At 32.3% G+C, this 72,089-nt stretch overlaps 3 protein-coding genes and 1 pseudogene across 7 annotated transcripts in view; 2 read left to right on the plus strand and 2 right to left on the minus strand.

Annotated features, from left to right (window-relative positions):
• Positions 1–30,371: 30,371 nt before the first annotated feature.
• LOC18100451 (dolichyl-diphosphooligosaccharide--protein glycosyltransferase subunit STT3A-like) lies at positions 30,372–38,279 on the minus strand (annotated as a pseudogene).
• A 62-nt stretch (positions 38,280–38,341) lies between these two features.
• LOC112327869 (SNW/SKI-interacting protein) lies at positions 38,342–40,765 on the plus strand. Of its 2 annotated transcripts, none has more exons than XM_024602833.2 (2): positions 38,342–38,501; positions 38,676–40,765. In XM_024602833.2, exon 2 carries the CDS (start codon positions 38,721–38,723, stop codon positions 40,548–40,550), a length of 1,830 nt encoding a protein of 609 aa, XP_024458601.1. In that variant the 5' UTR covers positions 38,342–38,501; positions 38,676–38,720; the 3' UTR covers positions 40,551–40,765. The 2 variants fall into 2 exon arrangements, with proteins under 2 accessions (XP_024458601.1, XP_024458600.1); XM_024602832.2 differs by having other exon boundaries at positions 38,344–38,509.
• A 12,704-nt stretch (positions 40,766–53,469) lies between these two features.
• Positions 53,470–57,061, minus strand: LOC18100454 (protein phosphatase 1 regulatory inhibitor subunit PPP1R7 homolog). Its single transcript, XM_006381695.3, has 7 exons — positions 56,658–57,061; positions 56,233–56,463; positions 55,881–56,027; positions 55,571–55,713; positions 55,373–55,487; positions 53,840–53,974; positions 53,470–53,718 (listed from the first exon to the last, which is right to left on the minus strand). Exons 1-6 carry the CDS (start codon positions 56,952–56,954, stop codon positions 53,894–53,896), a joined length of 1,014 nt encoding a protein of 337 aa, XP_006381757.1. The 5' UTR covers positions 56,955–57,061; the 3' UTR covers positions 53,470–53,718; positions 53,840–53,893.
• Positions 57,062–69,466: 12,405 nt separating this feature from the next.
• The window catches only part of LOC18100455 (cell division cycle protein 27 homolog B), an 8,263-nt gene continuing 5,640 nt past the window's right edge, over positions 69,467–72,089 (plus strand). The window contains exons 1-6 of one of the 4 annotated variants that reach the window (XM_006381696.3): positions 69,467–69,677; positions 70,369–70,441; positions 70,587–70,696; positions 70,944–70,990; positions 71,655–71,752; positions 71,900–72,089. The exon at positions 71,900–72,089 is cut by the window's right edge and continues 124 nt beyond it. In XM_006381696.3, coding sequence (XP_006381758.3) covers positions 69,573–69,677; positions 70,369–70,441; positions 70,587–70,696; positions 70,944–70,990; positions 71,655–71,752; positions 71,900–72,089 — 623 coding nt within the window. In that variant the 5' untranslated portion in view covers positions 69,467–69,572. Of the gene's footprint in view, positions 69,678–70,368; positions 70,442–70,586; positions 70,697–70,943; positions 70,991–71,420; positions 71,510–71,654; positions 71,753–71,899 lie in introns of those variants that run through there. The other 3 variants (XM_024602669.2, XM_024602666.2, XM_024602667.2) reach the window with 3 other exon arrangements.

Below are 72,089 nucleotides of genomic sequence, written 5' to 3' on the forward strand. Positions count from 1 at the left end.
TAGAGTAGTGTTTCAAGTGTGGTGATAATTTTATGCCTCAACATCAGTCCACTATTAAAGAATTGCATATGATTAAGTTAATGAGGATGAAGGTTAAGAGTTTTTAGATGCTGAAATAGAAAATAGTAATGAAATTATAACAAAGAATAATAAGATTGAGGAATTTGGTCTGTTATTAAATACATTGGCTGATAGTTATACCCATAACACTATCAAGATTATGGGAAGTTGTCAGGGAAATGAGTTGATTATCTTAATTGATAGTGGAAGCATTTATAGTTTTATCAATGAGCAAGTTATTAAAGAGATAAAAGCTTTCACTATTAAGACTTTTATGTTAGTAGTGATTATAGCAAATGGTAGCATGACACAATCGAAAGAAGGTCAAATTTGGATTTTAGCATAAAATTTTCTATTGTCTAGTTTTACGCTATCGAACATAACTTTCAACTCAATCGTTGGATCATGATAAAATTTTCGTAGGAGTTTTTAGACATAGTTTTTTATGTCGGGGTAAGATTTCAGATCAATTGGATTTCAGGAAGGCCTTGCAATATAGGTAAGAATAAATTGTATGAATTTTGTTATTTACTTTCTTTTAATTTGTGGACATCGTATTTGACAATGATCTTTTTCCTACAAGGATATGACAACTTTGTTTTGGAAATTTCCTAGTTCTACAAGGATCTTTAATAGACTACAACATAATTTTCAAGTGTGATAAAGATTTATTAATGTTTCAAAATCCTTTTCTTACAAGGATACCTTAGTCATCCTAGCTACACGAGGAAAGAAGGGTTGGTGGTATATCATGAAAGATTGGTTAAAGGAAGGTTAAAGGAAGGCAACAAGGGTTTCCATGTTTTGAGATGATTCTTTAAAGCTACAATTAATTATCCTAGACAAATAAGGAAACTAAAGGGGAGACAACTTCAATAATCAATTTTCTAGCTTATTTTGGATATCTAAAGGTGAAAACAAAGATCCTAGAGTTTCTAGGATGAAAATTTTGTTCATGAAATTATTTATAGTAGAAAATTTATCTACCTTAGGATAATTTGTTTAATTAGGTGCAACAAATTTAGTTTACGTGTCAGATTTATTATTTTTATTATTTTCTTTATATTTGGGCTTAATTAACATGCTTTGGGTTTATTGTAAGCGGGTGAACATTATACTAGAAGTTTTGGGTCCATTAGGGATATTAGTTGAACTAATATATAAGGTTTTATAAGCTAAAATCTTCAGCAACCATAGATTTATGAAATAAACTTATGTTTTTTTTGATGCAATCTGTTTTCTTTGCTGGTACACATAACAAATTTGACTTATTAAAATTAACTGACTTCATAACGTCGTTATTTTACTTATCGTTCATGAATTGGTATACGTTAGGTGGATGTCTTATTCCAATAGTGTTGGTGACTTGAGACATGTTTTTATTGTGTCACACTCCTATCATACCTAATTCAACTTTTTGGAATTTTTTGTTAATCTTGTTGTGGGTTGCATGACCATGTTATCACGAGGTTCGCATCATAGCATCATACTATATGATTCTCATACACCTGGTTTTAAATGGTTCATACAAAACTATGAATTTATAACAGACCTGAGAATTTTAAAACTATGCAAATATGATATTATGCTGGGAGTAGATTGGTTAAGAGTTTATTCTCCAATCCTATTTTACTTTATAAAAATGAAAATATCCTTTAAGAACGAAGGGAAAATGATAGGATTAAAAAGAATTGTAGATGAAGCTGTTTTTAGATCATGATAGCAAGAAAGGTTAAAAAAAGTTTAAAGAAAGCAGTAATGGGGTTTTGTTAAACAATTTTTCTTAATAAAAGTCATAGAAGAGCCAAAGAATTTCAAAGTCAGTGTTGAGACTTAAAAGCTACTGGAAGATTATGTAACTATGTTTGAGGTGCTTAAAGGTCTTCCACTAGCTAAGAAGTTTGATCACATGATTCCTTTTAAACTAAAAGTGCAGCCAATCCGTTGCGGATCTTACAAAAGTTTTTTTGTTTATAAAGGAAAAATTAAGAGGCTTGTAAAAGAGATGTTGCAAAGTGGAGTAATTTAACAAAGTGTAAGTACTTTTGCTTCACCTGTATTGTTGGTAAAGAAAAATGATAATACATAGTGCTTTTGTGTGGATTATAGGCATATGAATGAAGTGACAATAAAGAATAAGTTCTCGATTTCATTGATTAATGATTTGTTGAATGAGCTACAAGGCTCTAAGTTGTTTTCCAAGCTGGACTTAAGGTCTGGTTATCATCAAGTTTGTATAAATGAAGAGGATATGGAAAAAAAATGTATTTTAAACTCACTAAAAAAATTATGAATTCAAGGTAATGACATTTGGAATCATAAATGTACCTGTAACTTTTTAGGCATTAATGAATGATATTTTAGAAACTTTCTTGAGAAAGTTTGTTAGTGTTATGTAATGATATCTTGATTTACAACTCTTCTTCAGAATCACATGTGAATTATTTAAAACATGTTTTAGAAACTCTCAATACTAACTAATTATATACAAAAAGATCCAAGTGCACATTTGATGAGCAACAAGTGGAGTGCTTAGGAAGGAGTGGTAACTGACCCTAAGAAGATTGAGGCAATGAAGAATTGGCCAGTTTCTAAATCCTTCAAGGAACTTAGGGTATTTCTGGGTTTAGCTAGCAATTGTAAAAAGTTTATTAGAAAATTTGGTGTTATTAGTAGAATATTGATAAATTTGTTGAAAAAAAATAACTTTAGGTGGCATGATGGAGCACATGAAGCTTTTGATCTTCTAAAGAAGGCCTTATATAAGGCTCCAGTTCTGGCCTTACCTAATTTTAATAAGACATTTGTATTAGAGATAGATGCATGTGCTCAGGATTAGAGGCAATGCTAAAAAAGACCCCTTGATTTTCAAGAAGGAAGGCCCCTTGCATTTCTCAAGAAGGCTTTGGGAATAAGACACTTGGGACTGTCTATTTACGAGGAGTATCTAATAATTATGATGGAAATGGAAAAGTAAAGGTAATATTTAGAGAAAGAACAATTGTAATTCAAGCTAATCATGAGAGTCTTAAGTACTTATTGGATCAAAAGATTCATATAACAATTCAGAAAAAAAAAAGGCTGACTAAGTTGTTGGGACTAAATTACCATATTATATATAGGAGAGGAAAAGAAACAATTTGTAATTCAAACTAATCATGAGAGTCTTAAGTACTTATTGGATCAAAAGATTCGTATAACAATTCAGAAAAAAAAAGGTTGACTAAGTTGTTAGGACTGAATTACCATATTATATATAGGAGAGGAAAAGAAAACATGGTTGCAGATGCTCTCTCTAGAAGAAATAATTATATAGATGACAAGCAGGGAACTGAAAGCAAAAAAGTTGGCATCTTAAATGTAGTAACTAGAGTGGTGTCAGCTTGGTATAAGAAGATATATGATTCTTACAAAAATGATATCATATTACATGAGATTATGGCTAACAAGATGATTGATGCTAATAAGTATCCATTTTATACTCATGTAAAGGGAATTATGAAGTATAAAGAAAGAATTGTAGTTGGAGACAAAGGAGCATTGAGTGAGTACTTAGTCAAGTTTGCACATAACTCTTTCATTGAAGGCCATGTTAGAATCCATAATTCTTACAAGAGGCTCAAGGCTCACTTATATTGGCCATCAATGAAGAAATTGGTGAAGAAGTTAGTTTAGTAATATGACATTTGTAAACAAGCTAAAAGAGAGATGATGGCTTACCTAAGACTGTTACAACAATTGCCAACTCCAAAAGGCACTTGAAAGGACAGTACTATAGACTTCGTGAAACGTTTACCAAGGTTAGAAGGGAAATATACTATTATGGTAATTGTAGACAAGTCTATATGGTATTAGGCATTTTATAGCATTGGCTCATTCTTTTCTAGCTCAAGATGTCGCTCAAATCTTTCTGAACCACTTTTACAAGTTCTATGAGTTTCCTGCTACCATAATTATTGTTAGAGACAAGGTCTTTACAAGTATTTTCCTTAGGGAACTGTTCAAGAAGCTTGGTGTTAGGTTGTTTATGAGTACATCTAACCATCCAAAGACTGATGGAAAATTAGAAAGGGTAAATCAGCGTCTAGAAACAAATATGTGATGCATGACCATGCATAAACCAAAGAGATGGTGCTTGTGGTTGTCTCTAGCATAATGGTGGTACAATAAAAGCTTCCCTTTAGATGTTAGAATGACTCTTTTTCAATCTCTACATGGTTATGAACCATCAACTAGAGAAATGATCCATATTGATGCCACTCAAGTTGCTTTTGTATAAGAGTTGGTATAGAGGAGAGTTCACATAGATCTAGTGTTGAGAGTCAGTTGAAAGGTGTAAGGAACAAGATAAGACAATTGATATATAAGAAAAGATTTGAATAAGAATTTGCAATAGAAGATTGAGTATTTCTAAAGTTATAACAAGATAAACATGGCAATGTGTGTTTCAGGAAGAACTTCAAGTTGAATCTTAGATATTATGGTCTATAACAAGTCATTAAAATGATTGGGGTTGTGACTTACAAGCTAGAATTACTAGAAAAGAGTTTAGAACACCTTGTCTTTCATGTTTCAATGTTAAAAAATAAGGTTAGAGAGGCGGTTGTTGTTTCATCTATATTACCAGTAATGTATGAAGGAGGCAGGGTAAGAATTTGTCTTGTAGTAGAAATCTTATGAAAATAGAAAATAAGATTGTGGTGGTAGGATTGATCCAATAGTCCAATTTTTTTTCCTTGAGGATGCGATATAGAAAGAAATAAAGAAGATTTAGATGCAATTTCTAGAATTTTATGTAGATTCTTGAGGTCAAGAATCACTTAAAGGAATGAGTATTTTTACATTTTGCACGTGTTATAATAAAAAGATTCATAAGAAGATTAAAAATGTAGAAAATAACAGCAACAGCAGCAGTTGCAAGATGGATTGGTAGGAATATTAAGCATGTGATTCATGTTGTTAGGGTAGATAGTTAATCAGTTGAGAAGTAATTAGAAGTCATGATAGTTAGTCAAAGAGATTGTATTGTATAAATGTTGCAGGGTGAATTTCATGATATTCAGTAACAACACAATAAGCAATTCATTCTCCTCTTCTCTATGTTATTTATTCTCTTCTTCAGTTTTCTTCTTCTACTTGTTAAGCTATCAGCTTAATAGAATTGCTATCTTATACTATACTTTGGACCCAATCATTATTCCATTAATTTATATATTATTTGACACAAAAATAAAGAAGATATGAAATAGACCTGTGTAGGTCCAAATAAAATTGCACCTATAGCAACTTGCCGACCTAAAATTATATATGCATATAATTAATGACATTATATTATATTATAATGTAGTAATTTTTGTGTTTATATATGATATAATCCATGCATGTTATTCTGAATGCTAAGGATGGCTAGAAGAAGAGGATTAAGTAATGTAATCCTTTTTTTAGGTGTTTATCTCGTAATTAAGGAAACTAACATATGTAATTATAGATCTCATACGAAAGAAACTGCAACCTAAAATTTTTAATGGAAGGGCTTTAAAATCAATACCGAGCAGGGATGAAAGAACGAGAATTGAATGGCAGGAAAGTCTATTAGGGCTGGCCGGAGATAAATGAACTTGACAAATATTAGAGCTTATTGACTTCTCCTAGACAATATGTAAGGCGCATGGACCATCAGAATTCGATCATTTGTTATTGATGGTCAAAGATGGTAGAAAAAACAGGGTGGCACTGAAAAGGAGGACGGTGAGATGCATACAATGGAGGGAGGAGCAGACCAGGGAGGGGCCTCCTCCATAGATCTGCGGCGCCAACAGAATCATGGACAGATTTTCTCTGTAGATTGTGATGGGTTTTCTGGCACATGCATAGACAGGATCACATAAATCACACGAGTGCAGACTTTTGCGAACGTTTTTTTTTCCTTCTTGGCTAGCTAGTGGTGGCAGACCCAGTTCTCAGCTGCTTGTCTGGTGACAATGGAAAAGATGAACATAATAATGTGGAATGTACATCGTGGAACTAGAAATCTAGCGGTGGAGCCTGTCTTGGAAAGGGATATTATGTTCTTTATTGAGGATGTGATATATTCAAAAGTTGAATAATTTGATATGAGATGTTGATCAAGTCATGGTGTAAATGTAAATGATACAAGATTGAATTTATGCTGCTAATTGAAGCTAAAAGGATTTTTCTTTAGTGGCTGAACACAATTCCATCAATCACTGAATTTTAAGCCCAAATACAAAATTGTCTTTTACTGTTCTTTATTTTCCCTCTTTTCCATGTGGAAGGTATTTTTCAATGAACAATGGTATTCTTTTATTCACTAAACTTTTTTTTTTCCTAACTTTATGCTTCCATATGATGTTTGTGATATTTTATGTCTTGGAGTTTTCTTTTTCCCTTCATTCCTCGACAATTTAAGGTGTTTGAAGAAATTTCAAAATTGAATTGGAAGCCAATTCATGAAATGAGATTTCAATTTATAGTATTAAAAAAATTAAGAGAAAGAGAGCTAAAATAAGAAAAAAAAAACTAATGGGCTTTTCTCAAATTCTCGCAAAACAACTCATTTTTGTCTAAAATTTTCCTTTTGCTCATTTTTAATCCCTTTAGTTTTATGATTTTATAATTTGATTATAAACTTTATTTGTTTTACATCTTAATCTTTGAGTTTTGAGGAAAAAGAGAGAAGTTAATTGAAAATGAAGGGAGGTGAGAGAAAGTGTTCGGTTAATTAAATTTTAACAAAATTAAAAAATAAAATCAATCTTTGTGTCACTAGATTCTTTTTTATGAGAAGAATACTATTTAAGTGTTTTAAAACATTAATCTTGCCATAAAAAATAGATCAAGGCTTGGAAAAAGTGTTTTTTCTATTTAATTTTGAAATGTCGACTTATTTAAGGGTGTTATGTGAAAACAAAATGATTTATTTAGGTGGTTAGGGTGTTTCTTAAATATTTTCAGATGAAAAAATAAATGGTTGAAATAAGTTTTAGAGTCTTAAAACTCAAATTCTAACTTTTTAACCATCTTGGATGGTCAAAATCTTTACCAGTGGATAACATATTGTCTCTTTATTTTATAAAATAAAAATAGGTTGGATAACATGGCATTTACCTTGTTAAACAGGAAAAAAAAGAGAAAAAGATGAAGGCCAAACACACAAGTTTAGCCTTGCAAGTCCATGCACTCGCATTTACCTTGTTAAACAGGAAAAAAAAGAGAAAAAGATGAAGGCCAAACACACAAGTTTAGCCTTGCAAGTCCATGCACTCCTAGGCTTCTTTGTATTAGGCGGGTAAATAACTAGTATTATACTAAAATATAATGGAATACCATTGTTCATTGTTCTATAAAAATCTATTTTGACCACTTGATTTTTCATATTTTCATATTTTATCCCAATAGTTTTGGTGGCTTTTCATTTTGTTATCTTTGTTTTTTATAATGGTTCTTGTAATTTTAGGCATTTATATTTTAATTTGAAACTTCATTTTTCTCTTTTTTTTTATCCCTATATGTTAAGTGAGGAGTTAAAAAGTCATTAAAAAAACAAATACATAGAAAAAGCTTTTGATTGGTCAAGTTTTGACCAAAACAAATATTGATATTCCCTTAACAACTTCATCTACGAGAAAGAAGTTTGATATATATGATTTTGTCCTTTAACCACGTGGGAAAAATTAAGTTGGAGTTCAAAATAAAATAAGAAAATAATTTGATTTTGAGATTTTATAGTGATTGGAGGTTGTTTTTGAATTGAAAATAAGGTTATGAGATTTTGATTATGCTTTTTAGGTGAAAACAAGTTCATCATTAAGTTTTAGGGGTTAAAAAACCAAGCATGCCTATGCCTTTTCTTTGAAACCAGTTAGGATATGTACTTACAAACCCACGTGAGCTTAGCTTTTTTAAATGACCCTTCAACTCTTAAATGTTTTTTATTTTAGAAAAAAAAATTAAATAAAATTACTAAAATGATATTAAAAAAGTTATCTAATTATGTCATTGTTTTCAAATAGGATTGGAGATTTTGATGATAATATTAAAACTTATTTTATGAATAATTATATATGAAGTTTTTTTAAAAGTTCCTCATTGACAAGGATGAAATATTTACTTTTTTTTATTGTTAATTCTTATATAAATTTATCAGATTAATTATTCTTTTATTTTTTTCATACTTTCACTTAAAAATTATAGAGATATGATTTTTTTTTATCAATTGAAACTTCTTTTCAAATCATGGTATGTTTTTATTTAAAAGGTAATTTTTCTGGTATAAAAAAAATATTTTCATCAAAACAAAAAAAGAGATACATGAAAAAATGGCTTTTAATTAAAGAGATACATGTTTTTTTCTCATGAATTTAAATTATTGGAAGTTTTTACAAATAATATTTTAATTGATTTTAGTTTTTATTCAAAAAATCATATTCCTAATAAAAAAAGACATGTTTTGTTAAGATAAAAAAAATACATGAACATAAAAAGATAATTTTGGCCATAAAAATATATTTGTTTCTTCCAGAATTTAAATCATTATTATTTTTATGAATATATATTTTTATTATTACATAGTTAAATGAAAAAAATGAAGACGTAACTTTAAAATATATAATAATCATAATCAATTTTGAAGCTGCCAAAAGAGTTGATTTAACTTTACATATGTTGAAATAGAATAGTTAGTTGATATATTTTTTGATGAATAATTTTTGGACTTAATATAATTATTAATTGATGCACCCGACTGAAAAAGTACATTCTTTTTATATTTCTTGAATATACGTGAGTTAATAAATACTAATATATAGACCCGCGTTTCACAACGGGTCAATATTAATTTTTTTTTAAATATAAAAAATATTAAGAATATGAAGAATGTTTTAATAATATTATTAAACTTAATAAAATGAGTTAATTTTTAAACCTCCACATAACTCTTTGTCAGACTCGGGTGTCTTGGGTATGGCTATCATATCAGACCTCATAATACATAGATATAGCAGTCATGCCAAACTCAAACACCTTGAGTTTGTCAACCATGTCAGACCTGTACCTGGGTCTAGCGCCCATGCCAAACCCAAACATGATTGTCATACTTAAGTAGCTTGGGCCTGGAGTGGTTGCCAGACCCAGACGTAGGTGTGCCATTTTTTTAGGACTGACCTGACATGAGTCAATCCCGGAGAATTAAAAAAAAATTGAGATTTTAATATTTCATATGAAAAAATAAAAAAACAATTAATGTGAATATAAGTTAAAAGGTTTTTTTATCCCACAATGAAAATATATTATCTTATCCTATTAAGTTGAAGTATTTAAACCAAAAAGGTTTTTTATCCACATTGAAGAAACACAAATTTTTTCTTGTGAATATAGAGTATATATATTAATAAATTTCAAATATCATATTGAAAAAATAAAATATTATTCTAATATTTATATAGTGAACTTTGATATTAGTTAATAACCAGATGAAAAAGATGAAAAAAAAAGGCATCTGGCTAGGGGAAAAACACGTTTGGAAAAAAAAGGTCTCTACTAGGTTCTGCTGGGTCACCCGAGTCCTACGTTGACTAGACATGTCGGGTCGAGTATGATAACTATGCTTAAACAACAAAAAGTGAGTTTGAGAGCGTTAATTATAACTTATTCCCTTTTTATGTAGTTCAATAAAATCAGATAATTGATCATTAAAATTTCAAAATATAGATTTAGGTTCATTTTTTCACTGTTTTTTTAATATTTTTTAATTTTATTTTTTCATCAAGCATCTGCGCTTCGCAACCATGTCAGATCCATATGTTTTTTTTCTTAATGCCAGACTCAAACATGGTTGCGAGACTCAAGTAGCTTGGGTTTGACAACCATGCCAGACCCAAGATGCTTGGGTCTGGCAACCATGTCAAACCCAAGCTACTTGAGTCTGATATTGTTGCCACATGCATCCCTAAAATTCACTCATTGTTTTTTATTAATCTCTAATTTTAGTGAAGAAATCATCTACAAAATTGCACAAATTAAGATAGTCAAAAGGACAATGTATTTTATTTTCCTACAACATAATGTATCAATTTAAAAGTTCTCTTATGATCATATATTTCAAATTATCGTATATACTAATAGTTATAATGTAGAATAAACTCTCATTGTAACAAACTTTGACAATTAGATCATGCAACAACATCTCAAATTTTAAAAATCATTTTATTTTTAAAATTTTTAAAATAACTATCCAGCACTTGGATGGAAACATAAAATTAACATTTTCATCCACAATGCATACAAAAAAGGAAAGTTTATTTTTAAAGACTTGAAATAAATCACTTAGAACTCAACATTTTTTTTCCTTTCTTTCCTCTTCGAATATAACAAATTTATAAAATAAGTTGTTCAAATAAATGAAAAATCCTGCTTGAATGAAGCAGTGTTTGTTTTTGCAGTCCAATTGTGCTTTTGAAAATTTTTAAATATTTTGACCTAGACGCTCGGGTCTGGCATGGTTGCTAGGCCTAGGCACTTAGGTCTAGACCCAAGCGATTTGGGTTTGACAATCATGTCTTATTTGACAAACAACAAACAAAGAGGACAATTGTGCACTTTAGTTATCAGAAAAGAGAAAAGAAAGAAAAATATTAACAATTGATCATCGACAACAATCCAATCATTATATGTTTACACACGCCACACCATGTGAAAAAGGGCACAGTTGCGCTTCTAGTGAGATGGTTGACAACCAGATTTGGAAGTGTCATACGCGCTTTCTTAATGGCACGGGTGCCATCCATTTGCTAGGGTAGAAAAAGAAAACCAAAGAAATGTCTTGTGAAAAGAATGAGAAATTAAAAGTGAAACTACTATTACAATCCACAGTAAAAAGTTTCTTGATCTATAGTGATTTTTCCACACCATTTAGCTTTTGTTATAATAAAAATATACTCAAAATAAGAATGTTTTATAGTGCTTAAAACTTGAAAGTCATTTTTTCACCTATTCAAATTAATTTTTTAAGAAACAAATATAAAAGGCAAGGAGTTTAGATTATTTTTTTTTTATCTTTTTTCTCCTTGATAAAAGATAGTGATGTTTTTATGATATAAACCAAATAAATATATCACTATCTTTATGACGGAAACAAAACCATGAGAAAGAAGAAGAGGATAATCTTTAGGGTAGTAACTAGTGTATTAGCCTGCACTCCACAGCAGGCCAATAACAATTTAAATTTTTTTAAAAAAAAAACTTGGGGCTGACAGTAATGTCAAACCCAAGAATCTTGGGTCTCACCTTTAACAATTCATAAACATAAAAAATGAACTATTTCAATGGGAAGATATGATTTGAATTTTTAGATGTAAAACGTTAAATTAGATTTTTGTGATGGTTTGTTGTTTATAAATTATTTATACTTCGTTTATAAATAATTTTTTGACCCACATTACCTAGGTCTGCCAAAATACTTGGCCTAATTTTACTTGAATAATAATAATAATAATAATACAAATAATAACAAACAACAACAATAATAATCATATTAATAATAGAAGATAAAATTTCTATTGAAGGAATAAGAAATTAATAAACATAAAACATGAACTATTTCAATGAGAAGATATGATTTGAATTTTTAGATCTAAAATGTTAAATTAGATTTTTATGATAATTTCTTTATAATAATGAAGATATGTTTGCATGGGTTTGACAACCATGTGTGATGTTAAACCCTCGCGCGGGGGTCTGCAGATCCAAGCGAGCGGGTTTGCAAAGGTGAGCGGGTTTGACACTAGTATCTAGGGTATGACGGACATGCTAAACTCTAGTGTTAGGGATCTGGTAGCCATGACATTCCCCAACGTCAGACCCCAAAAAACCCTAACGTACCATTTTGTCCCAACTATTCTTTCAATGGCAAATATATCATGTAGAAAAAACAATATCATCCCTAATTATATGCCTAGAAAGTTTTTTCCAACTAGAACAACCATATCATTATATTATTCTAATTTATAATGCTCTGTATTTTAATAAACAGTAAAAAAACATACAGTAAAACGTCAGGTTCATATTGTATAATTTGTCTCTTCAAGGACGTTGCCAAAAATTAAATGAAATTTTTTTAAGTGGATTGTATTAGATGAGACTTTTTTTGCACATCACGAGCAAAACACCATCACGTATCAATGAGAGAGCAGACTGCGCTGTCAGATCTCATTGATGTAAAATTTCAGTCATTGAAAGTCATAAAAAACATCAAATCTTTTTCAACTAACAGTCATTGAAAGTCATAACCTTTATTTTAATCTTTTTCAACGATTGAAATCTCACTCGGATCCCATCAGCACCATGTCTTCCCAAGAATATCCCTTCAGACAATGGCTCAGCATCAAGAGGTTTGTTGTTCGGAATATTGGTAGACACAAGCACACATAGAAAGACATGTATTTTAGTTTTGTGTATGCTAGCTGATATTTAGGACAGATATTTATTATTTTTGGATCTCGTTAGGTGTCACAACCCAACTCCATAAATGTCTCAAACCGTGATGAACTCGTACAGAATTTTTGGTTTTGTCAAAACTAAGTAGAATAGCCTGAAAGGGAGCGGAAATCGGCAAAATAACTTGTCCTCTTTGGAGTCAGAATCAAAAGAAATAAACTAGCAGAATTTTAAAGCAAGGAAGCAGTCCTCTTTGGAAACTGGATTTTTTAAGGAAATAACTAAGAAAAAACTATAATCAACAAGTACTAGAAACATTCATATCTTTATGATTTTTTCCGTCTACTGACTCTATAGATCTCCGTCTTTTCTTTCCGGGAAGATACCAGTACATAGCATTGAAAAGATGCACCTAACTTTGGAAAGTGAATTTAATTGGTAGAATTACAGCTCCGCTCTTCTTGTTCTTGGCCACAATGTATGCTGTTTCACATCACTAATCAGAAATGAATACCCTGGTACAGACGCAACCACCAAGTTTGGACTAGTGATGCTTCCAGGTTTTGGGTTCTGCTTCTGCAGGCTGAATACCCTGGTACAGACGCAACCACCAAGTTTGGACTAGTGATGCTTCCAGGTTTTGGGTTCTGCTTCTGCAGGCTGAATACCCTGGTACAGACGCAACCACCAAGTTTGGACTAGTGATGCTTCCAGGTTTTGGGTTCTGCTTCTGCAGGCTGAATACCCTGGTACAGACGCAACCACCAAGTTTGGACTAGTGATGCTTCCAGGTTTTGGGTTCTTCTTCTGCAGGCTGCTAAAGGGTATAAGCCCATATGGTCATGTTATTACGAGGTCCATGAGTTTGGTATTGAGTGTAGAATTTTGTTTTGGGCCAGCCCACTAATTCCTGAACTTAGGCGTGCGGATTCCTGGGAATTAATTCTACACTCGAAACACAAAAACTCGTCTGATACGAAAATGACACTGCAATCTGTACTTGGGTTCTCGTAACGACCACGTTTCATGAGCAAAAGTTCTTGAATCTCGTATACACTGTGGAAATAATAAAATTAAATTATTTAAAAAAATTAGGATATTATTAAATAAATTTAGAGTGGTTTAGGGATATATTACTAAAAGATTTGATTTTTTTTATTTTGAATAATTTTTTAAAGGCTGAGTTGTCGCAAACAATAAGTTGTCTAATTGTCTAGCCTTCAACGGTAATCCACACAAATTACTAGTAAGAAATCTCATAAATCCCTATTTATAAGGGATTGCTATGCCTAGAATGCTAACTCTCTATTCTGTGACTTACGTAGTTTTTCAGTCTAACAAACAACCACAAAAAATAAGAGGCATAATTTACTATTTATAGAGAAATTTAAAAAACCTATAAATTGAAAAAATATCAATTTTTCCAAATATAAACTATATATATTAATTCAGGATAATTTTAGAAATTAACTCAATCAAGTCCTTACTTGATTTTTCTAGGTCTAGAAATTTATAGAGAAATTTAAAAAATCTATAAATTGACAAAATATCAATTTTCCCAAATATAAACTATGTATATTAATTCAGGACAATTTTAGAAATTAACTCAATCAAGTCCTTGATTTTTCTAGGTCTAGAAATATATCTATGTATTAATTATATTGTAGTCCTTAATATCTAAAATATATTCGAATCAAGTCATACTTAATTAAATCATCCCAGTTTAATTTTTAAATAATGGTTCTTAATGTTTGACCCATTAGATTCATAATATGTTGACCCAAATATAAACTATAATTCTAATTAAATAAAATTAAATAAATTAAACAATTCAATTTATTATCAATTCAATAATTGATTAATTTATATTTGAAGATCAAGTGCATCGTCTAACAATGTGTCATGATATCCCAAATATTAGAAAAGTTATTAATGGTATGACATAACCTTTTAGTGACCAGTTTCTCAGTGTAATTAATATCATTTCATCAATAATGTTCTAATTTAACATTAAAACATGGAGTATGTCTACCATGTTAAATCATGTTTATTCTTTATATAATAATCATTGATCATTTGAATAAGATTTGAAATTTTTTCCAAATCTTATTCCACCTTGGCCAAGTATTTCTCAGTCAATACTATTTGAGAATAGATGAAATATTTTCCCTAATTCACCTATGATGATGAATCCTCTCTTAATCACTCAAGTATCTTCATATAGTTCATATTATACCCAATATTTTCCCCTTCGTTACCTCGATTAAGATAACATGTAACAAGATCAAAGGATAACATTCTCTATATAAGATAACTTAGTGATCTTAAGTCTAAAGATCATTTACACAATCGTCACGTGAGCCTTTCTATAGACACAGATGATCTCTCCATATGAAATTCTCACGCGGGTCAGTTCAGTGTACATGTTTTATGACAAGCACCTACATATTAGTTCTAGGTATCCCTTATACCTCAGCTTATGAGAACAACTGCTTCCTTTCATAAAGGAAAGAACATAATATGTATCAGTCTTTACGGTTCTAATAAATATCTAGTATTTAAGAGAGCATTGACTAGGAACATTTTAGAACAATGTTTTGATGCAATAGAAATCTCATATTTATAATAACTTTATAATTTTCTTTGCAAATCATTTTTATCTAATGGACTTTATCTTTACTCTAAATTCATAGATTTATTAGATTCATTAATCTAATATTATATGAATATTAAAGATAAATTAAGCATTTATTAATAATAAATATGTTTTTAAATGAATATAATAATGTCATGTGTAACCAACCGATTGACTATAGAACATATTAAACTAACAACAACTCCCACTTGCACTAAAGCTAATCGCTCATATATCCAAAACCATATTACTCTATGTAGCATTAATGCTTCTACATGGATAGTAACTTAGTAAAAGGATCTTCTAGATTCTCTTCGGTGGGTACTCTATCTTTACATCTTTCATTTCATTAATTTTTCAAATCAAACATAATTTCTTGAGTATTTATTTGAATTATTGATGAGACCTTGGTTCATTTGCTTATGCAATAGCTCCATTGTTATCATAGTTAAGGGCACTTGATCAATATTGATAGGAATCAACCTAGTTCACTGAGGAACTTCTTAATCCAAACAACCTCTTTGTTTCCTCAAACGTGGAGGTGTACTTTTATTTAGTTGTAGAATAGATAGGTGGTTTTCACCTTCCTCTGTCATAATGTTAATTTATGAAATGTTCTATTATGAATGTCACCATATTGTGTTAGTACAAATACCAAGTTGTCAAAGGAGTAATTGTTGATGAATAAATGATTAGCTTCGACTAATGACATCCTAAATGGATGGTCAAGATGAATAAATGATTAGCTTTAGGTAATGGTATCCGTCTTATAAGAATGTTAATTTACAAAAACTATATCCGCATGATGTCATGATAAGGAAGGGAACCTAATTATTAATTCACGGCATACCATTATGAGAAGTATCGAGAACTTAAAAAACAATTCCACCGATTGGCTTTGAAAAAGCTGGGTTGTTACACCACAGATGTCAGACCCAATAAGCTTAACACATTTTTTATATTCTTAATATTTTTTTGATATTTGAAAAAAAAATTGATATTGACCCGCTGCGGAGCGCGAACCAATATACTAGTGATACTGAATCACAAGAATGCAAGTTATAAAAAACAACCCTTAAGTCCTCAACTAACCCGAATTTTAAATTCAAAGAAAGCACCGCATTCCACGAGAAAATATTTCTTTAGGTCATTTCATCGAATTATAGTTTTCAAGCATGAGATATTTCCCCTGATTTAGCATATAAGTGGAGAAGTCGATTGCGAAGGGAAGTGTCATTGGGTTTAAACAAACGAAGTTCCATGTGGGATTGAACTCTTGGCTTGATCGACATCACTGGCTCGAAAGTATTTGAGCACAAGGCGGGTGTAGCATTCATAACTTGATGTGCCGTTAGTGTACAATGAGTCTATTGCTTGGAGAAGCTTAAGTTTTGGTTTCATAAGTTTTGGTGGGGCTTCGAAATTGAATTTCAGTTTCTTCTATAAAAGGAAAAGCTTGAGCACAGGTCAGGTTTTATGGCACGCTTTTACATGTTTGTTTTTCAGTTGCGCTAATATAACTTGTTAAATCACATTAGAATAAATCCCTTCCATGTTAGAATCATGATGCATATCATCACCCTCGGGTTGAAAGTGATTTGTCCTCAAATAAGATTTGTCAACATCTTCCAAGTAAAGTGACAAGTCTATTACATTAAAAGTAGCTGAAACATTGTACTCACTAGGAAAGTCAACCTTGTAAGCATTATCATTCACCATTTTGATAACCTGAAATGGTCCATCAACTCTCGACATCAAATTGGACTTTTGCTTGCTTGGAAATATGTCTTCACTAAGATGAATTCAAACAAGATCTCCTAGCTTAAATCTAACCATTTTGTGCCCTTTATTATTATGTTTGGCATACTTTGTTGTCTTCTCCTCAATATGAGATCGAACATGTTCGTGGAGTATTTTCATCATTTCTGCCTTTTTAACCCCATACATAGAAGTCCTCTCATCAATTAGAATAGACACCAAATCAATAAGAATATGAGGGTTAAAATTGTACACTAGGATAAGAATCCACGACAAATAAGAGGTTCATAAATCAAAAGGAACTAGATAACACAACACGTACAACAACTTCTAGTCTGTGTTGTGTTACCTTATTGAACTTCGATTGATCTAAAACTTTAAACCAACATTTAACAATATGACTGGAAACTCTAAGAAAATTTTCAGTCCAATCCAATGGTTGGATTGAGAGTTACGATTATTATTGTAAAACTAGATAGTTAGGAACATTACGGTACAAACCAAATCTGATAATTTTTCATTGCCTAGATCATGAATGCCCTTTATCTTCAAGATGATTCATCCTCAAATCACCAATAGGGATAATTGATATGTCATTATCTTTCACAAAATCGTTCACGTATTCTTTAACCCAATCAATAAATCATGGGGCTGGAATTAGTTCTACATTGTGAGGAATCAAATCTTTATCGACTAAATCCTCTATTGAAAACTCAAATTCTAAGCTCTCCATTCAAATAGCTAAAGTTAAATTAGTCATTTCATTAGCCTTTTGTTTAAGTCTTAAGAGTTCTTTTCCCACCAACAATCGCTTCCAATAACATTATTTGAAAGTAGTATTCGATAATAATTTAAAATAAGCATGTCTTGTCATCCACTTGTGTACATATTTTTGAATGATAATCATTGTTGCTCTCTTTTGTTTTACATCCTTTCAGCATTGAGTTGAAGCTTTTCATTCTTCACGTTCTTTATTTGTTTCTTTATAAACCTTTGTAATCATTTAGCCTCATGCTCCCCATTTGGATCCAATTTAGCCTTTATGACAACATTTTGTTAGACCCTATGAGCTTGCATTTCTTGGGGTTACAAATTGTTCCTTTGCATTTATCGTGTCGTGCACAACATCAAATATCAGATCTGGCTCCTGGATTGAAGAGGGGTTTTATATGTGTTGGGATAAATCATAAAAATATGATTTGAAATGTTCAAGACTCGCCATTTAGTATTATAGTTATTGGAAAACCTAATGGTCTGCAAGATTTTAAGTAGGGGGATTAGTTGTGCATGAAAAAAATGCATCACTCATAGTGTAAACCCCTGGTTATAATTTTTCTAGACTATTAAAATATGAAAAATTTAACTGATAGTAAAATGGGTTAAATTAAATTAAAGAAACCTAAATCAAGATAAAAATGGTGAAATTAAGAAAATGAAAAGTGAATAAAGTGCTAAATTGTTAGAAAGAAAAATTATGGGGACAAAATAAATACGTAAGACCAAGAGGGGTCAATGTTCAAATAACAGAAGGTTAGGGGTTTATGTACAAATGATAAAATGACCCCTAGTGTGAAACTCCAGAAATTTATAATTTAGATATGCAGATGACTCGGTGGAAACTCTGTAAAACCCCAACAAAAGACTTCACCATGATGAATTGAATAATGAAAAGTAAAATAGAAATGGTGGTAAATTGTAAACTCCCGATCAAATTAGATGATATTAATAAAATTATTGATAATTCAGAATCGAGAATGGGATGAACTAGTTAAAATAAAATAAAATGGAATAGTATTGAATTACTAGAAAAGAAATTTTAAAGAGAGATTTTTTTTTTGCATAGTATTTTAAAAGTGGACCTAAAAAAGGCATTTGGTTGAATGAAAAGATACCCGAACTTGATATAAGGGTGTTTTAGTAAATATAGATAGATTTGTTATATAAATAGCAAAATTGTGCAGAAATTAACTAGAAGGACCGAATGAAAGGTAAAAAAAAAAAAGAGGGGAGAGAGAGAGTACTTTGAGAGCATACATTCAAACCGCCATATCTCTTACTTTCACCGTTGGATTGGTTTGGTGTTTGGATATATTATGGTTCTCACCACCCTCTAACATCTGACCGTTGGGATCTAAATGGGATCTAAATGTTCTGGTTTGGTGTGAGAGATATAGCCTTCACAACATTTCAAGGAAAATCTGCCTGCAAGTCAGTCATGGTCGCTAGCAGTTTCCGCCTTTTTCCACCGTCGGATCCTGTGCATTTTTTGATATATAGGTCACATTGATGAGCTCTTCATTATGAATGGTGAAGATCGGGATTAGAGACTCCTACAATAATTTATTCATCAGAGAATAGTATATTGTCAATTTTCAGGTCCGTTTTGGTTTTGTCTTGATCTAGGAAGATCTAACCGTTAAAATCTATGAGTTTTTTGTAGGTGTTTCATGGTATAATTATGGTTAACTTCACTGTTTGGATTGTATTCATTCGGATTGAGTTGGGAGAAACTTGAATCGTAATGAAACATTTGTTTAAATTAGGTTAGCATAAATGAAATGAATAGAAAGTGTGGTGGCTTGATTTAACCATCAAAAGCATGCTAATTATGATTTAAATTGAAGAAAATCCTTAGTGTCTTTCCTTAGGCATGTTCAATCATATTATTGATAATAGGAAAAGGAAGATATTGGTTGTCCTAATCTATGTATTGGGATTTAACAGTTTTATCACCCACCTTTTGGCTGTGGTTAGTGAACCAAAATGATAAAATTCTAGATTGGGTTTTTCATAAAGGTTATAGGTATGGATGTGTTATGGTCCCAAGACTGTGATCGAGTTACAGTGCGATTGACTTTGAAATCCACCTATAAAGAATAGTGTTTACCCAACCTTCTTCCTTTATAACCTATTTTAAAATATATGAAGAGCTTGTTTAAGAGAGAACCTAACGATCTCAATATAATTAAATTTAAAATTCTTCTCTGCCTTACTCCATGTCTCTACTTGCAATTTAAACAAAGTGTTCAATAACCAACTCCTAAAAAGTTGGTACCACTACTGCACTATCTAAACTACTATCATAAAAATAGAAAATAACAATTGAATAAAATGAAATCTATATGAAATCTACAAGCTGGAGCATAATGCAATGCTAGCCACTGTGTCGTCACACTCCAATTTTTCAGCAGCCACAACTCCTAATCTTTAGCAGCCACGCCTCTGATATATTTTTCTTTAGCCAACTTCTTATCCACGTGAGCATTGCAAATTTGCTTTTGTCTACGGCAACCCCATCTCCTGATATAATATGGCCAAGATAGGAGACTTGGCGTTGAGCAATTGAACACTTGGATCTCTTGAGAAATAATTGTTGAGTAGTAAGGATATCAAAGACAAGTTGCAAGTGTACTAAATAATCTGCCCAGGAGTGATTGTAGACAAGAATATCATCAAAAAACACAAGAATAAATTTATGTAGGTATAGGTGGAATACCTCATTCATCAAAGCTTGGAATGTGCTAGGCGTGTTGGTGAGGCTGAAAGGCATCACCAAAAACTCATAGTGGCCATGGTGAGTGCGAAATGTTGTCTTTTCCACGTCTGTCGGATACATTCTGATTAGATGATACTCTGAGCGCAAATCAAGTTTTGTGAAATATTTTGCGCTGTGCAATTCCTCTAATAGCTCATCAATCACTGGTATAGAAAATTTATCCTTGATGGTCTTAGAATTCAGGGCTCTGTAATCTATGCAGAATTGCCATGTGTTATCTGCTTTAGTGACCAGAAGTACCGACAATGAATAAGGAGATTGACTAGGCCTGACGATGCCACACTCTAACATATCTTTGCACTGCCTTTCATTTTATCTTTTTGTGCATGAGGATATCTGTATGGATGTACCATGACAAGATGTGTTCCTGGCTCTAAATTGATACGATGATCATATGATCTTGTAGGAGGAAGGCCCTATGGTTCTTGAAATACAGCATCAAATTCAATTAAAAGATTGTTAAGGGTCGTATCTAAAGGTGACTCCATTTCTACAGCTTGAAGTTGTACAGTTGGAGTAGAGTGTGAGCACTCAATTCCCTTTAATTCCATAACTCTTCCATTCTGTTTAAAAACCATGGATTTGGCTTTAAAATCCCATAGGATGGGACCCAATTTCTGAAGCCAATTCACTCCCAAAATAGCATCAACTCCATTCAAAGTTAAAATGTAGATGTCAATATGAATTAATTGATTTCCCATCGTAATAGGAACATTCTGACACTGACCCGGACTTTTGATCTTGCTGCCATTTGTGACCACTACCTGTAACGCTTCCTTTAGTTCACAAGTAAGTCCTAATTTGGTCACCTATCTGGAACCTAGGAAGCTATGAGTACTTCTCGAATCAATCAGAATCAGTAAGTTATGTTTCCTAATGATGCCTTGAATTCTCACCGTTTTGCCTCCTGAATTCTCTCTCATGATAGCATGCAAGGATATTTCTGGTGTAAGTTCTTCTCCAATTTCATGGTCTTCGTTATCTTCCTTGGATGGATTCATCCACACCATCTAGCCAGAACAAATGCTTGCATTGATATCCCCGGTTGTAAATCTCATCACAATTGAAGCATAAACCTTTGGCTCGTCGTTCGTCTATCTTAGTACGGCTAAGTCTTTAGAATGTTCTATGGTTGGAAGACCTGGATGATGTATTTGATGATGGTTTATAAGCAGATGTCATGATCCTCTTTGCTCCACCCCGTCTCTCATATAAACAGGCGAGACTCATGGCACTAATTAAATCTCTAGGTCTGTGCAATTCTACCTCAATCGTAATGTATTCTTGTAACCCACTTATAAAAATCTCCACTTCTTACTCTGTTGTGAGAGGACCTGCTCGAGCTGCCAAATGCTCAAATTTGCATTGATATTCCTCTACGGTGCCTCCTTGTCGTAGTTTGGAAAGTTCCCCCAATTTATTACTCTAGATGGATGGACCAAAACGAAGATGACACTATCGTTTAAATTCTTCCCAAGAGATTCCAGGTCGATCCCTATCCAATTTGAGGAACCAAACTTATGCATCCTCATCTAAGTGGTAAGAGGCAATTTCTACCTTTTCTTCCTCTGGAATATGTTGGTGGTGGAAGTAATGATCACAATAGTTAAGCCAAGCGAGCAGGTCAATTTTCCCATCATAAAAGGGAAATTCCAGCCGATTATATCTCGGTATTTATACATGCCCCTCCAAACGATTAACCATCTGAGGATGTCCTCTTGGTCCCCGATTCAATGTTGACCCTATAATTGGTGGTCGCTAAGTCTCGAGAAAGTTCTTCGATGCGAGTAGAAAGATGCTCCCTTTCAGTTCGATCGTGTTGGCGGTTCTCCTAATACATCTTCATGAAGGTCTCAAATTGTATCTGTAGGTTGTTCGAGGAATCACCCATAACTTTCGGCTCTGATACCAATTTGTTATGGTCCCAAGATTATGATCGAGTTACAGGGCGATTGACTGTGAAATCCACCTGTAAAGAATGGTGTTTACCCGACCTTCTTCTTTGATGACCTATTTTGAAAATATATGAAGGGCTCGTTTAAGAGAGAACCCAACGATCTCAATATAATTAAATTTAAAATTCTTCTCTGCTTTACTCCATGTCTCTGCTTACAATTTAAACAAATTGTTCAATAACCAACTCCTAAAAAGTTGGTACCACTACTGCACTATCTAAACCACTATCATAAAAATAGGAAATAACAATTGAATAAAATGAAATCTGCATGAAATCTGCAAGCTGGAGCATAATTGTAGTTTTGGATGTTGACTAACTAATGAAACTAGTCTTACTCAATTTGGAGCTATAGAACTCCATTTATGGGTCATCAATCGAGACTGGGTCATGACAAACCTTATAGGGCAGTAGGTTTGATTTGTTGATGAATAATTTCAAATGTCTTAGGGGAAGAACTAGGTTCTCCTCCCTTCATGGGACTTGTAACCCTGTGTCTTAGTTTTCCGACGAGACCAACCTCGCTTGAAACGGAGTCCTAGAAATCCAAATATATTCAAAAATCTGAGGAGAGGTCGGAATACAACATCTGCTGGTAGATTCGGAAAGTCGCTAAAGCAGTTTAGACACGTTAAAAGGTGAAAATGTGGGTCCTTTCCCTTTGGGGAACATGTGATATTATATCTTAGCTTTGAAAAGAAATGAGTCATGTTTGAAATGAAAATTTGTAATGATAACTATGGTCGGACAAAGAATGACAATATTAATGGATGAAATTGGCATATACTAGCATACATTTTGTGGATGTTAGGATCCTGGATAAGGGGATCACCATGCTCGATGCCTATGGGGCATGGACCAGTATACATTTAGCGTATTTTAGGATCCCGGGTAAGGGGATCACCATACATGGACTAGCATACATTTAGTGGATGGTAGGATCTTGGGCAAGGGGATCACCATGCATTGGCGCCTATGGGGCATGTACTAGCATACATTTAGTGTATGTTAGGATACCAGGTAAGGGGATCACCATGCATTGACGCCTATGGGGCATGGACTAGCATACATTTAGTGTATGTTAGGATCCTGGGTAAGGGGATCACCATGCATTGACTAACATACATTTAGTGTATGTTAGGATACCAGGTAAGGGGATCACCATGCATTGACGCCTATGGGGCATGGACTAGCATACATTTAGTGTATGTTAGGATCCTGGGTAAGGGGATCACCATGCATTGACTAACATACATTTAGTGTATGTTAGGGTCCCAGGTAAGGGGATCGCTAAGCATCGACGCTTACGAGGTGATGTTGATATCGATGAAATTGGTATTGACAATGAGTTAGGTAGAAATAGTTGTGGTTGATCTTATGAAATCTTAAATGAAAGTTGAAAATGGAAGATGAAACGGTTTTTGTAGTTGAATGAGAAAAAGTTTCAATGGAAACAAAAATGGAGAAGTGAATAGAATATGAATACATGTTTGTCTTTTTAAATTGTTGGATATTTGTGTTATTATACTTATTGTGATATTCATGTTTCAATAATATGTATTTTGTTTCAGGACCATCACGTGCACGATAGGAGTAGATCCTAGCTTTTGTTCACTTTTTGTTATGTAGTTCTATGGAGTAAATCCTTGTATTTTGAAATATTAAAACATTTATATAACTTAATTTATATAATTGATGTTTAAACTTGAATAGATGAAGTTAACTCTAAAATTCATATAATCATGTTTCATGTATGCGTGTTTATCTCATTTATTTCTCTATAATGATATTTGTTGTTCAATGTATGTTATAAATATTATGGTTATGATGATGATGATGTTTGTGGGACTGAGACCTAGGATGATTGGGTCGTGATTAAGTTGTGAGATGTGAGATATTAGAAGTTTAAATAGGGTATATGTCGATAACTTGGGACCTCCCGGTATAGGGGAGACTCTGCCAAAATTTCGGTAGACTTTTATATGAGAACTGTAACAAAAAAAAAAATCATTCGTATTTTTACATACCAAATCATAGGAAAATAATTATAAATGCATATGAAAGTATGGGTTGTTACAGATAGTGCACCTTACCTATGGTAAATTACATTATTGATTGATTGTTTTTTTCTAAGATCATATTTCTATTTGTTGGTCACTTTAAGGTTTAAGAAAAGTTCTCCTCAGTGATAAGATCATTTTCTTATCATGCTAAAGCCTAGTTATTCTAAAGCCTAAAAATATAAAATGCATATCCAAAATTTAAACAAAATAATTTTTGTTGTGTTTTTGAAATTTTGGTTAAATCCTTATAGATGATTACAAACTTGATGTGATACCTATTAATTGATTTTTTTTTTTGTATTTTTAAAAGTATGATAAAATTCAATTTTTATTTTTTATATAAAATATGCATGAAAATTTTTAATTTAGTTGTATGCACACAATAATAAAAACATATTTTTGTATTTTTTTTCAAATAAGAAATTTTTATTTTTATTTTTTGTATTTGTTTCTAAATGTTTGAAGAAAAAGGAGGTATATTTAATATGGATCAGTATCTTACAGTATAAGTTTACAGTCCAAATACTAAATAAAATGATTGGAAAACAAGTGAGGGACTCATATATAATTTTAAAATGGTCCCTGAATTTTTTTAGAATTCTTGAAAATTATTTCAGGGTTTGTTTGGAAAAAACATAAAAAACAAAACAAGAAAATAAACATTGCTAGAAAATCAGTAAGACGTGTTTGCCAAATACGTCCTTAACTAAAAATTAGAGATTTAAAAAATGTTTTAAAGCTGTGTTTGGCAAACATGCCTTAAGGATAAAAAAAAGGCATTTTTTCTTCGATAAAAATAGAACATGGCAAACACTTATTGAAAATGGACTAAGTCTAGCAACGTGGCCTGGGCTTCTTGGCCCAAAGGCCCAGGCCAACAAACACGAACTAAAATCAGAAACACAATAATAAAGATCAAAAGGGATTTTTTTGTATGAACTCTGTCAAGAACACGATGAACAAGAATAAGAAACCCAACAACTAAGATTCAAAATCAAACCTATTTATGTAAGATTGAAGGCACAAAAACATGTAAAACCATCGTTTGATAAAAAATTTGGGGTTGGATCATCACAACAAACACAAAATTATCACCATTAATCAAGTTTATGCAAAAATAAAATGAAAGAACTGAAAATCAAAAACCATTAAATCAATGTTTTTAAGCCATAAAGACTCTAGATCAATGATCAACAAATATACACTTATATGTAAGAACCATCAAACGATCAAAACAATACAAAAATTAATGACTAAAGGCAATATTCAATGCAAGAACATCAACCCAGAAGGGCTATTAAACCCAGAAAAAAAAAACATAAGGAGCCCTGAAAGCAGCCTAAACCTAGTAGTCAAAGCTTAAACATGCTTAACACAACTTGCTCGAATTAATAAAACAACAAGAAACAAAAAATCAAGGGCAAAACAGTAAGCAAAGTCAAATAATGACAGCAAGTAAAAATAACTTTCTCTTAGGAAAAAACATTGTTTCATTGATTAAATTCATTGTCCTGAAACTTAAACAACATGCTTACAACTTTAGCAAACCAAACAAGATAACCTAAAACAACCTAAACCACATCAACTTCAATGGATAACACATCTTGCCATGACTTCAAAAATTATTAACTAAACATTTAGACATCCAAAACAACATTATTCATTATCAAATATCATTCTATTATCATATTCTAACACATCAAAACAAGTCAATAAAACAAAACTTGAGTATATATAAACTATATTCAAAGCATACTTAAACATTTCAAACAAAAATCATGCTTTTTAAACTAACAAAATACTTCAAAGAATGCATAACAAACATTATGAGCAACAATGTAAAAGATAAAATCAAAAGGGAGGGGGTGTGCTCATTGAGCTTCATCCCCTCGTCAAAGCTTGGGGAATAAGTTGAATAAAAATGTTGCCCTTTTTGCTTAGAACTTCTTGCTCCTTCCTTAAGCTTTAGATATTTAGATATTTATGTTTCCATCCTTGGACTCAAAGTTTTGCCTTTTACCTCTTTCGTGACACTTCTTATCAATATTTCACAGCCTTTCTTTCAAGAGATTTTAGTGGTTTTGTCTTCTCTAACCTTTTCCTTTTTCAGTGATTTTTCTCTCCTGAATCCCTCTTTTTCTGTGATTTCTTTTCCTTTTATAGCCTCAAGAAGCAAGTGGTTGTGAAACCATTTATGAGTTTGAAGATGGTTTTTCAAAACTAGATCATGGAGGATTCTTTTTTATTTTTGCCTCTGATCAATCAAAAAACGATTCTTCTCTCTTCTTTTTTTGTTTTCCCCCGCCCTAGATGTTCAACAAACTTTCGGAAATTTTAGAAAAAATTAGGAACTTCATAACTAAAACATAGTATGCGCCTTCCATGAAATAATTATCGCAAATGGGAATCCTTACATTTATTGGTTTGATTCTTCAAGTTTCTAGCCTTCACCGTTCAGAGCTACAGACAACTTCAGTACTAAGGACCTGCTCCTTTGTATAGAGGACTAAACCCCATCAATTTATAAACCTCAAGCAAAAGGGTGCAGGCATGGAATAATAACCAGTTAGTTAATTTTTACTCCACAAGGACAAGTACTCCATTCAAATGGTATACATGATGCTGTTTCAGCTTTTGCCGCGTTTCATTTTCTTTTTTTCCCCATTTATCGTAGGTCACAGGAAGTGGAAAAAGATTTGGGCAAAAAGATTAAAAAAAAAAATGATAATATGAGAGCTGCTGTTGGGCTTGTATATTGAGCATTCCTGTCTGATTTTATTATTTTTATTATTATTATTTTGCTACAGAAGATTTGAGTTAATCTCCTAGTGTGGAACCTAAATATTCAAATTAAGGAATATAATGCTTGCCAAGATTGTGTTTGCTTGGGGGATCGGATTTTGTATGCTAAAAGTTTCTCTTCATCAGGACAGAGATGCCGGCAAATGTAAGCCCTGATTTTCATTTTCAGAACTGAATTTCACAATTTCAAAGATTCAGTCCACCATAGAAGACCGATAGTTTCTTCTGCTAGGAGCCCGAGGGTCGGTTGCAGTCTGGTAGTGTTGTGATGCCGACTGCCGAGGCATAAGTGAGTGCATCACCGTAGCTCTTAATTTTTATTGCTTCTGCCTAGTCATTGAAAAAAAATAAAAAAGAGCACTGCTGTTTTACAAGAGAGCTATTACATCCAATCCAGCATTGCAAAGAACTAACCGCGTGTCTGGATGAGGGAAGGTAAAAGAGATCCTCTCGTATTAAAATTACAAAAACACTAAAAAAGAAGTAGAAGTTACTGTGCTCAAGAAATATTTTATGGAATAGTTAAATGACAAAAATTGCATATAACTTTAAATAACTTTGAATTAGGCATTGAGATATGGTTGTTTACAATTAATTTTACAAATTATATGTCATTACATTGGTTATTTTATTTTTTATTATACAGTAAAATTACTAATTTAATCATTGAATAAAATAAATATAATACCTATTATTAAGAGGTGTTTCGGTCTCTTCAATTTTTTTCAAAATAGTATAATTATTTTGATGCCCTTAAAAAAAATCAAAATAACTCTCTTCCAAGGGCTTTTTTTTTTTGTCATTTTTACATTGGTTTTGTTGTAGATTTGAAGGTTCGTTAGGGGCATTTTGGTAATCGATATATATTAAATATCATTAAAAAAAAAACTTGTTGGCGCATGCAACACATACTCCAGTGTGTAGATGGTCCCTGCGCTATTCTAACAGTACGTGTGAGGTCGTCCAAACACTGCATTTCAGGGCAGCATTTGAAAGGTTTATGTACCCCTGACATGGTAGGGCGGCACGTGCCCCAAAAGCACCTCAAGTCTGATACTGACAACCGTTTCTTTTTTCTCCTTTTTTTCTTTCACCTCCTCAAATTTAGTGCTAGCCCTTTTAAATTTTAGACGAGCCCCTTCAATTTTTTTCCCTTCACATTTGGTTCATATACTTCTGAATTACTTTTTTTATTATGAATAAGCCATGAAATTACAAATATTTTTCAATTTCACCCCCTTTTATTTTTAATAAGCTATAAAATTACAACTTTGTTTCCAATTTTGCCCCTTTCATTTTTTTTTTTTAAATTTGATCCCCTTTCTTTTGATTGATATTTATTTTGTTTGGGATCATTTTTCATATTTTTTTTACAATTTCATCCTCCATGGGTTTTTTTCTATCGATTTGATCCCCATTCTTTTTATTATTATGTTGTTTTCCTTTTCAAGTTTTTTAAATTGATATTTTTTCATGATTTCATCTTTCAAAATTAAATTGATTGGGAATTAAACTTCTTGATTGAACCTAGTTCAAGGATTTCATGGGTTTTGAATTTTAGAGATTAAATCAGGTTTAGGAGGTTTGTCTGGGTTAGCTTGTTTTTTTTTTTTTCCTTTTTAATGCTAATGTTTTTATTATTTTTATTTTGTACCCTTTTTTTAGAGTTATGCTATATTATTTTATATGGTACGCATTCTATGGGATTAATCTTGGGTTAATGACCCCTGCCATTGGTTTCTAAGGTTTATGTGGGTTGACATTTTTAAGTCATTTTTTAAATTGATTTATTTTAATTTCATACTTTAACATTTAATTTATTTGACATTGCTCTTCAATATATAACCACAATCATGTGCCCCATGGTCACGGGTTTGCGAGTTAACCCCGGTGAACTCTTTTTTTTTTCCGTTGCTATGGTGCTAGTCCCAGGTTCATGACCAAAGAGACCGATTTCAAAGGTTAACGTAGATTGATATGTTTTAGTCCTTTTTTAAATTGAATTATTTATATTTTATTTTTCAACATTTAATTTATTAGAAATTGTTCTTCGTTTTTTTTTTTCATTTCCTTTCATTTGGTTATCCCAATCATTTTTTTAGGTTGTTTTATTTTACAATTTCATTCTCTATGGGTTTTTTTCTATCAAATTTGATCTCCATTATTTTAATTGCTATCTTTTTTTTCTTTCGCAAGTGTTTTTAATTGATATTTGTTTTATGATTTCATCCTTCAAAATTAAATTTGTTGAAAATTAAGCTTCTTGATTGAACCCGGTTCAAGGATTTCATGATTTTCATGGTCGTAGGGTTTGTGAATTAACCCGGGTTGACTCGTATTTTATTTTTGTTTCTTTTTTAAATTAAATTTATTTTTTCATTTTTATCATTCAATATTAAATTGTTCAACAATTGAGCTTCATGATTTTATTCAACTTGCTTTCGAACATGGTGGCCACCCTTATTTCATGACTGGATCAGAGATTTCGCATCTCATCCAGGTAGGCTCGAATCAAGTTTTTTCAACCTTTTCTAAATTATTTTTTCTCTTAATTTTTATCCTTCAACATTTTATTAACTAGAGATTGAGTTTCACCATTTTTTTTTTTGAGTTATTATATTTTCATTTAATTTATTAAGAATTGGTCTTCATACTTTTTTTTCTTGCGTTTCTTTCTATAAGATTATCCAAATCTTTTATATCCATGGTCATGAAGTTTATGAGTTAACTTGGTTTAACTAGATTTTTTTTTGTTTTTTTTTTTAATTTTCACCTTTTTTATTTGAATTATTTCATAATTAGATTGACTCAAATCAAGTTATTTTATTTTATTTTATTTTATTTTATTATTTTTTGCATTATCATTCTATTTAAATTATTAATTGAATCAATAACTCGGATCTGAAAAATAATATTTCGTTGGCATTTTTTTTTTACGTTGATAAGAATTTTGCTTGTCCAACGTTGAAGCATGGGCACAAATCTAGTAATTGATAGCTACGTGGCTTGGATGATGGAAACCGAAGAACAGACTTCAAGAATCCCTTACTTCATCCAGTTCTATTTCGGGCTGCACCAGACATTAAAAGATTGAGAATAAAAGCACAAGCTGGAAAATTACATTGATAAAGGAAATTGGTAAATGAATCATCTCACGTATATAAGAGAAGCCATCCTTCAAGGCATCATCAACAGGCTGGTATCCAAGCTGGCATGCTATCATGCTCAGTACCGATCTAATGCTATCAACCCAAAATTGATTAGTCTTGTTAAGACATCATAATGTTGGGACCAATACAAGATCACAGGTGAAGACCGTAAAGTCTTTTGCCTGGTTTGGTTTGCATTTTGCAGGAGTAATGATCCCTCTCAAAAGCCCCTTGATTATAATTATATGAATTACAGACAGATGAACGCATTATTAGCCTGTATATTATTTCGCTAGTGCCAAGGGTTTCTCTTTCCTGTTCCACTTCCTTTTGAGCTAGAAGTTGAGCTTGCTTCCTGTCATGAGAAATATTAAAAATTAAGCAGTTAGAATAGGCAACTAGATTTGAATCCCAAGGCATATACTTGCATCAATCCTTCAACTCACTGATTTCCACTTTTTGGTCTTCCCCCAGATCCTGTTCTTTGGAGGTTTCAATTTATATATGCGAACCATCCAATGGTGAGTTGTGAATACCTAAATTGATAAGAACCCAAATTCTTATCAAACAAAACAGAAAATTTTCATGAAGGAATACTAATCATCTACTACCAGTCATTTCCCAAAAATATCTCGAGCATTTTTTCTGATGTAAAGCCTATAGTACTCGCATAAAAGGAAATTGCATTGTTTGCATGCATTATTTCGCTCCAGTTTTAGGAGGCCCGACTATTGGTTGCCTATGCTGTACGCATTTCTATCATGTGCAAATCAATATTATCTTACCTCCTCAAAAGGGGTAAGTTTGAAATACTTCTTCCCAATTTCTGTCCGCCTAACTCTCTATCAAAGCCTTTACCATCAGTTTCCACAAACCTGTAAAAAAATAGAAATCAACGTTTTAACTTCTGACATATATGCTTCACATTTAAATAAGTAGGGTAAGAGCAAAATCAGACCTGTAATATGATAGTTTGTACATGAGACAGTTTAACATTGTTGGAGTAGCCTGAGAATCAATCCAGTATTGACCGTCTCTCTTTGGACAGAAGGAAGAAAATAGTCAGTAAGATTAAGCATCTACCAAGCCTGAGAATCAATCCAATATTGACAATCTCTTTGGACAGAAGGAAAGAAAATATTCAGTAAGATTTAAGATTAAGCAACTACCAGTCTTAGCCATGAGGCACAGATATCTATTACTTATTAAATGCGTGGAAACATTTTATTACTGGGAAGAATTCCAAAAAAACAGAAGTTCAATCAAATGCAACTGGTTTAAGAACTCACCAAATAATCAGGTTCTTTGATATGAGGGAACACACCCCCTCCTATTCGAACCATCCACAGGAACTTGTTGATATCATCACTAGGGTAGCCAACAAAACCTGATAAGTTGAGCAATCCATCAGAACAATATATTTCTTTATAGTCAAGACCAATTTGAATATGTACAGCAGGAAACAAACCTCCAAAGACAACTAGAACATATTTAACATCCAAGGAATTAAAGATTTCCCAGGCTGCCTTCTCAGGAGAAGACATGGCAGAACCGACATTTGCAATATGCGTGTTATTCCAGGTATTATTGTCAAACAATAACGGTGCGGTTAGCCATTGCAGTTGTTTGATAACCATAGTCCCACCATGATGCAACCTGCATGCATCAAAAGCCACATCATCCTGCATTTGGTGAAAGCATCCAATTGGGAGGTTCAGAGTAAACAAAAAGAAACAGCTCCAAGATAGGTTACAAAATGGTGAATACATCTCATGTCATGAAAGTATGAAGTATTATAAATGCAACTAATTAGGGGGAAAGTGAGCCAAATATATCAAAGACAAGCATCTTCTACCCATTGCAGCAGCACTAATGCAAGCTGCCATATATTCATTTTCAAGTTTATTATGGTATCATCTCAATGAAATTTTAAGCATTTGACTCCATACCACAGGATTAGTTGTTAATTGTCAAGCAAATTATAATAAGTTTCCTTTTTACATTTTATGTTTTCTCAATATCAGCATGATAGTTCTACTTACTAAATCCAAACATTAACACAATACTGACAATCAAATTCTGTAATCTGTTTGAGCCTTTCATGGTCAAGCTTCTAGAAGTGAGTTTGGCACATGAAGCTGATACCACTGTGCATAGGGCTGTGGTTTTAGCATTCCAGTTGACTAGAGGTCAGAGATTATAGTATTACCATAATGAGGATTTATGAAGCCTGATTTCAAATTGATTACTATCATTTTATAAGACCTGGAGTATATAATTAGTCAGTTTATCCACTTAATAGTTTCTCTTACAAGCCCATTATGCCAAAGATTTCCAGGAAATTCATATAAAGTACTCCAATATTTTGATATTAAAACATAATGCCAGGAAGCTTTTAGAAGCACCTACTGCATACCATAAACTTGGAACATGATTTTTTAACATGTTCTGGAATGCAGAATCCATGATCATCAAATGGGTTTGTACAGCAAGAGGGAAGATTTGTAAAAACTTTATCACCCACCCCAGTATTGTGGCTTAGCCATGCATAAGCCTCTCTGAAATCATCAAAAACATGTAGACCACCACCTTGTGAATAAGATGTTAAAACAATAGAGGGTGCCGAATAAGCTTCTGCTGCTGCCCAGACACAATGAACCTACAAGGATGAAGGCAAGTTATAATCAGATGTCTCCTTAATCAGAATGAAAATAATCCCTGGAAATTTAAGCAGTAATGAGCTATAAATAGAGTTATATGTCTATGCCAGGTAAAACAAAATGATAATTACAGGCATAACCTGAGTTGCAAATTCCCATGGAATGTCACTATGTTCATATAATCAGAAATTTCAGACTGACACTTGACGAGGACCAAGAAAAGGTTGGAGATAGGGATTCATTTTTTAAACATAATAGAAAACAAAGATTAGTGGGTCAAATGCTTACATTTGACTTCTCAAATTAGGCTTTCCAAAAAGAGTTAGTTGATTTTTTTTTTCTTCGGTGACCAACTTATAATGAAAGGGAAACCACAAGAAGAATATCATAATTACCCATGTGAAAGACTAACAAGTGATATGGTGCACATCGCTGGAAAATCAAAGGAAAAAAAAAGCTATCTTGCTTAGGAAGGGTTAGTATAGAGAAACACCAGCAGCCTAATAGAAGAAAGATTCTGATTTCGTGAGGTATTGCTGATGTGTGACATGTTTCAAAGGAAAAGGGAGACCGGGAGAGATATGTAGGTCTGTTCATTTGAAGCAGGCCAGATGAAGCCCGATGAAGGACCAAACAACTCCAACCTAAAAGATTAGGTGGGTTCAATCAGATCCCACCAACCCAAGTTATATCCTTGAATACAATCTTTGGATTCCCTTGGACTGCACCAATCCAGAATCACTATAGTAAATGCTTACGTGAATTATGAACTAGGTACTTATGGATCAAGCAGGCTCAAACTTCGTCCACCCCATCACTTTGTTGGGCTGGAAGCTACCAGTGCCACTAGAACAGCTACCATAGCACAACACACAACCCTGTTGAATACATAATATTGAAGCATGGGTATCAGTTTCATGTTCTATCATAACACATAAAATAAATATTAGGAAACATCCATTCAATGCATATCCAAACATCCATTCTTTACTGCATTCAAGTATTAAGGAAAACAGATTATCAGGGATGCTCACAGGCCCACAGATACAACAAGCATAACAGCTACTTTAAACATTCTTGGAGAGAGAATCCCTTTGACATGATATACAAGAGCCACCACATGGATGATAATGAAAATCTGCAGAAGTAAAATTAGTACCAAGAAAGTGAACAACGAAAGATTTGCAGATACAGAACTGCCCTATTGCTCATGTATAAGGGCCTATCTGGAAAACCAAAGTAAGCAACAATAAGGGCCCTGTTAGTTATGTATAAAAGTTACTCATGATTAATACATTTATTTATTCCTGTTCTTACTGTCAAAACCTTAAAAGCATGCTAGACCTCTCCATACCAACAGCTTGAATGGCTAATAAAAAATCTTGTATTATTAAATAGTAGTCTCACACTGACAAGTTATAGAAGCCACCTGGTCTCTAACTTGAACAAGACAGCATGGGACAGCCATCCAGAAAGATTGTTGTTAATTAACATTTTTCCATTTTTCAAAGAAGATCATATCTAAGGCAAGAACAATTTCTATTTTTTCTCGCTTCAAGATGAACAAATAACCAGATTCAAGAAATTTATAAAAACATTGTGTCTTGATGAATTATGTGTTATAATAACTCACCAAAAATGAAGCAAAATGTTCTGACGTCATTACAGCATTAAAACCAACAACAGGCACCAATGCTGCTAATAGTGTTCCCAAGACCACCTGCATTGAAAAGCACATATCAACAAAAACCAAGAAATTTCTTTTGTGTAGAGATGACTACTGCAAGTCTGCAATGTCTAACCAAGGAAAAGTTTTTACAAAAATGTATCAATCAAACTAGTCATCCATTGACAGGTAACAGATATCAAAAGTAAAGGTATGTTCTTTAAAAATTGTCCCCAAGCCCATGACTTGTACCTAAGACATCAAAGTAAGATAAGAAAAAAAATTACTCGCTCATTGACAAGGTAGCAGACATAAAGAACAAAAGTGTGTTCTTTAAATATTGTTCCCAAGCCCCTGGCATATAGTTAATACGTCAAGGTCAACAAAAAAAAAAGTCACACGTGTTAATTGTGGTTCAACAGAGATGAGATGATTTCACATCCATGGTGCCCTATGAGTAAAACAAGAGAAGGGTAATAAAACCTATGCCACACAAGCACACCCAAGCCCCAAGGAAAAGGAAAGCGATACAAAATGCCACTGTATTACAGTGATAAATGTAAAGTGAAGAGGTTATCATTTTATCCATGCACATGAAAAGGTTCAGAATTAGTTATCAGTAGTATAAAAACACATCGATGAAAGGTGAGGCTGACAGCCAAAATCTACAGTTTATGTATTCTCACTTCATTAATGATTAAAAAAAAAAAACCTATATGTAAACAGTTTTCTTCTTCTTGTCCAAAGATAAGCAATGTTAGCATGCAATCTTCAATTATTGTGATAAACTATTGATTGTCTTTTTTCCTTTCACTATGATACACAATCTTATTGAGCATAATAGGCACTTACAAGCGGAGCATATGCAATATACAGTCAAGAAGAGTAGCGACCAGTCACAATGCACAAAAGCACATGCATTGGAATAAGATTAATAATAAATGTGTACCCTCCCCATGAACAAACCTTAAAGACAAAGCAATATAACAATAAACACAAATAGCGTAAGAAATAATAAGATGCCAGGAAATATTATCACAAAGCCTACCATGTAAAAGTATGCCAAGGCATTTAAAGTGGCGTAAAAGAGGGATCCTGTATTCAATGTCTGCACATGATATAAAATCTATATCAGCAACGAATAAAATGTGAAATATAAAACACCACAGAACCAACAACCAATCTATGGGATACAAGTTTACGAAGTAAAAATATAAAACGGTACATTAGATCTGATTTCTCCTTGAATTAACAGTTTTGAGAAGAATGTGCGGAATTTTGTTTTCTCTAATTGACATCAGAATCCTAACCTTTATATAAAGATAGAAAGTGAAGATGAGAGCAAATATAGCTACAGCTTCATTGTCATAGCTACCAGCCACAGATCAAGATATATGTGACGGAACCTGTGTACAAGAGCAAATAATCTAGCAGTTAGGATTTTGAGTTCAGCATGTTTATACATTCTGAAGGACTACAACTTAGTACAGAAGCCTTACAACAATAATATCTTATACAGAGGGCCACCCCAACTATACAGACTTTAAAGCATGTGTTAAAAGTTGAACATTTTTCTTTCAAATTTGTCAAACATTGTATCCTCTAAAAAATACAATAACATCATTTTTATTTACAATGATCTTCATTCATCAACTGATCAGAACACTAAAGACAAAGGGAATTGTGAACCAGGCATACCAATTGGAAGACATACAGAATATTACAAACTAGGTGAAATAGTTTTTTATAATATTGCGACAAACTCATATCAAAAAGTAATGCCTCATTGCTGCTGTTCAAAAAATATAGATACAATACAAGGAAACCATAAAGTTATGAATACCCGTTATATAATTTACCATGGCCAAAAGAACAGCTGCTGTCAGTCCTGCACCAGTACCCTTAACTTCCTATTACGATAAACAATTGAATGTCATCAGCAAAACCAACTACAATCTACATAAGTAGAGACAATGAGTCACAATACAAACCTTGGTCAAAAGGTAAGTCGCCCATGAGCAAATGCAGAGAAAATTGGTGCAGTGAATACACAAACAGACTCGACAGACAATGGAATGTTCAAGGAATTCAATAACCTGACACCAGATAGTAATGACTCAAAAAATTAGACAATATAGGACTCAGTAATACATGCCATTTCAAATGTTAATAATTCACGGAAACTGCAAACAGCAACAAGCACGGAAAAGTAGCATTGCAAATTTATGCCAGAAACTAATGAATGCATTTCGTATGATTACCTACAAGGTACTCACCACCAAAGTGTGCCTGCTGTCAAGGTCAACCCAGGGTAAACAGTTCCACCAATCACACGACCAAGAGGATACCATAAGTGAAATATACAAGAACAAGCAATTTAAGTTCCCATACAAAAACCTAGCAAAAAGAACAGCTAACCAACAACTTTCCACCGTGAGAATTATCTGTGCTTACCAGGTTCGATCATCAAACCAATTCCAAAAGTCATAAACCCCATTCTTTGTCAAAAACTGAAACCAACAACACTTAAATTTCTCATTCTCTGTACAAATTGTATAAAAAAAGAAAAGAAAGGATTTCAAGAACTATCGTGAGGAAAATCGAACCTGGGTGACTCTGTAATTGAAATACGGATCGAACTCGTGAATAACACTCTCGTACTTTATTACCTGAAAATCAATCCACAAGTTTACAAAACTGCAACAACTAACAAAACACACGAATCAACTCTAATTCCAATAATACCAAAGCTTTTTTTCAACAAAAAAAAAGGCTCATATCATACAATCAAAAAAATTACCTGCCAGGCCAGGCCAACCTTCTCGCTTTAGTTTCAGAAGTAAAAGAATCTTTTTTTCTTTTTTTAAGGCAAAGGAAAATCTCATATCTTTTCCTTTGCTTTCCAAATGGAAAAGACAGCGAATTCAAAACAATTCAAATTTAAAAAGTTGCTCAATAAACCAGATTAATTGAATTTTCCTCTACTTCCTCAGCAACCAAACGGGTAAACACAAAAGTAAACCAGAAATGGCAATTATAAAGATCGGAACTGGAGACAGAGGTTAGAGAAGTGAACTGACAGAGAAAAGGCGGATCGAGAACACCAGAACTCCAATCAAGAGGAGAATGAAGAAAGAGAGCACATTGCCAAACGCGTTTCGCAGCGTTCCTGCTGTCGTCTCTCTCGAGCTCTCCGCGACCGCCATTAATAATATTTGTGTGCCTTTGTAACGGAGGGTTTTTTGCTTTTTTAGGTCGTCTAGTTGAAAGAGAAGACGCCTTTGAGTTCGAGTTTGATTTGAGTAGAAGAGGAGGGAGTGAGCAACGACTCCTGTGACTGAGCAGCTGATTTGCGCGAACTGCCAAACGGTGCCTCCACCAAATTATCAAATTACAAATATAGGTCTAATTTGACTATTTAATTGACATTGTTGTCCCTGACATATATAAGTGGTAAGATCGTATTGGTCATCCGATGTAGTCATCAACGTGGCTCTTATTGATTAGCCAGGTCTCGAGTCCTAGTCCTGACGGATTCTGGAGCACCGACCCGAGTAAAACAAGCCCAATAAAAACGACCCATCATATTTCCTCTTTCTCTTTCTCAGCTTTCAATTATCTGATCGTGTATTTTATCACCAGCCGCGTCTCTCTCTCTCTCTTTCAAATTTGTTGTCGAGTCCCTAAATCATATCTTTTTTTTGAAATATTTCTTCTGAAAAAGCTTCAGCAGAGACATATTCGAGTAAGCAGGTTGATTTTTCTTCCTTTTCCCCCCTCTGTTTAGGCTATTAAGAATCTATTTTTATTTAATGAAGTTTATTCTTATTTTTTTGTTATATTAATTAGTTCTTAATTAAGATTTGATTACGTAGGTGGACTGATTGATTTCTTTCGCTTTTTTTAATGGACGATTTAGGGTTAGGGTTAGGGTTTTATCTTCGTCTAGGAGGCTGCAATTATCATGGCGGCTTTAAAGGAATTACTGCCTCCGGTTAAATCCACTACCACAACTTATTATGATCATTCCAATGATCCATGGTTCAAGCAGAGGTTTAGTTCATCTGAGGCTGAACAATCTGCTTCTGCTGCAATTAAGCATAACCCCGTACCTCCGTACTTGCAGCGTAAGGGTTTTGTTCCCAGGAAAGTTGAAGATTTTGGTGATGGGGGTGCATTTCCTGAGATTCATGTTGCTCAATACCCGCTTGATATGGGTAGGAGTAAATCTGCAAAACCTGGTTCGAAGATTTTGGCGTTGACTGTTGATGCTCATGGGAACGTTGCTTATGATGCAATTGTGAAACAGAATGAGAATGCCAAGAAGATTGTGTATTCGCAACATAAGGATTTGATTCCAAAGCTGTTGAAGAGTGAGGAAGAGGGAGATGAGGATGAGGATGAGGATGAGGAATTGCAGAAAGAGATTGAGGAGACCACGCTGGAAACAAAAGCTGCACTTGAAAAAATTGTGAATGTCAGGTTGAGCGCAGCGCAGCCAAAGAATGTGCCCAAACAATCTTCGGATTCGAAGTATATTAAGTATAAGCCTTCGCAGCAGTCAGCAGCATTTAACTCGGGTGCCAAAGAGAGGATTATTAGAATGGTGGAGATGCCCGTGGACCCCCTTGAGCCACCTAAGTTCAAGCATAAGAGGGTTCCTAAGGCCTCGGGATCACCACCTGTGCCGGTTATGCACTCGCCACCTCGACCTGTGACTGTGAAAGATCAGCAGGATTGGAAAATCCCACCTTGTATCTCAAATTGGAAGAATCCTAAGGGTTACACAATTCCTCTTGATAAGCGTCTGGCTGCTGATGGAAGAGGCCTGCAGGATGTTCAGATTAATGATAATTTTGCTAAGCTATCAGAGGCCCTTTATGTTGCTGAGCAGAAGGCTAGAGAAGCTGTTGCTATGAGATCCAAGGTTCAAAAGGAAATGATGATGAAGGAGAAGGAAAGGAAAGAGCAGGAGTTGCGGGCATTAGCTCAGAAAGCACGTTCTGAGAGAACCGGTGCAGCACCCCCACCTTCTGCTCCAGTTCCATTAGAGAGGGGTGCAATGGATGATGTTGACATGAGAGGGGATTATGAACACGTGAAGGAAAGGGAGAGGGATGCCCCAAAGGAGACAAGGGAAGAGAGGGAAGAGAGGCTGCGACGTGAGAAAATTCGTGAGGAGCGCCGTCGAGAAAGGGAGAGAGAAAGAAGACTGGAAGCAAAAGATGCTGCAATGGGTAAGAAGAGCAAGATCACAAGAGATAGAGATCGTGACATCAGTGAGAAGGTTGCTCTTGGTATGGCCTCTACTGGAGCTGGGAAAGGGGGAGAAGTTGCATATGATCAAAGGTTGTTCAACCAAGAGAAAGGAATGGATTCTGGTTTTGCTGCTGATGATCAATACAACGTGTACGACAAAGGCCTTTTCACAGCTCAGCCCACACTTTCAACTCTATATCAGCCAAAGAAGAATGCTGATGCTGATATGTATGGAGGTGCAGATGAGCAAATAGATAAGATAATGAAGACTGAACGATTCAAACCTGACAAGGAATTTGCTGGTACTTCACAGAGGACTGGCCCACGGGACAGGCCAGTTGAGTTTGAGAAGGATGAAGAAGAAGCTGATCCATTTGGTCTGGATCAGTTTTTGACTGAAGTGAAGAAGGGTAAGAAAGCCATGGACAAAGTTGGTTCTGGTGGCACAATGAGAGCTAGTGGAGGATCTTCAACACGAGATGGCCATGATGGAGGCTCTGGTAGAACTCGTATTGGATTTGAGAGGGGGCGATAGGTGTCTTGCGTTGAAGTTCCATTTAAGGTGACATGTTGTGTGAACACATGGCTTGTTTCCCTTTGTTTTCCCTCCGTTTTTCAATGATGTAATGTTTTTATTAAGCTTCTTTTTAGTTGATGCCACCCCTGATGTAGCTTCTGCCGATGTACTACTATGTTTAAAATTTCTCCAGGATTTGAAATAATTCCATCCCTCTCATGGGTGTGCTCTTAGTTGGTCCGCAAGTACTTTCATTTGTTTGATGTGGTCTTTCTAGGTTTGCCTATTTTGGTTATGTAATCAAAGTGCCCTGCCCATTCGTTTTCTTTCTACTTGGTCCGAGTGACGAAACAGCTGCGGAGTTCCTGCAGCTTACCTAAGAAGAAACTATAACAGCCTTGGGACTGGAATGACAAGATGGTGCAATTCATTGGCGAAGAACATGCTGCGAGATGATTATTGATATTTATACATCATTAACCAGACATCAAAAGCTCCAACAACATTGTTTTGACAGCGAAGCTCTTTTTAAGAGGAGCTGCACCCACTTCAAATAGAGTAAATTCCTTGTTTTTATTGCTTTGATTCTTTCAGTTTGTTGCTTTCACCAGTCAATTCTCTCTTCACGAGACCATAGACCTGCTCCTTTGTATAGAGGACAAACAACCCAGCAATTTATATACCTCAAGCAAAGGGTGCAGGCATGGGATAACCAGTTAGCTATTTCTTTCTCCACAAGGACAATAACTCCATTCCAATGGTATAATCAGAAGCATTGGATGTTCATGGTGATTTTGTTGTGTTTCATATTTCCTTGTTTGTTCCCTCTTGCTTTTTCTTTTTTTCCTTGTTTTATTCATTATCTCGGGTCACAGGAAGTGGGAAATGATTATGATCAAAAAGATAAAGATACGATAAATTTGAAAGCAGCTGTTTAGCTTGTATATTGAGCATTTCTATCTGATAGTTTTGTTTCAGAAAATCTGAGTTTATCTTTTTGCGTGGAACCTAAACTTTCAAATTAAGGAATATGGTGCTTGGTTTGTGTTGATGTCTTTCTTATTTGCTTGTATATAACGGTATCTCTTCGTCAGAACAAAGATGCTGTCAGAAAAAAAAAAATGCTTTTTTATAATTCAGTATTTTATACTCAAATATTTTTATGTTTTGAAATGCGGGATAACTCAATCAATCATTATATTTGGATTTAATTTTAAGTTGAGTTCAATGCATTATGAATTTGGTAAATTGTTAAACTTAATATAGTTAGACTTAATAATAGATTAATTGCTAGGATTATCTTCTCTAGGTTTGGCTATACATCATACCCAATTGATCTTTGCTAAAACTTTAATTTTATATCTTTAATATTATTAGCATGATTTATTCATATAAAAAATAATTATATCTCTACATCTATAGGTGTATGAAAGATCTTCCAAGAATCTACTAAATTTTCATCTCATTAATGCTCAATAACTCTCTAATCCTTTCATTTCACTAAAACAATAAGGTTCAGGAAATATAAATACCCCCTAAACTACCAAGATAAGGTTTATTTTTTTCTATTCTCCAAACATATATATCTCAATTCTTAGAGAAATAATCATATAAAAAAAAACAAACACTCTTGTTCTTTTAATTTAAAAAGTCTTTAAATTCCTTGATAGGGATTGTTTTGCACAAGACATTTACAATCAATTTTGTACTTCCTAGATTAAGTTCTTGTTTGGGAATGCGGTCCAAATAGAGGTTTGCTAAAATTCAAAAATAATTTTATTTAAAATTAATTTTTTATGTTTTTGGATCGTTTTAATATGTTAATATCAAAATTAAATTTAAAAAAATTATCTTGAAGTATTTTTTAGCAAAAAATAATTTGAAAAGCAACCGCAACCACACTTCCAAACACTTTTTTAAAAAATATTAACATGAATATTTGATTAATCATTGTACAAACACTAAATAACCTAATTCCATAACATACTAGTATATTGGCCCTCATCAATATCATTTTTTTATAATGCAAAAAAAAAATATTAAGAGTATAAAGAATGTTTTAAACCCCTTGAGTCTGGTAGCATGCTAGACCCAAGATACTTGGGTATGACGGCTATGCCTAATTAATTCTTTTTATTTTTTATAAAAAAAAATTTTAATATCCTTAAAGTATCCTAAACATAAATCTTAATTAATTTTTTATAAGTGTTTTTAATTTTTATTAAAAAACATTTAAATTATCCTTGAAGTATCCTAAACAAAAATTCTATTTATCTTTTTTATTTTTTATAAAAAAAACTTTAAAACTATCTTGAAGTATCCTAAATAAAAATTCAAGTTCAGAAATTATTTATAAACAAAAAATTATTACAAAACTCTAATCTAACGTTTTAGATTTAAAAATTCATATCATATATTCCTATTGAAATAGTTTATTTTTTATGTTTATGAATTTGTTATTGGTTCAATAGAAATTCTATCTTCTCTCTTTTTTTCTTTTTTTTATGAATTTGTATTTTTTTATGTATTTTTTTTACTCAAACTCATTGCAAAAAAAATGTTTATTTAATGGGTGGTCGTTTGTGATTTTTCACCGACGACAACATTATTTTATATTTTCTTAACAATACTAGACTATATGTGTTTAGTTTTGTTTGAACCCTTTATGTGGATTTAAATACATGTTACTCTTATTTTTAATTATTTTTAATTTATGCACCATGTAAAACTCTAAATAATATAAATAAGCTACTTGATAACTAAACTATATAGTAATGTCGTTACATTTTATTTCAGTTGTCAAAACTCTAAAAAGCGTTAAAAAATCAACAAAAAATATAAACATTAAAATTTAAAATTAATTATTTTACTTTAAAACTCATCAGAATAAATTGAATTTTTTATCAATTTTCTTATATGTTATTTTTTGCTACTTCTTACATTGTTTTTACTATTTTAAACAAATATTGATAGTATCAAAGCCTTTCTTGGTTGTTATTTAGAGAATGATAGCAGTGCATGCTTCAACTCTTTCCACGAATGAGAAACTAATTTATTTATTATTAATTTATAATCATGTGGCATATAATTCAATTTTGTCCCTAATTTTTAACTAAGAGCAATTATAAATTATATTATGTGTTTCAAAAATTAAATAAATCAATTATTATTTGATAAAACAAAAGATTAATCTGGTAAATATTCAAATTTATTCATTTATAAATAATTCTAAATAATTTGGTTGTCAGTTGGTACAGCGTGTGAAACATACACCAGTAGCTTTTCGAATAAAAAATAGAAAATATAACATGAAAATACTAAAATGTTCTTCATGATCCTTTTAATTACACACCATACTCAAGTAAATTTCATTGTTTTAATCCATAGTAATCTACTTCTAGAGCTACGATGAAAACCTACATAATTTACCTTTCTTTATAATTGGATTTTGAGTGTCACTTTTCATTTTCAAATGTCATCTCTAATGACTTTGTAAATACGTTAGAAGACGGGAGGGAAGACAGCTGAATTTTACAATTGCAGAAATCCAGACCACCAAAGAAGACCTCAAGTTCTGCTGGGAGCCTGAGGGTAGGGATTAGTGTTGTGATGCCCTAAGTCATGCATGAGTGCATCAGCATAGCTCTTTTCAATTACTAGTGCCTAGTTATTGAAAGAAGAGTAGCCTTGTAGTATTGCCAGAGAGCTATTATATCCAATCCTCCATCATAGCTAATAACTAACCACGTGTCTGGATGAGAGAAGTTAAAAGAGATCCTCTCCGTATAGGTATGTAGTTGTGGCTGAATATGAGAAGTTGTGATGTTATGTATGGTATTTAATGTTGTTGGTAGATTATGTGCTACCAACTTCTGATTCAAATTGAAAATTGCTCTCTAGTTGAGTAGAGGTTTTTCCTTCAATGTGTATCAGCACTCTTTTTTTCCCCTTGATGTTTAAGGTGCTGCTGGAGGGGGCAACTGCAATTTCTGGTACACAAATCGTATACTGCATCCCAGAAGTTGCAGTGTACGAGGAGTATCCTGATGTGGTTTCTGCTCAAATCTCTTCCTTGGATGATGAGCACCCGTAAAATGGAACACACCGCAACTTGAGAGATAATGTCCCTAGAAATTCTCTTTGTGGCCCTAAATTAGGAGCACCTGCTACTCGGAATGGCAGCCCTCCAAGCTTGTGGCTTCGTTGTTGTTACTGTTTAATTCTGAGAACATAGGGATCTTCTGGATAGCTGATTCTTCATTTTCCTTTTCCAATTCAATGAAATACCATATCTAAATTCCTTGTATTCTCTGTTTGGATTCATTTATCCACTAATTGGGAAGCTGATCTTGTATGTTCAGTGCTCAGTATGCAGAATTGATTCTTTAATTTTCTCTACTATATTTTCTCTTTAGGTAACTTTCCGAGAACGACACAGAAGTTTGATCTCCCTTACTTCCTTTGGGTCCCTAGCCAAATAATGAGGTGGGGGCAATTTTCAGGTTCAAATCTCAGAACGTGTCTGATTTTCTCTGCTGGAAGCTTGTTTTCTGTTGTTTCACCGATAGATTAATCTCTGAAAGTATTCATCTTTCTGCACACCATGCATGGTTTACTCTATAAATTGAACAACAGCCATTTTGTTATCCTGTTGTCTTTCCATTCCCGTCTCTATAGTCAAGTACAAAGGCCTTTTGTTATTTCTTTTTATCCTTGTGATGAATTTACATTTTCTTAAGCAGCAAGTTCTCTGCTCAGTAACCCGAGTTTACCTCTCCAAGAAAGTGAAGTGCCATTAATAATGACAGGGGTGCTATAACATAATATTTCCTCTTGCAAAATGTTTTTATCTTCAATGCATCTCACTACAAGGGGTGAAGTTACTTACTTTAAACTCTGAGTTACAGAAAACAATTTCCCCTGCTACGTCATTGTCATGTAACAATCAGAATAGGGATAATTAACAAAAAAGAACTTATATACTTTGATATATTTTTCATTTTCAATCTAAGATTTGAGAAATTACAGTTTGCCTCCATGATCAACAAAAAAAATCAAATTAGATAAAAAAGCAACTTTGCCCTTATATATAATAAATGTAAATATTCATAACTTGCTTCCAAACCTTGTTTCTCTCTCTCCCCTATATGTTTAGTCTTTGTCTACAAACACGATACACCCATACAAATTTGAAGCAAGATCCTTTGTTTTTTTTATATTTAATCTCTTTATACAATTAACAAGGGTATAAAACCTCTTCTTGTTGTTATTTTATTCAACCTTGTTCATTGGAAATAATGGAGAGGTAAGTCTTTTAACATAATCATGTTTTAGTGGCATGTGTGGTGTTATGTTATGTTAAATTAATGGGTAATGGTTAAAATATTATGAATATGCACTTGTTTAACAAAAAACAAATAATTTTTTATTTACCCTAAACCTAATCCCAAAGCTTTGAAAACCCTAAATTAATATGTTTATGGCTTGAATGATTACAATATTAAGTGTTGTAGTAATGTTTAAACTATTATTTTCTTCTTCTAATGCATGTTTTGTTAACTAAACATAAAAAGGCCCTAATTTTATCAATTAAGGTTACTATTTATAGTAACTTTAATTGATAAAATTCAGGTTTGACATATATGACTTCTAGATATGTCTGTAATCAGGGTTTCTACTAGATAGATCTTTAATTAGGCTTGTATTGTTTGTAATGACATGATACAAGATATCATTTATTATTGCTCACCATGGTAGTTTGTTATATGTTGAGAAAGGTTGGACATATTGTTCATATAGGTTTTAAAATGAAGGATGATAAAGGGAATCAAATATTTGACAATGCATCAATATTGAAGCTAACGAATATGCACCAAGGGGAAGAAGAAATACATATTTATATTAATGTTGATGATGTTGCTACTCCTTTAACAATGAGGATACCAAGGTGTTTCATTGGCAAGGTTGAAGGCAATAGGAGAACTAAAGTAAAATACTTTAATGATGATATTGCTATAAGTAATAAAGTTATAGTGGAATTTGATATAGATGAATTGGATCTTCTTGATAATGATGATGATGATGGGATTGGCAGGAATTTTGATGATGGCAGTTTAGGAAGTGAAAGAACTGAAAGGGGTAATGTTGGCACTAGTAGTGTACATGATAAGGGTGGTGATAAATATGCAGATGATGATGATGATGATGATGATGATGAGGAGGAGGAGGAGGAGGAGGAGGAAAATGATGATTATATTCCTTTTTATGGGGAAGGATTTGAATGTGTTAACGAAGAAGAAGATGAATGGATTGCTAGCTTAGATGGTGATGTATGCTTTGGTAAAAGTTTGTTAAGTGGCCCAGAATTAGAGGATGAGTGGAAAATAAGCAGCGATGAAGATGATGATAATATTGCATTTAGTGCAAAATCATATAATAGTTTTGAGGGTTAAAAAAATGAAAGTAGAAGGATTGGGAAAAGGCATAAAAGAAGGCAAGTGTTGGTCTTACATCTAGTTTTAAAAGCAAGATATTTAAAGTGAGAGTTGATGGATCAATTAATTTCCAAGAACTTTAGATCTTTCATAATGTCAATCATTTAGGAAAGTGTTGAGAAAATAAAAGGTTAAACATGGTTATCATTTGAAGAGACACCTTAATCAGAATGAGAAGGTTGCAGCAACATGTTTAGGTGTTGGTTATGAGTGAAGGGTTTATACTTCACCTGTTTTGGGGGGCAATACTTCCATGGTTAAGAATCTTAAAGATAAACATACTTGCATTAGGCCTTCCATTATAAAAGCTGGCAATTCTACATGTTATTAGTGTTGATCCAAACATATCTAGAGAAGCACTAGATACAATCTTAGAGGAAAAGTATAGTATCAAACCACACCTAATATGACTTTGAAGGGTCAGGACAAAGGCGAAGGAGTTTGTAGAATGAACTTATAAGGATTCATTCATCAGACTTCCTAGATATATACATTTATTGAAGGAGTGTAACCCAGATTTTGATATGTTTCTAGGATATGACCTCAACTTCAATTTTAAAGATCATTCATCAATGGAGTTTCAGAGAGTGTATGTGTGCCTAAAAGCTCAAAAGAAGAGGTTTTTGAATGGTTTTAGACCTTTCATTGGCATTGATGGATTCCATCTAGAAGGTCCATATAGAGGTGTCCTTTTATCAATAGTGGGGTTAGATGGCAACATTAGACTTTTTTTAGTTGTGTATGCCATTGTGGAGGCAGAAAATAGTGACAATTGGAGATGGTTCTTATATGCCTTGTATAGTTCTATAAAACATGGAGTACATCATAGGTATTTTTGCATTATGCCTGATAGGTAGAAGGTATATTATCTATAATATCTAAACATATTCTTCTCTGTCATTTAATATCTTAACTTGTTTTTTTTTTCTTGATGTAGAATCTACAAAAGGTTGTGGTCAAAATATTCCTTGAAGCTACTCTTAGACATTGTGTAAGGCATATCCATGCTAATCTAAAGATCAAAGAGTTTCATGGTTTGGAGATGAAAATTGGATTTTGAGAAACAATAAAAGCTTATACAAAGATATAGTATAAGTCCTATTTGAAGGATATCGATAATGTTGACAAAGCAGCTCTATATTTATTGAGTAACATCAATGTAGAAATATGGTCTAGACAATTGTTTGATAGTGAGATTAAAGTTGAAAATAAAACAAAAAATTTGGATGAATCATTTAATAGTTAGGTTGGAAAATATAAAAGTATGCTAATTATTTTGTTACTGGAAAAAAATAGATCAAAACTTATGTTTAGGTTTCATGATAGATATGTTATGACTGCATGTTAGAAAACATGTACCACACCTGATGTTAGGAAATTATTAGATAGGTCAGTTGAAAAGTCTAGACAAATGAGAATGATGGTAGCTAGTATAAATAAATATCAAGTTTTTTATGGCCAAGCAAAATTTTATGTAAATTTAAACAAAACAGAGTGTTCATATGGTGAATGGTGAATATAGAATGACGGGCATTTCTTCTAGACATGTGGTCCCTTGCATGCAACACAGAAAACTTAACATAAAAGATGTAAACCCTAGTAAAAAAAAATTAAATAAAGACTAAGTGAGGAAATGGTCGATCGGTTCATCCTGAATAAATGATGAGTCAAATTATAAATAGCTGAAAATTAGCTATAAATGCCCTAATTGGGTAGTGAAACTGGGGGAGAGGCTTAGAAAAAGGGAGAATTAGGGTTTTGTTCTCTTTCTATCACTTCCTTAGAGATCATTTAAAAAGATTAAAGATTTAAAGAGGGTTAAAGAGAGTTTAGAGTGAGGAGAGAAAAGTGAAAAAGGAAAAAGTGAAGAGAAATTTAAGAGAAAAATAAAAGAGGAAAAAGTGAAGAGAACTTTAACTTATTTTGCATCATTCTCTTGTTCTTGTACCAATTAAAGGTAAGAAAACCAATTTACATGATTAAATTGGATGATTTCGAGTTATTTGAATTACAATGTGTTAATGTTGATTTAAATGTGAGATTGTGATAAATTGATTATTGTTATGTTGTTTGATGATGAGAAAATGGATAACGTAATAAGAAAAGATTGGGTAACATTCCAATTGAAAGAATTGAGGAGAAAAATCATTCTCTATACTTGGTGGTTTTGACCATGAGAGAAAAAAAATAAAAATTAGAATTAATTGAGTAATTGACATATAAAGAATGTGCAATTATGTTGGAATAACCTTTAGAAATGTAAGAAATAGATTAGTTTCAACAAAATTGAGAGAAAACATGATTTTCTTCATAATAATACATTTAGTCAAGACTTGAAAATTACAGGATTACTTTGACATCATGATAGTGTCAGAATATATTTAATGAGCGAGATTTAATATTTGTATAATGATAGTTGAACTATCATTTAGAATTAAAAAGAAAAGGAAAATATGGTGTTTAATAACATGAGAGCTTGGTTCAAATAGATGTATAGAATGAAAGCCAATCTAAATGAATAAGGATTTAATATAAGAATATAATTGATGATGATGATGATGGTGTAGGTGAGGCTGTAGGAGTTGCATAGATAGTGGGGACTATTATTGTTCACCAACAGATCCTAGGTAGGCGTCCTACACGTTGACCTTATTATTAATTGCTAGTTTATTATTAACTGCAATTCCTTAAATGCATGATTACATGATGATAATTGAGAGAATGAGTATGTTTATACATTATGGGAATAAAGGTGGAATTAAATGCCATCTAAATGGGATTACTGGATTGTTTGGTGTCCAATTGAGACTACTAGATTGTTGGCTTCAAATAGGAATGTCGGATTAATTAGCATCCAAATGCGATTACTGGATTGTTTAGATTTCAATTGGGATTATTAGATTGTTGGCTTCCGAATAGGAATGCCGAATTGATAGGCATCCAAATAGGATTGTTAGACTAGTTAGGATTACCGTATTGATGAGTTTTTAATGGAAGTGTCAGAGTAAAATTGGGAGTTCATGATGAAACTAGATTTTAAAATGATGGACTAGAATATTGACTTACAAGGAATGGATAACAAATAGATAGTTGAATAAAATCTTCATGAATAAATAATTATGTTAAAATATTGTATTCATGTGACATGCGTTTGATTTCAGGTACATCACAAGGAAGACAAGAATAATTATCATACATCATAACTTTTTGTATTGAATCCTACATAAGATTAAATTTGTAATCATAATTTTAGGTTTCATAAGATTTAGTATTTGATGTTATGTGAAGATAATTATTAAGGATAGATTCAAAATCATGTTAACGAGATTAGCATACATAATATCATATATGTGCAAGTTTATGTTTTCTCATTGTTTCTTGTGCATGTGGAATTCTTTTATATAAATGTGATAATTATAATATAGTTAAAGATTGATGATGTGAGGAATCCAAATGAATGGATTCCATAATGAAATTGAGTGTGCATGATGGCTCAGGCACGCGGGCCTATATGGCCAAGGCCAAACTCTCATGGGTCATTGTAATGAAGAGTCAAATGCATAGGTGGGCCTTCAAGCCCAGACCTGTATGCATGGACTTGGTTTTAGTTTTTTTTAATCTTTTAAAAGAGTAGGCAACCTTTCGTCCACCTCTATTTTTTTGAAAAAAAATATGTCGACGACACGTCGCCTGTAAACCCAAATTATGGCCACCATAACGGCGACCAAAAAATCAAGACAATGTTTTTTTTATACCTGAAAAATCAAATGTTCAAGTCATTTCAATCTAAAAATACATCACCAACACCCCTATAACACTTACAAATCAATCCATCAACTCAAAATACAAAAAAAAAAAAAGTCCAAAAATCCAAAATCAAACCATGGTAGATTTAACTTAATCGGCTTAGATATGTTTTTTCAGGCAACATTAAAGCTCTAAACAACCATCACCAAGCCCTTCTCATCACATGGAACCCGTTGACATTAAAAAAAAATCATTTTTGTGGTCGAAAATAGCATAAACGACTTTCTTTCTCATTGTTGGAATCTAGTGATCTCTCTCTCTCCTTTCTCAAACTAAGAACTAAAAAAAATACAAATAAACTTTTGTACAAAAAATGAATTTGTCAAATTTGAAAAGACCTAAATTGTATAAATTATATTTTTTTTAATATTGAGGACCTAATTGTATTTTTCATGAAAACCTGGCACGCCACCTATTTGTAGGGCTTTTTTTATTTCGATCATTGATCTTCTAATTCCACTATTTATTAAGAAATTAAAAGCAATTAGCCTTTAATTAAAATCAAATCGTCTAAATTAAAGTTTGATTATCAAAATAAAAAAGATAAAAAATAAACATAGAGTTCACAACAACATATAAGTGTGTGAACAATGTTATCTACAATAAAAAAAAAACCATGTCTTTTAGTGTTCTCTATAACCAGATCTGTTACAGATCATTGACTTGCGCTTCTTGGCAAGTTGTAACAATTTTTTTAATGTAAAAAATATTTAAACGTTGTCAACTTGTTTTTTTAATAAAAAAAAATCACAAACTCAATATAATACACAGATCTTTTTTAAATATTGGCATAGTGGCATATTGAAATTCATTTTAGAAAAAATAAAAATGACATATTAAATCGATATGAGTTAAGTTTTCAAATAAGTAACCATTATAATCCTATAGAAAACAAATCAAAATAAATTATAAATATCAATTCTTAATCAATCCAATATTGAAGGATTAAATTTAAAAAAAAACATTAAATTAAAAAAAATAACAAAAACAATTACCTTAGTTAACCTGTGTTAAATTATTAAGCTCACAACCCAAGTTATGAGATCAAGATTATCTCATAGAAAGAAAAATAAAATTATAAAGCCAATTTATAAGATTGAAATAACTCAACATAAAATAAATTTAAAAAAAAAATACAAAACTTAATTATTAAACATGAAAGATGAAATTTAAAAAAAAAAAAACTATAAAAAAATTGAGTTATTAGAAGATAAAATTAAAAAAAAAAACAATATTCAATGAAAAAAAAATCCAAAAAAATAAACCGAGCCAACTCGGATCAATCTATTGAACCTGCGACCTAAGTCATAAGAACAAAATAACCTCATAAAAAACAAATAAAAAAATTTATAAAGCCCAATTAAAAAATATTTAATTAAAAAAGTACCAAAAAAATGAACAAAATAACTCAAATCAGTAAGTCAAACTTGTTATCCTGGATATTAGAACAGGATAAAAAATAGAAAACAAATATATATATATATATATAAAAAAAAATCAATTTCCAACCAACCTATGTTGAAGGATGAAAATGAAAAAAAAAAAAAAACAATTAGAAAAAACAACCAAAAACAAATTACATGAGTCAATTCAAGTTAATTTATTAAACTCGCAAATTAAATCATGAGACAAACATAACTTCATAAAAAGACAAATAAAAAATTACAAAGCTTCATTTAGCTTTATTTTCAATAGATTCAATATTGAATATTGAAATTGAAAAAAAACAATTCATGAGATCAGGATAACTCTACAGAAAGCAAATTAAAAAAAATTACGAAGCCCAGTTCCCAAACAACCTAAAAACTTACAAAGCCCAATTAAGAAAATATTCAATTAAATATTCAATAAACATCGTCACCCTACCAAACTCGCGACTCGGATCAAAAGACCATGATAACCTTATAAAAAACAAATTGAAAAAAAAAATATAAAACTCAATTTCCAACCAACTCAATGTTGAAGGATGAAATCGAAAAAAAAATCAATTAGAAAAAGCAGACCATAAAACCTGACCTAAGTCAACCCGGATTAACTTGTTAAACTTGTGACCTGGGTAATGAGATTGAGATAAATTCATTTAAAGCAAATCAAGTATGAAGCCCCACTTTTAAAAGATCTAATATTGAAGGTTGAAATCAATAGGAAAAAATAAGAATAAAATAAATAAATCCATGAGACTCATATGCAACTCAACATAAAGAAAATTAAAAAAAATATATGAAACATAATTCCTAAAACAACCTAAGGATGAAATTCAAAAAAATAAAATTTGAAGGGTGAAATCTAAAAAAAAAACACAATACAATTCCAATAAATAGTTAAATAGTGTTTTGTGGGTTTAGCTAAAGTGATTTAGCTGACATGTTTAGTGTTTTTGTTAATACTAAATAAGAAGAAAAGGACTATAGAATTATAAATCAAAGCTATCGATTACCTAAAATTCCTACCAAACAATTTTAAGGCAATGCACATGCTTACGCCAGGCTTTTAATTCCATAACAGCGTGTATCAGGGACAACAATTCCTAAAATGAAGAAACTTCCACAATTCATGTCGCGTAATGAGATGCGTTATCTTGGAAGAAACTCCCAAAAATAGCAAAAACTTATACAGTGCCTAAATCTAACAGAAGATTGAACGGGAAACAACAGTATTGAGATTTCACACTTAAAATGTGATGTTAGAAGAGAGCTAAAATAAACTTACATAAGGAAATATGAAAATATTCAGAGGAAAAAAAAGGTAAATAAGCTTGCCTGCAAAATCAAACAAACAACAAATACAAATCCTTCGAAAATTTATGGCATTCATGATAATGTTGTGATACCAGATAAATGCCTAAACTTGGATCCACAGTGTCTTTGCAGAAGCAGTTATCTCCCCTGAAATAAAATTTTGTAGCATAATTCCACCAGCAATCCAGATTTTCATGAGAACATATTAAAAGTAATGCTCAACAAGTGCAGCCAAAAGTTGAAATGCTATGTGATTAAGATGTATTACCCAAAGAGGATTTGAGCTTATAGATAGCAGTGTCCAGGCAAGAAAAATTCAAGACTAGGCAAACACATTGGAGTCAATTTGCTCAATATTTGGAAAAAACTCTCTCAAAAAGGCAGTGTAGTTTGTAGATTTTGCCTGTAATAGAAGAAGCATGACTATAAGTGAAATCGCTACACAATAACAAAGTTACAGCAAGGGGAAAAAAAAGAGGAATATCCAAGGGAAACCAAAAAGGAACAGTAGTTTTCCGTCTTTTTCAAGTAAGCAAACAGCACTGATCCCCAAAAAAAGGTGATCCAAGCAATTTTTTTGGCACATCGAAGCAAAGACTATTATGATATTTACCATCAGACAGGATACGCATAAGTATTGTCAATTTGCATGCAAACTTTTCAACACGATTTCTTGTATGAGATATGAGTGCAGACAAACAAGGAAAAAACAATAAAATCAGTTGTCATGCACTTGCCTCAGAAGTTCAACAGACATCAAGAGACAGTATCAATTATGTGCAAGTACAGAAAAAGAGTTGTTCTCTTATGAAATGCAGTATATGCTGATTATACATGGTCCTATCTGGAAAAAGAGCTGCAAGGAGGATTCAATTTCAGTGCTTTTTTTTATCACTCAGAGCTTCTAACACATAAATTCATGTATACAGTTGGCTAAAGAGACATGATTATGGCACATTGGTCTTAAAAGATGAACATGCTAAATGAATATATGAATATATATATATATATATAAGGAAAGCACTACTTGTGCATAAAACTTGAATAGGATCACAGAATAGTGGACAAATAATGTTGGCATATTCTAATTGCTCTTTAAGGATAAGAAAATAAAAGTGTATAACTGCTAAAGAAGTATCAACATTTTCACTCCTAAAATTCGTTGACAGTAGTGGAACAATAAAACTCGAGAGCATAAGGCTGACATTGAAAAATCACCTAAAAGGCTTTAAAAAAAATCTATTACTAGTTATCAACCAGCATAATGAGAATCCATATGATTGATATGCTAGAATAAATTGGAAAAAAAGGTATTAACTTTCCTTCCAGGGCAAGAGATGCACACTGTCACTAAAAATTTTAGTCTCTAAGTTCCTCTATCTTCACAAGTACATGCCTTTCTTGCAGCAACTATTCAAAACAATTGGAAAGGAGTCTAGGATCTGGTAAATAAACATCAAATAGGAAATAAAAGTGTCAGACATCTAACAAGATATTGAGGTGACAGGTGGGAAATCTAGCTGATCCAAGAAAAGGTGAAAGCGCAGGAGGAGAACCACTGATACAAAGCTCAGAATGATGGGGTGGATCTATGACTCAGGATATACCTTTGAGAGAAAGAAAGGTCATCATCTAATGCTTTCCTATTTAACTATGACCACCAGTAAAACTAGACAAAGAGCAGGACTGAAACATCTCTATTCAGTGAACCATCAACAACATTGTCTAGTAAGCTATAGCTTAGCATGCAGGTAGTAAGGGTCCTGAAAATGTTGGTTCTCCAAGTTAGAGAATATCTTACACATGGATTGTTTTCGAGGTAGATTGTGGTTAGTTTCTCTCTTGAAGAGATGACAGCCTCAGCAACGCCTTTAAGTGATTCTATTTGGTTGTCATTGAGCCACAGATCCTCCAACCTGTAAGCATGGCATGAGTCAAGCAATGAAATCAACCAGGAAAGAGACATCATAATCCCAAGAGTTTGAAAGACTACACATACTGGGTGAGGTTCTGAATGTCGTCCACTGAAGTTAGCTTGTTAGATGATACATCGAGTACATGAAGATTGGCCAAGGTTGACAAGCCTTCCATTTTGGCAATACCGTTATGGCTCAAGTACAGTTCTTCTAAAGCAACACATTCCTAAAATTTAGACAAAATAAAAATAATAATATGGGGGATCACATTTAGACAGCAATTTCAATGTGGCTGAAAACCATGGATTTTTTTTTTTTCATTCTTATTTTTTATTTTTGATAAAGCAGAATGCTATTTGACTAGCTAACAAAAGGGCAATTTCTTTTAAGTACCTCAAATCCTTTCATAGAAGTTAAACGGTTGCTTTGCAAGCTAAGCTTCTTAATGCATTTCAACCCACATAGATTAACTACTTTGATACGATTTCTTCCCATCCACAGCTCCTGTAAACTTGTAAAATTTCCCATATTCTCCATCACCTGTAAACGACCAAAGTAAGTAGTTCAAGTTTTAGACAATGCTCCGGAAATTCCTAAGAATATATTATCCACCATCTTCCCATTTAGTCTCTAAAAGCTTTCTTTTCGCATCAACAGGCTTGCAATTTCTGTATTTGTGTATCCTAACCCCACCAATCCCTAATTCTGGGTAAAGAAGATTCTTCAGAATTTAAAGAGTACTAACCCGTAATCTGTTGGAACCAAGTTCGAGAATTTGCAACTGATAGAGGTGATCAATCTCCTCTATCTTAGTAACTTCATTTTTAGATACATAAAGTTCCTTGAGAGTGTTAGAGGCTTTAGACAATCCATGCAAGGAAGTAATTTCATTGAAAGAAACATCAAAAACCAAAAGACTCTTGAATATGCCGGTATCCGGTATTTTCTTCAGCTTATTATCCCTTAACACCAGCTCCTGCAAACCCATAATATTAACAACACAGCACGGGCATTCCATTAATGATTAAAACATTATTAATCATTCAGTTATCTTTAATTAAAAGTAGTAAAAATAAACTAACAATTTTCGAATGAAGACATTGTATTTCGTAATGACAGTGATTAGAGTAATAATTAGAGCACCAATAAATAAATTAAAAATTGAGTTACCTGTAGACCGGAAATTGAGTCCCAGCGAGAGAAAGGCTCAATAGCAGCATCGTCGATGAGGTTTTGACGGAGAGAGAGCTTTATGAGGTTCGAGAGATGCGCGATTCTAGGGTCCAAGCTCGACAAACGATTCGCGGTCAGGTCTAACTCGGTGAGACTCGGAGATAACTCCACTGAGTTGAGATCATGAAGCTGAAAGCTGGTTAGGTCAAGGACGGTGCTTGATGGATCAATTTCGACCGTTTGATCGTCTGCCTCAGGGTTGGAGCCCCTTGGTGATTGCGTCTCGCCGTCCATTTACAGAGAGATGCTTTCAATCCAACTTTTTCAGTTCAATTTCGCGGAGGAATTCTTTTCTTTGTGGGCCTCTTCACTTTTACATTGCACTGATTCTGGTGCCCACGTTCCGTTAAGGACCGGTTCAAAAAGTTAATTTCAACTTAAAAAAATATATGGGCACTGATAATTTTTTTTTTTACCAGAAAAACTTTGAATTTGAATTAAAAATTAAATGCATGTATTTAATAAAATTAATTAATAATTATATAAGTTAATAAATACTAAAAAATATTAATAATAACCAAAATTAAATCAAAAAATTAAGAAATAGAAAATATTAATTTTTTTTTTTTTTACCTGCGTTATGTCGTGGGTCAGATGATTTTCTTATAACCTTAAAAAATATATAACAAAGCTAGGAAGTCAATTTTTTTTATGTATAATAGAAGAACTTTTAAAATATTAAGAAGGTGACACATTTGATATATTTTTTAAAAATAATATTGAGACGGTGACATACTGGATCAACTCGGGCCAATTATGTTTAACTACAATCCAAGGCATGAGTCTAGGATCACCCTCTTAGAATTTAAATCAAAATAAATTAGAAAACTGAATTCTAATTAACCAAATATTAAAGGTTTAAAATGAAAAAAAAAAACAATTAAAAAAATAACTCTAGTAAACATTGACGGTGGTTGGACCAATTTGTTTTCAACGTGAAAAAAAGGATGTTCAAGCGATGCCAAAGTTTTTATAGAAGAAAGAAACATTTGTGCCTCGGATCATTAACTTAACTAAATCGATTAAATTATGTTAATTTAATAATATGATTAAAAAAATTAATAATGAACGATAAATAAAAAAACATGAGATAACTCGGGTTATTTTCAAAAACTAGTGAAAAATCATATAGAAACAAAAAAAAAAAATAGAGTTCAATCTCTAAATAATTCAAATGCTGAAGGATAAAGTTAAAAAAAAAAAACATGAGTTTAAAAAAAGGAAAACATATGATTTTTTACCTCACGCTATGTTATAAATCAATTTTTTTTTTCTAACCTTAAAAAAAATATGTAAATAAATGGAGACTATGACTAGATGATATGTTTTTAAAAATAAATATTGAGAATTTAATTTAACTTAATTCACAAAAAAAAGTTTCTTTATGAAAAAGTTAAATCCAGCAGAGAACAAAAAATAAAATGGTCCAAGATAACCCTTATTATTTTTAAAAAATTAGTGAAAATTCTTATATAAAGAAAAAGAATTACAAAGCCCGATATCCAATTACATCAAATACCAAATGATGAAAAACATGAGTTTAAAAGAAGAAAAAAAAACAAATCAACCCCGGTAAATCTCCTAAACCTGAGTTAATCTCTTATATTTGCAACCTGTTAAATCATAGACCTGGAGTCAATCAAGAACCTCAATTTAATATTCAATGATGAAATAAAAAAATCAATTTAAAAAACTTTTCAAGGTTAAAAAATCACAATCAAAATAATAGGGATAAAACATGACATGTAAATATGATGAAAGAGGATGAAATTGTGAAAAACAAAAATTAAAAATTATCTCAAATAAAATAAATAACAGTCAAAAGAATGAGGATCAAATCTAAGATAAAAAAATGATGATGAAGGATGAAATCTAAAAAAAAAACAATTCTATAAATGAATTCAAATAAAAAATATAGTAATTAAAAGAATAATAATCAAATCCTAAGGAAAAAAAATTGAAGGACTATTATGAAATGTTGCAAGGGCAATTATAAAACCCAATGAAGAAAGAGAAAATAAGGAAAAAGGAAGAAGAAAACCAACCGTTAGGAATTCCACCACTCACGTCACCCAAAAAAGTAGGCTCTGTAATTTCAAATCAGAAAACATCAAGCCAATTTTTATCTGTCATAAGCCACCACACATATCACCCGAAGACAGGGGTGTGGCTCACTCATTAGTGCGTTCCATGAACGTACCATCAGCTTTTTTATTATTAATTAAATTATCAAAACGCTCCTGAAACCACATGATTATTGCAATTAAAAAAAAAATGTTAAATGATGAATATGCCTTGTCGTATATGTGCAACATCGTGACGATGATCCTCTCGGATCGGGATCCTTGAGTGTAGGTGAAAATAACAAAGAATCCTTGTCTTTTATCAGTTTAAAAGGTTTGGAGTCACTACTTAATATTTTGGTCACTAGAAACCTTAAGTGGTCTTTAGAGTTTGGATAAGATGACTGATTATGTATAAGGAGAATAATATCACCACTAGTACACCTTACCTAAAATAAGCTACATTGTTAATTTGTCTGATTACTAAGACATTGTTGTATTTCTTCTAATTGTTAGTCTGTCTAATGGTTAAAAGTCGGTCTATCTCATTAGAGTGGACCATGACTTTATGGGTCAAGCTTAGCTATTATGGAGTCCAAACATATTTTTTTGCAATTATTTCTCTTAATACTATGAATACATCTTACATATAAGTTAGTAATCCTTAATACTCTTTCTTGAATTTTGGTATTAAAAAATATTAAATCATGCCATGTATTTTTATTTGTTTATATATTTTTTATGCAAAATATGATTTTTATTTTAGAGACTTGGTCATATACAATTAAGATATTTAAATGTATTTATTATTATTTTTAAAGAAAAATATTATTGTTTTTTGTAAAAGGAAACAAGTTTATTTAATTTTGGAAAAACATCTCGCATACATGTCAGAATTTCAAATGTTAAATACAAAAGAGTAAAAATGTTGTGAAAAAACTCAAAATTAATTGCAAAATAATATTTAGAAACTTTGAAAATTTATTAAAATTAGACTAAGGTCATGTTTGACAAAATGCAATAACATATTTTAATCAAACTATTTTAATCAAGATATCAACTCAAAATAAATTATTTATTCACCAACTTAATAATCCAATAATACCAAAAATCAACTTAAATCTTGTTAGTTTCACGAACTTCATTCAAGTCACATACTAATTCAAACAAGTCAATATAAAACCAAGCATAATCCATGAACCAACATTTATGTTCAAATAACAATTACAACCCAAAAAACAAAACTCATAATCCAATACAAATTATCAAATTATTTCAAATTAAAAACACACATTGATCTAAAAAAATATTCAAACAGTCCTAAAAACTATACATAACAATGAGAATTTTGTTCCAAATTTCTCAACACTTTAGAAATTTGTAAAAATAATAATTTGAGTTATGGATCAACCTTCCAAGGTGTTTGGTGTGCCCGGGATCTATGGAAATAAAACCTAAAGGACTATAAGAACATTGGTAGTGCGTGTACCATGCACCGCCGCCACTGTCAGCGTGTGGATTCATGCTCCACCGTTACTGGAGGAGGGTGAGTTGGTGGATCTGAAGATCCTCTATCTCCTCTTTATTTATGGACCGATTCTCCTTCATGTTTTCCCAGGAGGGAGATCAGACACCCCAAGCTTTGACTTCTTTTCCATTTCTCTTTTTTATCTCTCTCTCTTTACTGGTTTTTTGCCATGATAAAGGCTATGTTTCTTCGTCTATTGTTGTCACGAGGAGGAGTTGGTGTTGTGCTGTGTTGTTGGCTATTGTTTTGAAAGGAACAAGAGTCGTCAATTTTTTCTCAAGGAAGAAAGAAGCACAACGGCTAGAGGAAAAGAGAGGTTGTCACTAGTGAGGGACGTCGTTATTGCTATATGGAAGCCAAATAGTGAAGGATCGATATGTATGGCTTGAAGAAGATGGATAATGAAGGAAAACATAGAGATGTGGCTTATGATCCTTTTTTATATGTTTTGGAGTATCAAATGGTCTAGTTCTTTAATGGATTCTCAAATGGGAGACCATGACGAGGGTTGGTGGCTTCATTAGTCTAGTTTAGTTTTGGGTGAGGGAGAGTGAAAGGCAAAGAAGCTTGGGAGACCATTTATATGTTGTATTTTTTTTTTTTGAAAAAGCAACGTCAACTCGATGAGAAAAATTATACAATAATTTTTAAATAGACATGTTAATAGCTGAACGCATAGAAAACAAAATTTTAAATTTTAAATTCTTTTTTAAAAAGCTAAAAATACCAAAAATAACGCAAATATATTAAAAATATACATTTTGGATTTTTTGTTGTTTTTCTATAGTTTTGGATTTTTTTTTTTTAAAATGAGGTAAAATTTTGGGTTATGACATGCCCCTAAAGCCAAGCCTAAGAGTTTTTGGTTATAAGGGTAATAGAATAGTCACATTATGCATGATAAAAGGAAATTTTGAAAAAGTCTCTAGACTAAAGTTTTTTTTCTCTTTTAAGGGTAAACAAGTAATTTTATTGTGCAAAACATTGCAAAAAGACTAAGATACCCTCAAACAATCTAGAATGACAAATGAACCTCGTGAAAAGACTTTTTTTACCCTCTAAGGTTAGTTCATTGTTTTTTTAGTGAAGGGCAAAAATATAATCTCATTATTACAATCCACAATAAAACACGACATTTGTATAGTGTTTTCCCAGATCTTTTAGGTTTTTGTAATAATCTCACATCCGTCATGCCATTTAGAATTTCTTATTTAATTACAAATTCGTATTTTATTTATAAAAAATTAAAAAAAAAACCTCCATTAAAACAAAATAATTTGCTAGCATACTTCCTTTTGTTTTTATTAATTTGACTCGCCCAACTAGGTGACCCTTCGCATGACCTAGGTTTCAAATTAAATTATGTTGAAATTGACCTAAAATGACTCGTTTGACTTAACGAGTCCAAACATTACTCGATTGTTTTGTTCGAAACTTGATTTAACTACAAAAAATTGAATAAAAATGATAAAATAAGAAGAGAAATATGAAAAAAAAATAATTGAGTTGAATTTAAATTTATATTAAAGAAGGAAGAATATTTAAAGGGCCCCAATGACTTTTATGTGAGCAACTAGAGAGAGAAAATCAGGACAATTGTGACAGAACTCTTACCACCAGACCTTCAAGGCATTGGATCTCCCTCATTAGCATGTGGTGACCATATTGCCACCACAAGAAAGAGGAGCAAATGGGACCTTCCATGCATCGATCAGACATTGATGATATGTGCAACAACACGTAACTATGACAAGCCCTTAAAATATTAGTCAAAGATGTGCCACCAATTTTTCAACAACTTTCAATCCACCTCAACCATCCTTAAAATGTTTATTTCTAACCTCAAACATCTTTTGAATAATTATCTTGTTTTATTATTGTTTTTAATATGTTATGTGATTAGATTATTTGGATTGAACAATTTCAATTGGATTGCTATTTGTGTTTTAATGATTTTAGCCAAGTTTTTTAATATTGCATCTTTTTTTTATTGTTGGTTTTGATGTGTTTTATGATTTTTTAGGATTAATCAAAGTTTGACATTTGTGTTTAAATGTATTTGGTCGAATACCTTAATTTTGCATCTTGTTCTATTTCATGTCCTTGGCTATTTTATCATTATCCTTAGCATTACAACATGTTTTTCTTTGTTATAAACACTGGTCCATTCGACAATATGTATTGAAATTATCTTTTGGCTCCAAATGATAGAAAATCAATGTTCATTCATGCATACATTTGCATTGGGTCTTATAACTTATTTAAAAAACTCATTAATGGTTCAAACCAAGGCTTATTGGGTCGATATTCCAAACCTTTGAAAAACTCATCCTTATTTTCTTACAAATCATGTCAAAATGTCATGATATTCACTCTTAGTATTTAGGGTAAATAGACTCAATATGGGTCATTACCTTGGATATTAAAAGGAGTAGCCCAATCTTTTGATTTTAAATGAAAAATAAGTCTTATAAATGTCTAGGTCCAATATTCACAAATAATTAAGAGTATTGACTCTTTTAATTTCTCATACATGCATGTTAATAAGAATCCAAAAAGTTTTCCATTAGCTATAAATATACATACATAAGTTATATTAGTGGTGTGTATAAACATTGATGAGGGACAACCAAGTAAAGTTGGAATCATAAGAAAGTGATTGTTAAACAACACATCTTAAAGACAAGTAAACTTTAAAAGAGTCATTTATTAAAAAAGAAAGAATTAGTCCACAAAAGACCTTCATGTCACTAGATCCTATTCCAAGTAGATGAATTTATGGCATCATTATTGGGTAAGACTAGGGTTATTCATTTAGCAAATATTATGAGTAAATCTTGGGTACTAGGATAGATAAACCTTAATAAGGTATTATTGATGGACCCTTCCTAAGATTTGAATTGAGTTCAATAAGTCCAACACAAACTTATTGGTTATTCATTGGCATGACTTGATAAATATTGGTCATAAGTTGTGATCATGAGTGATCAACTATAGACTTGTCAATTCACTAAGTGTTGTCAAAATGGTAATAACTAGAACCAGATCTTAAAATTGTTAGGTTTGAACCAACCATCTATATAGAGTTTAACTCATAAGAGTAGACCTGAAATCACCCATGCAGATACTCCATTAGTAGATAGGCATAATAAATTATAGGAATAAAAAAGAAGAGTAACAATGTAATTTACCTCAGGTAAAATGCTTTAGGGTGATAATATTTTCTTTTTAGTATAATCAACCGTTACCTTGGAATTCTACAGACTAGTTAAGGTTTTCTACTAACCATAATACTGGGTAGAGGTGTTCATAGATATAACCAGGTCGGGTTTGTGTCCATGGTTGTAACCAACCCAACCTCTGATATTTTATAAATTTTAAACCTGACCTATTAAATTTTTTTTGGACCCGAGTGTGGTGGATATATCGGGTTAAGCTAAACTTTCTATGGATATCACAAATATCCATGAGTTGAGCTTATATTATTAATTTTCATGAATTGGATTTATTTTGTCTCGTTTTCTAAGCCAATATAAAAAATTCACAATGTACGAACATCTTTATTATGATAAGAAAGGTAAGAAAAAAGGAAAGTTTGGTATGAATTTAGACATCACTAACAAAATCTACTCCTAGAAAATATACAGCTACTAATCATCTGGTTGATTAGATATATTGGTTGGATTAGATGAATCCTACTGGTTTAGAAAACAATTATGAGGTACATTTGAAACTATACCAAATAGATTGATTAAAAAACTTAACAAGCTTTAATAACATGAAAACAAGAAGCTTTTAGCATGCCAAGCCAAAAAGGTTAATAAGATCGAAAACAAAAAAACAAGATAAAATAGTGTAAAAAAAATATTATTAATACTATTACTTGTTATTGGTCACCATCATAAAAAAAAAAAAAAGGATAAAGAAGGAGTTAAACCATTAATGTTTTCTTATTAAAGTCTGACTTATCATGGTTTGCATCCAAAGATTTCTCTAAAATTCCAGGAAAAAAAAGAGAGAATCAATAAAAAACAAATTGTTTTAGTTCTTGTCTTAAAAAAAAAAACAATCCAATTTTTTTTACCTTTAGACTTAGATTTCTGCCCATCCTCTTTTAGAGCTTCTTTTTCTCTATCGGGATAAAAGTTCTCACAATCTACAAATAAATAAAAAAGTTTCTACTAAATGATAAATATCATATTGACTTCCAAATATATCTTAACTCGAAAAAAATAAAAAAACAAAAAACAAATTGATTATCGTATCAAAAGTTCAAAACCACACAATAATAAACTTGTTTATGTCATCATCTTCAATATCAAATGGAGTATATCAAAGATGCACTAATATCCTCATACTTAAGTTCTAATAGGATTCATAGAAGAAACAAATTGATTCTCATATCAAAATCACTAAACCAAAACCACATAAATCAAAATCACAACTAAAATAGTTTCTACTCTGTTGGGGCTTTCGAAGGAAATTATTTGTTGCTATTGTTGTTTATATTACAGAGGAAAATATTAGATCTTGTACCCTATTTTAGTATAACACCAATACAAACACAAGCCTAAAAATACAAACACTGAAAATATTAAAATAGGGTACAAGATCTAATCTTTTTCTCCATAACAAAAATAACAATAGCAACAAATAATTTCCTTCAAAAGCCCTAACAAAGTAGAAACTACGTAACTAGGTTTGTATCCCAATATATATGATAAACAATATTTGTCAACACTATGTTCACTTTTGATAGTGAATTGGTAAAAGGGGATTGATTAACATATATGAATTAACAAAATTGCATGACTGGCAAAAATAAATTAGAAACATCGATTGAATGCTCAATTAAAAGGAAAGAGAAAGAGAGGTTGTACGGTCAAGGGAGAGAAAGAGAAAGAGAGAAGAATACTATTTATACCAAGGATTTTTTAAGGATACTCAGTAGGTTATACAAGTTAGGTAGTGTTAAGTGAGTTTTAAACATCCCGACCTAAACCCGACCCATGATATCCACTTATTAGATTTTTTAATCCATTATTATCTGTAATATTCATATTATCCAACTTTAGTGGGTTAGATGGGGTCAAATAATGCAAATATTATAAATGACTTGGTTTTTTTTTTACATATTTAATACTAAGTGGTGATTGTTTTTTAAGATAAAACCTTTTTCCTCACAACATACAAAAAACATTTCCCTTTCCTAATAAAGAGGGCGTGGTGGTTGTTGTGATGTTAAGTACGATAACAACATCCATCTCTATAAACTTCATCTCAAGAAGGATGATTTACATTCCTCACTTCGATAAAAGCAGAATTCAAGTCGACTTGACATCTTTAAGTTCAAACTCAAAATAAAATAAAAAAGCCCTTTTCCAAATATCAAGTTATGATGAAAAAGAATTTGCTGATGAAGATCCACATTATGGCCCAAATATTATGAGTCAACTTTGAGAATATTCTCTCAATAAAAGCATCTTTTAGAAGCAACATCCTTGATATAATCAACTTTAAAATTTTAATATAAATATGTGTATCTTGTAATGTGAAGGCAAAACGAGTTCAACCGAGTATTATCTATTATATGCTCACTCTGTTTATCTTATAATATTTTTCATAAATATAAGTCTATGCTTTATAAGTTTAATTTTTATGTTTTCATCTAATTTTTTCTTCTACTATTTTGTAAATTCTATCCAACCCACAAAATGGTATCAAAACTTAGTCAAGAAGTTTATAATGAAAAAGGTTTGTCATAGTATACTATGCAGTGTTGATAATCATTAATCCAATGAATTTTAATTGATTTTGTATTGAAATATAATTTTATAATTGAGGAAATTACATTTAACATCGTGAGGTTTGATGTTAATTACACTTTGCCTCTATAGTTTGAAAAATTACACTTAGCCTCATATGGTTTAATACCTGAGTAACACTTTATATCTTCTTAAAAAAAAATCAACAAAAAATAATTAAATATTTACAAGATTGCCATCATTTAAAAAAAAATATCTAAAAAAACCCTAAGATAAAAATATCCTCCCAAAACACAACCACTTGATATCCTTATTGTTCCTCGCAACAACCTCTCAAATAATCAACGCCAATAGCAATACCACAACTCCATCGAAGCCAGCAGCCGCCCCACACACTATCTCTCTCTTTCAACCTCTCATATTTCATTCCCCTTACCAATTAATAGGCCCCCCTCATCATACACAAAATAAAAAAAAACAAAATAAATACACACAAAAAGCCTCTCTTAAAACTAACAAAGGAAAAAAATACTCATTTTTCTTCTTCAAAATCGATAACCTCTTTATCCCCAAGCTTCCATTTTTCTTCAACAACTAAAAGTAGAACCCCCCCTCTCATATTTTTCACCATGCTGCCACTCACCAGGCACCTTATCATCCTTAAAGACCAACCAAGAGTAACACTCTCATCTTCGTCGGCCAAACACCAACCACCACATCATCCTAAAAAAATGGTCTTTCATATTTTCAAGCAAAGCTGAAACTCAAACCTCTCTCGCACAAGATCAAGTCTCTCTTCTTCACTTAACCCCATGTCTTTAGCCACTTTTTATATTCATGACAGTAACTAGCAGATCCTCCTTACATCGATAGTTAACCACCACTGCTTCCTCCAACTAACAGCCTGGCCAAAACCAGTTGGAGGGGGAAAGACACCTCCAAATACTACATCAAACAGACCCAAATCACCTCCACCTATGGCTGCAACCTGAAGAATCTTATCAAAATACTAGATTTGGAAAAAAAAAAAAAGTAAAAGGAGGAAATGAAAACAAAATGAAAATTAGGAAGACAAGCTAAAATAGATGTTTCAGGGCTTACTAACAACTATACAACACCATATATGGCCACAACGAACAACTACCTCTCCTCGTCGCCATCCACTAACAAGAACACTTACCACGCATGCCATAATGAACAACTCCCTCTCCTTGTCGCCAACCACTAACAAGAATGCTTACCATGCATGCCAACTAGCCTTCGCCACCGTGACAACAACGACCCAGCCACCAGCAACTACCCAATCTAGCAGCCACCAACCACAATTCTCTCCAACTTCTAATTGAGACAACCCTTCTCTCTTACAACCATCATATCTTAAGAAATTTATACGAGGGTTTTAAGTTATAATTTATATAAGGATAAGATGATATTTCAACCCGATCTGAAATTTTGTATTGACTCGGAGGGTAAGTGTAATTTTTCAAACTATGAAGGCAAAGTATAATCAACACCAAACCTTAGGATGTTAAATGTAATTTCTCCTTTATAATTCTATCATATGGTAAAAGTCAGAAGAAAAGAAGAATTTCTTAAAATAATATATAAGAGTACATGCAATATAATATAATATATAAAGGTAGATGATCTATTACCTTATTGTACTAAAACAATTGGGAAAATTAATGGAGGTTCACTTTTTATATAACCATTGTATTTTTTTTTTCAATTCAACCTCTTTTGTATTTTTTTCAGTTCTCCTTTTTTTTTCCTTTCAATTTAATAATTTTCTTTTCTCAATTTCATCCTCAATTTTTTTTAATAATCATTCGAGTTGCTTTTAGACTAACTAAGTCAATTAGATCACGTTGGAAAAACTCCCTACACAGTTTAATTTTAAACTCGAGTTAGATAAGGAGCACGATTGATAATTTTTTTTCCTATCAATTTCATCATTTTTTTCTTAGTTTTGTCCTTAGACTTTTTTTTACCAATCAGACATAATGCTTTTGGACTGACCAAGTCATCTAGGTCACATCAGGACAACTTCACACAATTTAAATTTAAACCCGGACTAGGTAGAAAGCTAGGTTGAGATGTTTTTTTTCCTGTCAATCTCATTATTATTTTTTTCAATTTCATCCTCAGATTTTTTTTACCGGTTAGGCGAGTTGTCTTTGGACAAACTAAGTTGATTGGGTAATGCCAAGCCAACTCTCACTCTATTTAGTTTTAAACTCTTGTTAGATATAAAGTCAGATCGAGAAGTTTAATAGTAATTATAAATAATTTATTATTATTTAAATATTTTTTTACATTAATTTTTTTTATTCGACCCCAGCATAACATAACAGAGGCATGTAAACTAAGAGAAGTCTAAAAATTATGGAAATGGCCGAGTTAGAGGATGAACATAATAAAAATTGAAAGTATAGGCATTATATTAAAAAATATCAAAAGGAGGGGGCCAACACATCCGATTAATCCAGATAGTATTAATCATAGTTTTGAAACCCGGCCCGGCCCGGCGGGTTGATCCGGGACCCGGCCGACCTGGGCATGGGACCGGTCCGGGTCTAAGCAAAAACCCGCCTGACCCGGGTAAATCCGGCTGAGACCAGGTCTATTTTTTTTATATGCATAGAGGTCAAACGACGAAGAAGAATGTCGTTTTCCCTCAATGTCTTTGTTATTTCTCCTTTTATTCTTGCCTTTACACGTGCAAACCGCCTCCAATCGTCCATTTCTTTTGATACAGGCGGCTTCTCTCTCCTTCTCCCAATGGCTAGTAGTTAGATATTTTCTGTCTGCTCACAACCATTTTTAACTCAAAGATTGGTTTCGATAATTAAAGAGATTTGTCTTTTTTAAAATTTTTATTTTAATATTAAAGTTAGTATTTAAAAGAAATTATTAAATTTGGATCCCAACATAACATATAAGGGTGTTTCTAAAATTAAAAAAAAACTTGATAATCATTTTTTTGGAATATCATGAAGCTGTTATCGATTCGCAGTTCTTGATTGAGTATTGTTTTTTCGGGTAATGTATCAGTTCTCTTGTTTTAAATATTTTAAAATTTATGTTGTTGAATGTTTTGTTTTAAATGATTTAGAATTTATATTTGGTTTGTGTTTTGGATATTGAATTAAATTTATGTTGTTGGTTTAAAATTTAAATTTGATTTATGTAAGTGTTGCATTGTAACTAGTTAGGTGTTTTATATAAGTGTTTTTTTTTGGATGACCCGGATCAACCCATCTGACCCGTGACTCGATCACTAGTTAGTGATCGGGTCGATGACCGGGTCGAGTTTTAAAATTATGATATTAAATATCTGAACAATCCTTCGTACGTGATGCATTATTTGAAACAATGCTAACACGTGCCATCCCATTTTGAACCTAAAGAAACCCCCAAAACCAGAAAACCCCTACCCCCACTTTCTTCTCTCTCTCTGAAGTCTGAATCAAAGAAGAAGAAGAAGAAGAAGAAGATGGAGGCGATTCTAATAGACTGTGTAAACAACAGTCTTCGCCATTTCATGTATCGAAACTCCATTTTCATGTGTGAACGACTCTGCGCTGAGTTTCCTTCCGAGGTAACCCCAAAAGCTCCAATATATTTATTTAATTTCGAGGCATTTTGTTTGGTCTCTGAGAGACAGCTAGAAAATTGAAGGGATAAACTCTTAGAATTCTCAAACACAGTGGCTGTATTTTTATTGATTTTGTATTGGTTTCTCAAGAACAGTTAGGAGCATTACTATTTACTGGCAAGATCATTTTTTCTCTTAGCGTTTTTTATTTTATTTTATAATTTTATGGCGATTCGGTACTGATTGGAGCTCTACGTGGCTCCAACTTTTCTTCTTCTTCTTCATTTCTTGGGGAATTTTGGGAAAAAGTCTGAAATTCTGATGTATTTTGTGAATTTGACATCTTAAAAGAAAAAAAAGGGGGGCTGAGGTTTTTGATACTTGTAAGTCATGGAATCTTGGGCGAATCAAAAGAGGGCTTTACTCTCCACGTGCTTCAACACTGCTATTGAATGAAACAGATTTGGTAAACAAACTACGTAGATGACTAGATGTAACCTGAAGTCTTATTTTTGACAAGATACCTTAACTAGCTACTTGTCTACTCTGACAATGTTATGTTTCCTCATCCATCCCTCTATAGTTCGGGTGTTTTTGTTATCAATTTGAGACAAATGTTATGGGTTTATTTATTTTTCTTTTTGTTGTACTTTGTTTTACTGGACTTCAAAATAATTGCATTTTGTTTATGCAGACAAATTTACAATTGTTAGCCGGATGTTATTTGCAAAATAGTCAAGCTTACTCTGCATATCATATTCTAAAAGGTAGTATGCTTCACGTTTTCATCTTCCAAATGGTTGTTAACTTATGATGGTCTTAATATATATGGTTCTGTCTTGGTTTTTTTCCCTTAAAAGTGTTGCTTATTCATGTATCTCTCCGCTTTTTTCTGTTTGTTATTATCTTTAGGAACACAAATGGCTCAATCTCGCTACTTGTTTGCGATATCATGCTTTCAGATGGATCTTCTAAATGAAGCTGAAGCGGCATTATGTCCTCCTAATGAGCCTGGTGCTGAGGTACCTCTTGGAATTTCTTAATTGAAAACTATTTTGGCATTTTTCTGAAGTACCTTTGGTTCACAAAGCAGACTGTTTTTATCACCATTTTCATCATTTATCTATGAAAAAGCATTTTCAGCTGGAGTCAGTATGTATTCAAAGTCCTGAAATTCATTATTGCTGAATGCTGGGCATAGTTGTGCACTTTTTGACGCACTTTTCTGGACATTGTTGATTAGCTCGTGTTGTTTCTCTTCTCTATCAGGTTCCAAATGGTGCACCTGGGCATTTCCTTCTTGGGCTTATCTACAGGTTGCTCACCTCTTTCTAAAATATCTAGTGATTAACTATCACAAGAACTCTGTTGTCCACTGCTTTAGATATGTATAATACAAGTTATAGAAAAACTTTGGCTATTTTCCTTAGAATTGAGGGGGTAGTTTCTGAATAGATCTTTTAACTTTTACTTTAAGTGTAGGCATATATTCTCATGTACTGCTGTAGAACATCAAGAAAGGAAGAATAACTGATATAAAACTATTTTTCTTGACTTACTAGATTCTTTCTAGTGACTATGTGCTCTGTGAAATGTTAACGAAAGAGACAGAATCTTGCCCTCAATTAAAGTTTTCCATTGATTCAGTGAAATTTGAAATTGTTAATTTCATCAAACTGTATATATTTATTGATTTAGATCTTAAAATATTATGAAATGATGTCAAAATATTTGTTTCCTTTTCAGAAGGCTATAGAGCTGCATATGTATCTTGCAAAGCTTCTTGATATCCCAAAGGCATTCTCCTTAGTTGTTTATTACACCTTACTAAAAAAGTATAGTGTGCTTCTAGTTTCATATTTGAATTCTTGAACCTGCATAATTAATTAATTTTATTTGGCTGTCTATTTATATGCTTCTCCTTCTACATCCTGGTTTAATATATCAATTTCTTATTTGTTTAAGTTTATTTGGATTTAGGTATACCGATAGAAGGAAAAGTGCCATCCATCACTTTAAGCAGGCTTTATCTATAGATCCTTTATTCTGGGCCGCCTATGAGCAGCTTTGTATATTAGGTATGGTCATTGAACACCCACACAATTCTGTGCCCCTGGCAGTCTTGTGCAACCAGCTTGTGGTTCATATAAAATGTTGTTCTTCTACTTGAGCTATATATTTTTGACCTGATACTATGTTGGCTTTCTTTTTTATCAATGTTTTAGGTGCTGCTGAAGAAGCAGCTGCAGTTTTTGATGAAGCAGCTGCTCTTTGCATTCAAAAGCAGTACATGAATTGTGCGTCAGCATCCCATAACTTGAGCATATCCAATGAGGATCATAATTTAGTTTCTGCTCGAAACTTTGGCTTGGAAGATGGAAGTCCAAGGCAGTTGAAACACTTACAAGGGAATAA

This window comes from Populus trichocarpa, chromosome 6 (genome assembly GCF_000002775.5).
Source record: "Populus trichocarpa isolate Nisqually-1 chromosome 6, P.trichocarpa_v4.1, whole genome shotgun sequence".
NCBI classification, from domain to species: Eukaryota; Viridiplantae; Streptophyta; class Magnoliopsida; order Malpighiales; family Salicaceae; genus Populus; species Populus trichocarpa.

Excerpts from the sequence above, each read along its gene's own strand:
- LOC112327869 (XM_024602833.2), top strand. The coding sequence starts at position 38,721 with ATGGCGGCTTTAAAGGAATTACTGCCTCCGGTTAAATCCACTACCACA.
- LOC18100454 (XM_006381695.3), bottom strand. The coding sequence starts at position 56,954 with ATGGACGGCGAGACGCAATCACCAAGGGGCTCCAACCCTGAGGCAGAC. Across the intron at positions 55,714-55,880 it reads CTTCTATGAAAGGATTTGAG|GAATGTGTTGCTTTAGAAGA; the intron begins GTACTTAAAAGA and ends TCTAAATTTTAG. Across the intron at positions 55,488-55,570 it reads GACATTCAGAACCTCACCCA|GTTGGAGGATCTGTGGCTCA; the intron begins GTATGTGTAGTC and ends CCATGCTTACAG.